Raw genomic sequence first — 72,089 nt, 5'->3', positions numbered from 1 at the left:
TTTTAAAAATATTTTATTGAGGCCTTTATATTATAAATTTTAACCCAATAAACAACCACACACCAAGACCACAAAACCCAGTCAACATGACTTACATAAACATAAATCTGTGGACCATCTTAAATTGTATCAGGCTAAGCCTGGCGCATGACGAGGATGCATTAACTCTCCTCAGAGCATCCTCCAACAACCCAGCCTCCAGCTCCCTACCGAACTCTGCCTTCCCACTTCCTCTTCACCTCGCCTATCGGGGCTCCCTCCCAGTCCATCAGCTCCTGATAGATTTCCGATACCATCCCCTCCCCCACTCCCATTTTAGACACTACCTTATCGTCTAGCCCCTGGGGTGGCAGGTGCAGAAAGGTCGATACTTGACTCTGCACAAAGTCCCTTACATAAGAACATAAGAACTAGGAGCAGGAGTAGGCCATCTGACCCCTCGAGCCTGCTCTGCCATTCAATGAGATCATGGCTGATCTTTTTTGGACTCACTTCCACTTTCCGGTCCGAACACCGTAACCCTTAATCCCTTTATTCTTCAAAAAACTATCTATCTTTATCTTAAAAACATTTAATGAAGGAGCCTCAAATGCTTCACTGGGCAAGGAATTCCATAGATTCACAACCCTTTGGGTGAAGAGGTTCCTCCTAAACTCAGTCCTAAATCTACTTCCCCTTATTTTAAGGCTATGCCCCCTAGTTCTGCTTTCACTCGCCAGTGGAAACAACCTGCCCACGTCTATCCTATCTATTCCCTTCATAATTTTATATGTTTCTATAAGATCCCCCCCGCATCCTTCTAAATTCCAACGAGTACAGTCCCAGTCTACTCAATCTCTCCTCGTAATTCAACCCCTTCATAGAACATAGAACATAGAACGATACAGCGCAGTACAGACCCTTCGGCCCACGATGTTGCACCGAAACAAAAGCCATCTAACCTACACTATGCCATTATCATCCATATGCTTATCCAATAAACTTTTAAATGCCCTCAATGTTGGCGAGTTCACTACTGTTGCAGGTAGGGCATTCCACGGCCTCACCACTTTTTGCGTAAAGATTAACCTAGTGAATCTCCTCTGCACACCCCCCAGCGCCAGTACGTCCTTTCTCAGGTAAGGAGACCAAAACTGAACACAATACTCCAGGTGTGGCCTCACTAACACCTTATACAATTGCAGCATAACCTCCTTAGTCTTAAACTCCATCCCTCTAGCAATGAAGGACAAAATCCAATTTGCCTTCTTAATCACCTGTCGCTCTTGTAAACCAACTTTTTGCGACTCATGCACTAGCACACCCAGGTCTCTCTGCACAGCAGCATGTTTTAATATTTTATCATTTAAATAATCATCCCTTTTGCTGCTATTCCTACCAAATTGATAACCTCACATTTGTCAACATTGTATTCCATCTGCCAGACCCTAGCCCATTCACTTAACCTATCCAAATCCCTCTGCAGACTTCCAGTATCCTCTGCACTTTTTACTTTACCACTCATCTTAGTGTCATCTGCAAACTTGGACACATTGCCCTTGATCCCCAACTCCAAATCATCTTAGCTGCAAATAATGGAACCTATTCCCACCAGGCAGCTCAAACGTCTCCTCCAACTCTTCCAAACACGGAAAGCCACCGTCTATGATCAGATCCCCAAACCGCTCGATCCCCACCCGCTGCCATCCCCGAAACCCACCCCCAGAGCAGACCGGTGGTTGCCACATATCAGTGCCCACACCGAAGACCCCTCCAGCCCCATGTGCTGTCACCACTGTCCCCACACCCTCAGGGCCACCACCACTACCAGGCTTGTGACCGGCGAGAATGGCGGAGGCGCCGTTAACAGTGCACCCAAACTTGTGTAATCATAACCAATTATGATGAACAGAGGTACATTTATTGTTCACTCGCTGTTTGTTATAATTAGGGAAAATCTGGAAGTCATCCAAGATGGGACCTTGATAAAAACTGAAATGAAAAATGTTACTTTTGCTGGTGTTCAGGGACAAGAGAATGGAGGTCCAATGAAAATCAGCCATCTCCAAGTTCCATCCTAATCATCTTAGTTGCATCAGTGTTTTGCCAGTGATTGTGTGTTCCTCAGGAAAAGAAAAGAGGCTGGATTGTCCGTGCCCAAGCCGTGTGTTTCCCGGCAGCGTGCAGTTCGCTAGTGGAGTGATTCACTACTCTTGCCACTTGTCAATGGGATGTCCCATTGAAGGCACACCTCGCTGCCGGGAAACCCATGAGCTGGTAGACGATGCCGCTGGGACAAAATGAATCTCAATGGCCAGAGAGAAACGGTCAATAATTTTGTTTTCTGTGCCACAGAACTCTTCTCTTGGGACATATGAAAAGTCTTCTACCACAGCTCCAACTACAAAGATAAATTGTGAGGCACTCCTGATGCCATTCATTATTGATGCCATTCACTATTTATTCCACTACACCTTCTTATAAACCCCATTGGTTATTTTATTCCTTTGCATCAGATGACATCTGAGGAGGCACAGTGGCAAGTTGTTAGCACTGCTGCCTCACAGCTCAAGGGACACGGGTTCATTTCCGGCCTCGGCTGACTGTGTGCAGTTTGCACTTTCTCTCCGTGTCTGCGTAGGTTTCCTCTGGCTGCTCTAGTTTTCTCCCACTCCAAAGATGTACAAGTTTGGTTGATTGGCCATGCTAAATTGCCCATTTGTGTCCAAAGGGTTAGGTTGGTTTACTGGGTTACGGGGGTAGGTGCTAGCATGGCCTTAAGTAGGGTGCTCTTTCCAAGTTGCAGACTCGATGGGCCGAATGGCCTACTTCTGCACTGTAAGAATTCTATGATTCTATGACTGATGTGGCCGATGCTCTGTTCCCATTTCTATATTTCTATACTTCATCATTGAGCTGGTTTGTCTCGGTATTCTAATTATATTTTTTAATATTACTAGTCAATTGACTTTTCCAAATGCTGGGATGTAATTTATTTTTCTTCTGGTGGTTAGTAAGGTTTTTTATTCGAACAGTCAATTTATTTTTGTCTCTCTCCAACCTCCTACCCCTGTCTTCCTGAGCTCTGCATGTTCTGATGTCAAGAGGAAGAGTGACCAACTTTGTTGGAAGATTTTATTCCTACCATATGGTCCAGGCACTCAGAAGAATGGATGAAACTTGTGGGTGAGAATTCCTCCAATTTTTAAATTTACGAATGGCAATGAGATTGGCAATTCACAGTCTTCCTGTTGTCTTCCTGACTGAATGTCCAGTTAAATATATTGGTATGCTTATGTTGCATTCTCTGAGTTTTAACCTAATGTGAGGCGCATGTCAATGTTGGTGAACTTGGTGAATTGCGGTCCATCTTCATGGCATGTAGAATGACATTGGTAAATACAGTGAGGCTGGGATGTAGTTAGACCCCTTTGTAATAAAACCCGAAGAATGCAACAGAATTCAAGTTGCAGACATCTTGGGGCCATTTCCAACATACAATGCCGAATTTTGTCATTCAGCATTATAACAGTGCCGAATTTTGTCATGGAATCCCTGCCGTGCAGAAGTAGGCCATTCGGCCCATCAAGTCTGTACCGACCCTCTGAAGGAACACGCGACCCATCCACCACCCAACCTCCCCCATTCCCGTAGCCTAAACTGCACATCAAGGGGCAATTTAGCATGACCAATCCACCTAACCCGTACACCTTTGGACTGTATATATAAATAGATTTCAAATTTTGTTTCAGCATTATAACATTTCTTTAGAATCTATGAAATGAAATGTAAATCACTTATTGTCACAAGTAGACTTCAAATGAAGTTACTGTGAAAAGCCCCTAGTCACCACATTTCGGCGCCTGTTCGGGGAGGCTGTTGCGGGAATTGAACCGTGCTGCTGGCCTGCGTTGGTCTGCTTTCAAAGCCAGCGATTTAGCCCTGTGCTAAACAGCCCCAGGCTCTATTTTCCTGAAAATGCTTTATTAGGCCTATATTTTCAACCAGGTCAGAAAGAAAAATGGTCACTGCAATCACATTGGGCTGGATTCTCCGCCGGTGGGATTCTCCATTGCTCTGGCAGTGCACCCACGCCCGCGGGTTTCCCGGCGACGTGGGGTGGTCACAATGGGAAATCACATTGGCAAGTGGGAGAAACACCGCTTCCGGCGAGGGCACGCCCCCAGGAAAACGCAGCTGGCGGACCGGAGAATCCTGTCCATTGTGTTTCCGTGAAATATTTTCATTTATAAGTAAATTTATTATTAGAGCCCAAATATAAAGTATAATACTTCAGATTTCAAGTTCACGCATCAATTTAGTATGTGACATTCTAACGTTTCAGCTGAGGGTTAAATATGAAATAATAGGGCAGCACGGTGGCAGAGTGGTTAGCACTGCCACCTCACGGTGCCGAGGTCCCAGATTCGATCCCAACTCTGGGTCACTGTCCGTGTGGAGTTTGAACATTCTCCCTGTGTTTGCGTGGGTTTCACCCCCACAACCCAAAGATGTGCAGGATAGGTCGATTGGCCACACTAAATTGCCCCTTCATTAGAAAAAATTAATTGGGCATTCTAAATTTATTTTAAAAAAAGATGAAATAATAATTTGGCTAAGACACACAATGGGGTTTCCCATTGTGGCTTGTGGCTATCCCACGCCTTCGGGAAAACCGTGGGCATGGGTGCACTGCCAGCGAAGCGGAGGATCCCGCTGACGGATTATCCCGCAGATTATATTTGAACAGAACTCCCCCACCCCAAAATTGACCGACCATTCCCTTAAACTATATCCATTTCAGATTCTCAATTACTAAGTCATTGGCCTGTATCACTCAATAACAGCAATAACCCTCACGCAACATTATAAAATCAATAATACAAAAATACAGAACGAATAGGCTTTGTGAATTTGCTTAGTGTCTGCCTTGCCAATGATATAGTGCTCCTATGCATTGCTATCCCAGTTGCTACAGCACATTTGATGAAAGTCTGCTGAATCTCCTTGCTGGGATCTACAGATGGCCTTTGCAGGACATCCTCGGGCATCTCTAGGATTTGGTGACCCCCCATTTTGGACTGCATCACATTGAAACATGCAACAGTAGTCTGGGCTGGCTGAACAGGAGGTACCAGCAAGAATACTGTGGCAGAGGCAGTGGTGGGAGCATGAGTGTTGTCATCAAACATTGAACAGTACAGCACAGTGCAGGCCCTTCGGCCCACAATGTTGTGTGGACCATTTATCCTAATCCAAGATCAACCTAACCTACACCCCTTCAATTTACTGCTGTCCATGTGCCTGTCCAAGAGTCGCTTAAATGTCCCTCATGACTCTGGCTCCACCACCACTGCTGGCAGCGCATTCCACGCACCCACCACTATCTTTGTAAAGAACCTACCTCTGATATCTCCCCTATACCTTCCTCCAATCACCTTAAAATTATGTCCCCTCGTGACAGCCATTTCCACCCTGGGGAAAAGTCTCTGGCTATCCACTCTATTCATGCCTCTCATCACCTTGTACACCTCTGTCAAGTCACCTCTCTTCCTTCTTTGTTCCAGTGAGAATAGCCCTAGCTTCTTCAACCTTTCTTCATAAGACATGCCCTCCAGTCCAGGCAGCATCCTGGTAAATCTCCTCTCAGGGAGAATATCACAGCTGTACTACGGGAGGACACCTCAGAGGGCAGCGAGGCTATCTGGGTAGAGATCAGGATTAAGAAGGGTGCAGTCACAATGTTGGGGGTTTACTCCAGGCCTCCCAACAGCCAGCGGGAGATAGAGGAACAGATAGGCAGACAGATTTTGGAAAGGAGTAAAAGCAACAGGGTTGTTGTGATGGGTGACTCTAACATCGCCAATATTCATAGATTATCATAGAATTTACAGTGCAGAAGGAGGCCATTCGGCCCATCGAGTCTGCACCGGCTCTTGGAAAGAGCACCCTACCCAAGGTCCACACCTCCACCCTATCCCCATAACCCAGTAACCCCACCCTACACTAAGGGCAATTTTGGACACTATGGGCAATTTATCATGGCCAATCCACCTAACCCGCACATCTTTGGCCTGTGGGAGGAAACCGGAGCACCCGGAGGAAACCCACGCACACACAGGGAGGATGTGCAGATTCCGCACAGACAGTGACCCAAGCCGGAATCGAACCTGGGACCCTGGAGCTGTGAAGCATTTGTGCTATCCACAATGCTACCGTGACTGGGAGTCACTTAGTGCTAGGGGCTTGGATGGGGCAGAGTTTGAAAGAAGCATCCAGGAGGGCTTCTTAAAACAGTATGTAGATAGTCCAACTAGGGAAGGGGTTGTACTAGACCTGGTATTGGGGAATGAGCCCGGTCAGGTGGTAGAAGTTTCAGTAGGGGAGCATTTCGGGAACAGTGACCACAATTCAGTAAGTTTTAAAGTGCTGGTGGACAAGGATAAGAGTGGTCCTAGGATGAATGTGCTAAATTGGGGGAAGACTAATTATAACAATATTAGGCGGGAACTGAAATACCTAGATTGGGGGCGAATGTTTGAGGGGAAATCAACATCTGATATATGGGAGACTTTCAAATGTCAGTTGAAGGAATTCAGGACCGGCATGTTCCTGCGAGGAAGAAGGATAAATATGGTGTATTTTGGGAACCTTGGATAACGAGAGATATTGTAGGCCTCATCAAAAAGAAAAAGGAGGCATTTGTCATGGCTAGAAGGCTGGTAACATACGAAGCCTGTGTGGAATACAAGAAAAGTAGGAAGGAACTTAAGCAAGGAGTCAGGAGGATTAAAAGGGGTCACGAAAAGCCATTGGCAATTAGGGTTAAGGAAACTGCCAAGGTTTTTTACATGTACATAAAAAGCAAGAGGGGAGCCAGGGAAAGGGTTAGCCCACTGAAGGACAGGGGAGGGATACTATGTGGGGAGCCAGGGGAAATGGGCAAGGTACTAAATGAATACTTTGCATCAGTATTCACCAAAGAGAAGGAATTGGTGGATGTTGAGTCTAGAGAAGGGTGTGTAGATAGTCTGGGTCACATTGAGATCCAAAAAGAAGATGTGTTGGGCATCTTGAAAAATATTAATGTGGACAAATCCCCAGGGCCTGATGGGATCTACCCCAGAATACTGAAGGAGGCAAGAGAGGAAATTGCTGAGCCTTGACAGAATCTTTGGATCCTCACTGTCTTCAGGTGATGTCCCGGAGGACTGGAGAATAGCCAATGTTGTTCCTTTGTTTAAGAAGGGTAGCAAGGATAATCCAGGGAATGACAAGCTGGTGAGCCTTACGTCAGTGGTAGGGAAATTACTGGGTCGAATTCTTTGAGACAGGATCTACTCCCATTTGGAAGCAAGTGGACGTATTAACGAGAGGCAGCATGGTTTTGTGAAGGGGAGGTTGTGTCTCACTAACTTGATAGAGTTTTTCGAGGAGGTCACAAAGATGATTAATTCAGGTAGGGCAGTAGATGTTGTCTATATGGACTTCAGTAAGGCATTTGACAAGGTCCCTCTTGGCAGACTGGTACAAAAGGTGAAGTCACAGAGGTGAGCTGGCAAGGTGGATACAGAATTGGCTAGGCCATCGAAGGCAGAGAGTAGCAATGGAAGCGTGCTTTTCTGATTGGAGGGCTGTGACTAGTGGTGTTTCACAGGGATCAGTGCTGGGATCTTTGCTGTTCGTAGTAGATATAAATGATTTGGAGGAAAACGTAACTCGTCGGATTAGTAAGTTTGCGGCCGACACAAAGGTTGGTGGAATTGCAGATAACGATGAGGACTGTCAGAGGATACAGCAGGATTTAGATCATTTGGAGACTTGGGCGGAGAGATGGCAGATGGAGTTTCATCCGGACAAATGTGAGGTAATGCATTTTGGCAGGTCCAATACAGGTAGGGACTATACAGTGAATGGTAGAACCCTCAAGAGCATTGGCAGTCAGAGAGTTCTAGGTGTGCAGGTCCACAGGTCACTGAAAGGGGCAACACAGGTGGAGAAGGTAGTCAAGAAGGCATACGGCATGCTTGCCTTCATTGGCCGGGGCATTGAGTATAAAAATTGGCAAGTCATGTTGCAGCTGTATAGAACCTTAGTTAGGCCACACTTGGAGTATTGTGTTCAATTCTGGTCACCACACTACCAGAAGGATGTGGAGCATTAGAGAGGGTGCAGAAGAGATTTACCAGGATGTTGCCTGGAATGGAGGGCATTAGTGTTGAGGAGAGGTTGAATAAACTTGGTTTGTTCTCACTGGAACAAAGGAGGTTGAGGGGTGACCTGATAGAGGTCTGTAAAATTATGAGGGGCATAGACAGAGTGGATAGTCAGAGACTTTTCCCCAGGGTAGAAGGGTCAATTACTAGGGGCATATGTTTAAGGTGCGAGGGACAAGGTTTAGAGGAGATCATAGAAATCATAGAATTTACAGTGCAGAAGGAGGCCATTCGGCCCATCGAGTCTGCACCAGCTCTTGGGAAGAGCACCCTACCCAAGGTCAACACCGCCACCCTATCCCCATAACCCAGTAACCCCACCCAACACTAAGGGCAATTTTGGACACTAAGGGCAATTTATCATGGCCAATCCACCTAACCCGCACATCTTTGGACTGTGGGAGGAAACCGGAGCACCCGGAGGAAACCCACGCACACACGGGGAGGATGTGCAGACTCCGCACAGACAGTGACCCAAGCCGGAATCGAACCTGGGACCCTGGAGCTGTGAAGCAATTGTGCTATCCACAAGGCTACCGTGCTGCCCCAGATGTAAGAGGCAAGGTTTTTACACAGAGGGTAGTGGGTGGAACTCACTGCCGGAGGTGGTGGTGGAAGCAGGGACGACAGTGACAATTAAGGGGCATCTTGACAAATACATGAATAGGATGGGAATAGAGGGATACGTACCCCGGAAGTGTAGAAGATTTTAGTTTAGACGGGCAACATGGTCGGCGCAGGTTTGGAGGGCCGAAGGGCCTTTACTTTACTTTGTTCTTTGTTCTTTGTACTCTTAATTTGAAAACATGAAGCATTATGTCTGAATGTTGTACACAGACATCCAGCTTACTGAGATCCAATTTTCCCAATTTTATTGTTGTGGCCGGTTTTCTGGTCAGGTTACCCATCAGTGAGAATGGCGGCACTCGTGGAATATCCCGAAAAAAAATCGAAAAACCTGATTCTCACAGGTGAGATTATATTTTCCAATTTTCCCCTCGTCGATGACCTGACAAGCTTCACACCCAGAAAGGAGTGAGAGCTCCAATGCTGATGGGGGTGGCGAGAGCCCCTGTGCTGATGGGGACAGGGGATGTTGAGAGGCCTGTTGCTGATAGGGGAAGGAGTGTGACGGTCCCAATTTTCTTGGGGGGAGTGGTGGTGGATGGTGAGAGCTCAGGTGTTGATGAGAGGGGGGCGGCAGAGCCTCAATACTGATGGAGGGGGCATGAGAGCCCCAATCCTGATGGTGTGGAGTGTGAGAGCCACAACCCTGATGGCGGGGGGTGGGCACAGGTGAGAGCCCCAATGTTGATGGGGGTGGAGATGGAGTCCCAATACTGATGGGGGGTGGGAAAGAGCCCCGATGGTGATGGGGGTGGTAGGGGAGCCCCAATGTTGATGGAGCGGGGGGGGGTGAGCACCGATACTGTTGCTATTGATGGGGAATCCGGGGCGTGATACTCCGCTCTCGCGCCGGTTGGGAGAATCGCCTGGGTCATCAAATTTTCCCGTGACGCCGGTCCGACGCCCTCCCGTGATTCACCCAAGCGGCGAGAACGGCCCCGTCGAGTTCCGCGCGGCGCAGGCCGGAGAATCGCCCGAGACACCCAAAATGGCGATTCTCCGGCACCCCTGCTATTCTCAGGCCATCGCCGTTCACACCTGCTATTTAAAGTCATCAGCCAGTCGTGCTGGCTGGCGCTGACCAGTGAGGTGGTGAGCGGACTGTTCCGCAGCTCCTGGAGACCGGGTCGGCTTCCCCGAGAGGCTGCGGCCAACGGGGGCTGAGGGAGAATTTCCAGGTGGGAGGGGGGATGAGGGAGAATGTGCAGGTGGGAGGGGGGATGAGGGAGAGTGTGCAGGTGGGAGGGGGGGAGAAGGAGAGTGTGGATGGTATCGTCCATCTGCGGGTGAAACATGTCAGCCGCCCTGATATGTGCGACCATCCCACCGGGACACACAGGTATCCCATGCAACCCGGCTGGCGAGGTGTGGAAGAACTTCTGTGTAACATGTCATTTCTCTGCCCCCCCCCCCCCCCCCCCCCCCCCCCCCCCCACCCTCCTGCAGGTCACCATGTATGCCGACCAGACAGAGATGTTTACTGCTGTGGTTGGAGCCGCAGCTCTGGAGTTTGCCATCCGGCAGCGTAGAGTCAGACGGCCCACAGTGGCTGCAGATGCAGCGGTTGCCGGTGCAGCAGAGGGGATGGCCGCGGAGTGGCCCGTCGTCGCCGTGCAGACCGCAGGCGCTCAGGACCTGAATGTGCAGGGGGATGTCGAGGGGAACATTGACCCCCTGACGCTGAGGAATGCAGAGGAAGTGCTTGGGGGGGAGCAGGAGGAGGAGGAGGAGGAGGAGCAGGAGGATCCACTGATGGTGGTGCCAGGGAGCCACAGGCGTCCAGCAAGGCCGAGGGTGTACCGTGACAGAATGTCGTTCAAGGCCCTAACGGACATCACATGCAGGAGGAGACTACGGTTCAACAGGGAGACGGTCGCAATATATGCCACCTTGTGACGCACCTCGCACCACTTGGAACTGGTGGAGGACACGCGGTACCAGTCTCCGTCAAGGTGACGGTGGCCCTAAACTTTTATGCGACTGGTTCCTTCCAGGCGCCGAGCGGGGACCTCTCCGGGATATCACAGGCATTGGTCCACAGGTGCATCAGGGCCATCACCGACGCCTTGCACGCCATCGCGGACAGGTACATAAAATTCTCCGAGGACCGAGCACAGCAGGAAGCACGGGCACGTGAATTCGCCAAGGTGGCCGGCATACCGATGGTCCAGGGTGCCATCGATGGTGTGCACGTCCCCATGCGCCCGCCTGCAGACAACAGGGAAGTGTTCATGAACAGGAAGGGCGCATACTCCTGAACATTCAGGTGGTGTGCGACCCCTACATGACGATCATGCACGTGTGTGCAAAGTACCCTGGGAGTGTGCATGACCCCTACATTCTGGCACAGTCGTTCATCCCCGCAATGTTCGATGGATGCCCCCCCCGGCTGAAGGGTTGGTTGCTGGGCGACAAGGGTTATCCATTGAGGTCATGGCTGATGATGCCAATACGGAGGCCTCAGACCAACGCGGAGAGCCTATACAACGAGGCACATGCAGCAACCAGGGGTGTGGTGGAGCGGTGCTTCGGGCTGCTGAAGATGCGAATCAGATGCCTGGACCGCTCCAGAGGGGCCCTGCAGTACCGGCCCGACAGGGTCGGTTGCATAGTTGTGGTCTGCTGTGCGCTGCACAACATTGCCATGCAGAGGGGAGATGACCTGGTGGAGGAGTTGGAGGGAGTCGGAGGGAGGACCCGACGGCAACGGAGCTAACGCAAACGAAGGGGATGGGGAAGAGGAGAATGCGGAGGATGAGGATGATGGCACGCATCAGGGTGGAGGGAGGGGCGCAGGACACAGACACTGCCCGGATGCTGGTTACGTCCAGGAGGCTGCACGACGGCACCGCCGCGGACAGCGGGCACACGACGCGTTGGTGGCCGCACGGTTCACGCACTGTGGGGGTGGGATTCGCTGAACACTGCCACTTGCACCGTCACTCCTGTAGACGGGCACCACACAGCGCCCACCACCTCCCCCCCCCACCCCCGCACCCCGTTCACGGCACCAATCCCACATCCCTTTACCACTGCGGCACTACAGGATTGCACAACAGTGATGATTGGGTAAGCGGGTGTGATCAGTGCCATGGTGAATGATGACAGCCCGCTCTGCGATGAGCTGTGTGCTCAGATTCGCCAGCCGAGGTCTGACTCATGGCGAAAGCTGAGCCATGCACTCCGGTGGTCACAGCCTTCGTGACGGATATTTCACCACATGCCCGTGTGGGGTGGCTGGCGTCGGTGTGATGAGGACAACGGTGTCCGATCATGGGAGGCAGGGGGGAAAGGTCAGCACATCCGGAACAGACCTTGAACCGCTCGTATATCACTACACCACTCGGTCACCGTCCCGAGCCCCCTGGCACCGGACACAGCACACAGTCTTACAAGTCAAATTCAACAGTGAGTTTATTTGTGAGATTAACATAGGTACCCTACCCCCTACAACTAAACTGTGCCCTGCACCCGTGCCAACTTCTTACGTGCCTAACGTCTTTGCCTTACGGGCCCTACCACTACGTCTAGGTGTGTTCCCAGATGGTACAGCAGGAGTGGAGGCGGACTGCTGAGAATCACGCCCTTCGACATGGCTCCCCGTTGGCACACGTTTACTGGGGCGGCCCGGCTTCGATGGGCCAGGCTGCTCGGCGGGCATGCTGGATGGCGTTGTGCCACCCTGACCTGCCTGCTGCCCACTAGATGCGCCAGGGACGGAATGGGGGGAGGCCGAGTGTACCGGGACGTCCCTTGATGGGGCTACTGGGACGGGTCCCAGAACCTCCTCCTCCCTCGGGGAGCCCGGTGGCCCCCGGGCCTCACTGTGGGACGGAGATGCGATCGGAGACATGCCCCGTCGCACCACCGACACCTGGCACTGCCAGTCCTGGAGGCCTGCAGCGGGATCAACCACGGTCCGAATGTTCGCCGAGACGGAGCCCAGGGAGTGCCACATTCCTGCCAAGGACTGTGCGATCTCAACCTGTGAGTGTGCGACGCCATCCATCACGTGCACCAGGCGGTCTATGCTCTCCGCGACTGACTGCTGGGACTGTGCCATCCCCTGCTGGGACTGGGCCATGGCATGGTGAGACTCAGCCAGGACCCGGAGAGCGGCGGCAATGTCCTGTTGGCTCTGTGAGATGGCTGCCTGTGAGAGGGCAGCCCGCTCCTGGGCCATGGATGACGCGTGCACGTTACTCCCAACGCCTTGCAGAACCTGACCCATGGCCGAAACCGTTTCACCCATTGCCTCCACCGCGGACGCCATGCGTGCAGTGTCGGCCTGGGTGGCTGCGATGAGCGGCACCACTCCCTGCTCTTGAACGCGGATGGACTCCTCCAACTGCGTGTGCAGGTCCTGGAAGATGGCCCTCATCCCGTTATTCATTCCCTGGGTGTCCACATGCATTGGTTGTCCGGGTGGGTCAAGTACATCCAGGAGCCCGGGAGCCGTCTGGGTGGCAGCTGTTTGCTGGGCCTGGGCTGCCCTCCGACCATCCAGCCTCTCGGCTGCTCCAAACTCCACCGGCTGTACCGGCTCGGCTGTGTGGTGCGCACCAGACCGTGACCCGGGAGCCTGACCACTTATATGCCCAACCGAGTTGAGTGTCTCTGCGATGGTGTATGGTGTGGGAGACAGCAGTGCCGCAAGCTCGAGGTCATCATCCGTTAGGAATTCTGGTCTGTTCTCCTCCCACTCATGGCCCGGCGCAAGCTCCATGCCGGCCATGTCGTGCTGACCTCCAGGTGATTCCACCGAGTGTGTGGCCGTGATGTGCGATTCTTCTTGAATGTCTGTCCTGTGCCCCTCACAATTGTCTCTCTCGGTGGTGTGAGCGTCCCGGTCCTGCGTCCCATACTCAGAGGTTTGCCCTGCTGTCCGACCGACTGCCAACCTCTGGCGTGCATCCCTGGGTGCACTTGTGGTTGGCAATGTTCCGTTGTCTCTTGGCCGCGACGTCCCTGGACGTTCGGCGGGTGGCCCTGGGGTACATAAAGATTCGGGGTTCGTTAGACACGGTGGCCCGGGTGTATGGTGGTGGTGGGTGCACAGTGTGATGGGGGAGGGGAGCGAGGCTGCAGTGGCATGAGTGTGAGGGGCGGGGGGGGGATCGAGGCTGCAGTGAGCAATGTGTGAGGGAGACGATGATGGGTTGGGCGGGGGGGGTTGGATAAAGCATCACAATTAGGCGGGTATCATCAGGGCGTGCAGATATAAACTACATTTTTGCTGGTTCAGGAGACAGCACGCTCTGGCATCGCTCTGGGGGGGGGGTCCTGGGGCTCATGTGGGTCGAGTAAATCGTTGGGCACCCTGACCCCCCCAAACCCCCCCTGATGCCCCAACTCTTCAGGAGGGTTTAAACTAATTTGGCAGGGGAATGGGAACCGGATTTGTAGTCCAGCAACTAAGCTAGCCGATATTCAGGACGCCAAAGCATGTAGTGAGGCAGTGGGGAAGGGAACACTGACAAAGGAGAGTACTTGCACGGAGATGGGTTGAAGTGTGTATACTTCAATGCAAGAAGCATCAGGAATAAGGTGGGTGAACTTAAACCATGGATAGGTACTTGGGACTGCGATGTGGTGGCCATCACGGAAATTTGGATAGAAGAGGGGCAGAAATGGTTGTTGGAGGTCCCTGGTTATAGATGTTTCAATAAGATTAGGGAGGGTGGTAAAAGAGGTGGGGGGGGGGGTGGCATTGTTAATTAGAGATAGTATAACAGCTGCAGAAAGGCAGTTCGAGGAGGATCTGCCTACTGAGGTAGTATGGGTTGAAGTCAGAAATAGGAAAGGAGCAGTCACCTTGTTAGGAATTTTCTATAGGCTCCCCAATAGTAGCAGAGATGTGGAGGAACAGATTGGGAAACAGATTTTGGAAAAGTGCAGAAGTCACAGGGTAGTAGTCATGGGTGACTTTAACTTCCCAAACATTGCGTGGAAACTCTTTAGATCAAATAGTTTGGATGGGGTGGTGTTTCTGCAGTGTGTCCAGGAAGCTTTTCTAACACAGTATGTAGATTGTCCGAACAGAGGGGAGGCAATATTGGATTTGGTACTTGGTAATGAACCAGGGCAAGTGATAGATTTGTTAGTGGGGGAGCATTTTGGAGATAGTGACCACAATTCTGTGACTTTCACTTTAGTAATGGAGAGGGATTGGTGCGTGCAAGAGGGCAAGGTTTACAATTGGGGGAATGGTAAATACGATGTTGTCAGACAAGAATTGAAGTGCATAAGTTAGGAACATAGGCTGTCAGGGAAGGACACAAGTGAAATGTGGAACTTGTTCAAGGAACAGGTGCTACGTGTCCTTGATATGTATGTCCCTGTCAGGCAGGGAAGAGATGGTCGAGTGAGGGAACCATGGTTGACAAGAGAGGTTGAATGTCTTGTTCAGAGGAAAAAGGAGACTTATGTAAGGCTGAGGAAACAAGGTTCAGACAGGGCGTTGGAGGGATACAAGATAGCCAGGAGGGAACTGAAGAAAGGGATTAGGAGAGCTAAGAGAGGGCATGAACAATCTTTGGCGGGTAGGATCAAGGAAAATCCCAAGGCCTTTTACACACATGTGAGAAATATGAGAATGACGAGAGCGAGGGTAGGTCCGATCAAGGACAGTAGCGGGAGATTGTGTATTGAGTCTGAAGAGATAGGAGAGGTCTTGAACGAATACTTTTCTTCAGTATTTACGAATGAGAGGAACCATATTGTTGGAGAGGACAGTGTGAAACAGACTGGTAAGCTCGAGGAGATACTTGTTCGGAAGGAAGATGTGTTGGGCATTTTGAAAAACTTGAGGATAGACAAGTCCCCCGGGCCTGACGGGATATATCCAAGGATTCTATGGGAAGCATGAGATTAAATTGCAGAGCCGTTGGCAATGATCTTTTCGTCCTCACTGTCAACAGGGGTGGTACCAGGGGATTGGTGTGTGGCGAATGTCGTGCCCTTGTTCAAAAAAGGGACTAGGGATAACCCTGGGAATTACAGGCCAGTTAGTCTTACTTCGGTGTTAGGCAAAGTAATGGAAAGGGTACTGAAGGATAGGATTTCTGAGCATCTGGAAAGACATTGATTAGGAATAGTCAGCACGGATTTGTGAGGGGTAGGTCTTGCCTTACAAGTCTTATTGAATTCTTTGAGGAGGTGACCAAGCATGTGGATGAAGGTAAAGCAGTGGATGTAGCGTACATGGATTTTAGTAAGGCTCCCCATGGTAGGCTTATGCAGAAAGTAAGGAGGCATGGGATAGTGGGAAATTTGGCCAGTTGGATAACGAACTGGCTCACCGATAGAAGTCACAGAGTGGTGGTGGATGGCAAATATTCAGCCTGGATCCCAGTTACCAGTGGCGTACCGCAGGGATCAGTTCTGGCTCCTCTGCTGTTTGTGATTTTTATTAATGACTTGGATGAGGGAGTTAAAGGGTGGGTTCGTAAATTTGCAGACGATACGAAGATTGGTGGAGTTGTGGATAGTGAGAAGGGCTGTTGTCGGCTGCAAAGAGACATAGACAGGATGCAAAGCTGGGCTGAGAAGTGGCAGATGGAGTTTAACCCTGAAAAGTGTGAGGTTGTCCATTTTGGAAGTACAAATATGAATGCGGAATACAGGGTTAACGGTAGAGTTCTTGGCAATGTGGAGGAACAGAGAGATCTTGGGGTCTATGTTCATACATCTTTGAAAATTGCCACTCAAGTGGATAGAGCTGTGAAGAAGGCCTATGGTGTGCTCACGTTCATTAACTGAGGGATTGAATTTACGAGCCGTGAGGTGATGATGCAGCTGTACAAAACTTTGGTAAGGCCACATTTGGAGTACTCTGTACAGTTCTGGTCGCCTCATTTTAGGAAGGATGTGGAAGCTTTGGAAAAGGTGCAAAGGAGATTTACCAGGATGTTGCCTGGAATGGAGAGTAGGTCTTATGAGGAAAGGTTGAGGGTACTAGGCCTTTTCTCATTAGAACGGAGAAGGATGAGGGGCGACTTGATAGAGGTTTAAGATGATCAGGGGAATAGATAGAGTAGACAGTCAGAGACTTTTTCCCCGGGTGGAACAAACCATTACAAGGGGACATAAATTGATGGTGAATGGTGGAAGATATAGGGGGGGATGTCAGAGGTAGGTTCTTTACCAAGAGAGTAGTGGGGGCATGGAATGCATTGCCTGTGGAAGTAGTTGAGTCGGAAACATTAGGGACCTTCAAGCAGCTATTGGATAGGTACATGGATTACGGTAGAATGATATAGTGTAGATTAATTTGTTCTTAAGGGCAGCACGGTAGCATTGTGGATAGCACAATTGCTTCACAGCTCCAGGGTCCCAAGTTCGATTCCGGCTTGGGTCACTGTCTGTGCGGAGTCTGCACATCCTCCCCGTGTGTGCGTGGGTTTCCTCCGGGTGCTCCGGTTTCCTCCCACAGTCCAAAGATGTGCAGGTTAGGTGGATTGGCCATGATAAATTGCCCTTAGTGTCCAAAATTGCCCTTAGTGTTGGGTGGAGGTGTTGACCTTGGGTAGGGTGCTCTTTCCAAGAGCCGGTGCAGACTCAATGGGCCGAATGGCCTCCTTCTGCACTGTGAATTCTATGATAATCTATGATTAATCTCGGACAAAGGTTCGGCACAACATCGTGGGCCGAAGGGCCTGTTCTGTGCTGTATTGTTCTATTCTTGTTACCTCAACACCCTCACATTCCACGTGTCCAGCCTGGTCGGTCCCTTCCCTGCCTATCCGCCATATCCCTCATTGAGTCAGCCCCTGGCCCACATCACGTGGCCCTCCAGACCCATACTCGGATGTCAACTGTCATCGATCTCTTCCCAACTGCACCACTCCAACCACACCCGTGTCAGCAACCCTCCCCCCTCCCCCTCAAACAAAGAACCAGCGCCATCTGTCCATTCCTGCCTCCTGGCAACCCCCCACTTAATTCTTGTTAACTATCCCGCCTAGCTAGCATGGTAGCCCCTGCCCAAAGCATCCATCCCTAACCGTCCTTCCTCTCCCCAGTTCCCCTCCCCCCCCCCGACCCACCTGACCATCCATCCCTAAAGAGTAACAAAAGATACACTCACCATCGTTGCAGCCCCATAAAAACCTGCCCCTAAAAACCCAACACCAAACCAAACACTTTAAAGAGCACACACAATTTCGCCAAAGTTCAATGTCCTCACAATCCTCCAAGTTCATTGTCCCTCATAAATTCCATCGCCTCCTCTGGCATGTCAAAATAAAGCTCTCGCTTCTGGAAAGTCACCCACAGGCGGGCCGGGAACATACCCTAAACTTCACCCTCTTTTTAAAGAGGACAGCCTTAATCCAGTTAAACCCAACCCTCCTCTTCGTCAGCTCGGCACTCAGATCCTGGTACACCCTCAGCTCCTTCTGAAAGAACAAAGAAAAGTACAGCACAGGGACAGGCCCTTCGGCCCTCCAAGCCTGCACCGACCATACTGCCCGTCTGAACTAAAATCTTCTACACTTCCGGGGTCTGTATCCCTCTATTCCCATCCTATTCTTGTATTTGTCAAGATGCCCCTTAAACGTCACTATCGTCCCTGCTTCCGCCACCTCCTCCGGCAGCGAGTTCCAGGCACCCACTACCCTCTGTGTAAAAAAACTTACCTCGTACATCTACTCTAAACCTTGCCCCTCTCACCTTAAACCTAAGCCCCCTAGTAATTGACCCCTCTACCCTGGGATAAAGCCTCTGACTATCCACTCTGTCTATGCCCCCCATAATTTTATTAGACCTCTATCAGGTTGCCCCTCAACCTCCGTCGTTCCAGTGAGAACAAACCAAGTTTATTCAACTTCTCCTCATAGCTAATGCCCTCCATACCAGGCAACATCCTGGTAAATCTCTTCTGCACCCTCTCTGAAGCCTCCACATCCTTCTGGTAGTGTGGCGACCAGAATTGAACACTATACTCCAAGTGTGGCCTAACTAAGGTTCTATACAGCTGCAACATGACTTGCCAATTTTTATACTCAATGCCCCGGCCAATGAAGGCAAGCATGCCGTATGCTTTCTTGACTACCTTCTCCACCTGTGTTGCCCCTTTCAGTGACCTGTAGACCTGTGCACCAAGATCTCTCTGACTGTCAATACTCTTGAGGGTTCTACCATTCACTGTATAGTAGATGTTCCCTGTATGTTCCCATCCCATGTATATTCCCTGGTCTGCCTTGCCCACCGCGGGTTCTTATCCTTGTCCGGAACACAGTTCAACTGCACCACCATCGCCCTCGGTGGCTCTCCCACTTGTGGCCTCCTCCTCAGCGCCCTGTGCGCTCAGGCAACCTCCAGGGGCCAGTGGAATGCCCCCTCCCCCATCAATGTCTCCAGCATCCTTGCCACATATACCTCGGCCTCCACACCTTCAATACCTTCAGGCATCCTGAGGTTTTGCCTTCTGGAGCGATTCTCCAAATCCTCCACCTTCTCCCTCAGCTTTTTCTGGCTCTCCCGCATGATTCCCACCTCCGCCACTAATGAGGCCAACTGCTCCTCATACTGCCCCGCCGTCTCCTCCACTTTCTGCATCGCCAGGCCCTGGGACTCCAAACTCTGCTCCACTCGCTCGATCCCAGATCTCAGCGGTTCCACCACCTTGGCTAGGTCCTCCAGGGCTTCTTTCCTCTGCTGCCAGAATTTATCGTTCAAGAACTCCACCAACTGCTCCATCGACCACTGGGCGGGCAGCGCAGTCCCCTTGCCTTCCGCCATCTTTTCCTGTGGCGCACCATGAAGACTTTTCTGCTCCAGCAGCTCTTTCTTCCTAGCCCCGCTCCTTGTCCGCAGGTCCATCCACCAGCCACACCAGAGGAGTAAAACCTTCCCTGGGCAATCCTGCATCTTTTGCTCTCAAATACTTTTCCCTTTGGGAGAGGAAAAGACAAAAAAAATCCGCCTTGAGTGGGATCCACCCAGTGAGCGACCACTCACTCCATGGCCGCCACCAGAGGTCTCCTTATTTTTTCTAATAGGATGTCGTATTGTTATTTTGAATTCAATAAAAACACTCAGAGCAATTCTGGAGACTAAAAAGTCGAGTTGTTTGGAACATAGGAGTTTCTCTGCAATTAAGCCTGAGGTATGGGAGGTACAACTGAGACATTACAGCAGCATTACTGAAGGTCAGGTGCAGATTTCCATAGGCAGTTTCCATTGTAAATATAAAATGTAGGAAGTGCACACAGCTGTAAGATACACAAGAGAATTTCATGTGCGTCTCACAAGACTGATTGATTTCTTGGTCTCCCGACACAACACAACATTCCCCGGATAAAAAAGTCGACATGTGACATGCTTTATGGCCAAGTGTCTGGCATCCACGAACCACATTCCTCTGACAAAGCAGTGAAGATCTGGAATTTAGAGAATGTTGAGTGTGAACTTTCATCTAGATCAATCTCACAGATCTTTGAAATGTTGTTTGCTGTTCGGTGTAGCTAGCCTTCTACATGTCACTTCCATAACAACTGTGGCCACTAAAATGTTTCAGTTCAATACGTTTTGACCTGTTTGACCTTCGTCTGGACACAGCCTTAATGATATTTGTTATAGTCTTTATTGTAGCCGCAAAGAGAAAGAATAGGTGGGGTTACTGGGTTATGGGGATAGGGTGGAGGTGTGGGCTTAGGTAAAGTGCACTTTCCAAGGGCTGGTGCAGACTCGATGGGCTGAATGACCTCCTTCTGCACTGTAAATTCTATGATTTATTTTAAAAATAAATTTAGAGTACTCAATTCATTTTTTCCAATTAAGGGGCAATTTAGCGTGTTCAATCCACCTACCTTGCACATCTTTGGGTTGTGGGGGCGAAACCCACGCAAACACGGGGAGAATGTGCAAACTCCACACGGACAGTGACCCAGAGCCAGGATCAAACCTGGGACCTCGGCGCCGTGAGACTGCAGTGCTACCACTGCGCCACCGTGCTGCCCTGTAAATTCTATGATATGATCAGGTGGCACACATCGAGTTTGTATAACATCGTGCAAGGGGTCTATTTACAAGATGCTGCTCAAACAGGTACAATGGTGAACTCCACAAAACCCGCAAAACACTCCGATTACGTCATTGTATAACATGTGACATTATACCAGCCAATGGCATTACTCTTATACATAACACCCGTCCCTCTTTACTCCTTTTTTGCTAATCAAACACTTTAACACAGCTCCAACACATTATACTACGGACACATACATATTAGTAACACAATCTCTTGGATCGACTTCGGTCTCTTTTGAGAACACCACAATCAGGAACTTGGTTCTTAGGTGTACTGGGAGTGTCTTCTTGTAAACTTGTTATTACACCTGGCGAAAGCAACTGAGGAACTGCCTCTGCTTGTGTGGATGGTTCTGTCGTAACAGATTCCCTAATTTCGGCAGTTGTAGCTCTCAATTCGGACATGTCACTCACAGAATCACAGAATAATACAGTGCAGAAGAGACCCTTCGGCCATCGAGTCTGCACCGATGCATGAAAGACACCTGACCTCCCTACCTAATCCCATTTGCCAGCACTTGGCCCAGAGCCTTGAATGGTATGACGTGCCAAGTGCTCATCCAGGTACTCTCCCAGGCAGTGCATGCTCACTGTCCATACTCTCTGTGGTGTAAACATCTGGTACAGATTCTGTACTCCCACTACGTGCAGACAATAATTGCCAACCCCAAGTGCATTCTTCGTCAGATTGTGCAATAAATTAAATTGGACCCATTTGGTGAATACGATTGCTGGAGTTTATTTTCGCCTGAGGTGTAATTTCTCGCAAGAACACGTTACCCATGGTCAAAGACTCTGTTTTTGAAATGTAGTTCCCTTCTAGCCACTTGTGTCTGATGTTATTGCCTGACTATCTCTGAAGTTAAAGGGAGAGTCAAAAGTTCGAATTGTGTGTGTAGTTTCCTTTTGGACATCAGTATAGCTGGTGAATTTTGTGTTTTTGAATGTGCAGTGTTTCCGTAGACCATTAGAAAACTATTGACACATTTAGGAAGCCTTTATCCCTCAAAACCTTGACTGCATGCTTGAGCGACTGTACGAAACGTTCAGCTAAGTCATATGTAACTGGATGGTAGGCAGCAGCTTTAATATGATGGACACCACACCCCTTCAGGTAGTGCTTGAATTCGGCTAATATGAACTGAATACCATTATCGCTCACAAGTTGTTCAGGCCACCCGAATCTTACAAATACCCAGTACAGAACATCTCTGTGAAGAAGGTATTCCTGGGTGCTAATGGTATTTTAACTGTGGATTGAGAGTTGAGATAGTTTTTCTTGTTGTTTGAGTGGGAATAAAGAGAGCAATTAAAGGAGTATTAAATTCACTGTGTTGAGTATCAGCATTGTTTATGTGGTAAATTGTAAACTATTTTCTGGTGCGAGGTTAAAGATATTTTAATACTGTGTCAGTAATAAAGTTTGTTTTAAAACACCATAGGCTGGATTCTCCAGTCCCTGGAGAATCGCTCGGGAATCCCTCACGCGCGATGTACACGGCGCGTGTAGGGGGGCCATTGACACAGGCCCCTCCGCGATTCTGCGCACGAAACCGGCCGAGTTCCCGATGCCATCATTCTAACCATGTATCTCCCGTTGGGAACCTCGGGTGCCAGCTGCAGACTCAGTCTGCTGCTGCCCTGGTGGGGGCGGGGAGATCGATCACCGGGGCGGGGGGGGGCTCATGGACATCCAGGGGGGCGATCGGGCGGCAGGGATCTTGGGGGGGCCTACATTCTGCATGACGGTCCGCAGTGCGAGTCCGCCATGTCACACAGGATGACCGCTGTGTGCATGCGCGGACTCCCGACCGGAAGTGCGGGGACTTTTCTTTAGGAAAGTCCAGAGTATAACGCCAGCATTTTGCCGCGAGCGTGGGGACATAGCCCCATATGGAGAATCCAGCCCCATATCCTTTAGTCACAGTCGTACAAATTAAAATAAAATATTGGGGTCTCTGTCCAGTATCTTCGCAACTGTTGGGGTCTGATCTGGGGTCATAATATACCCCACAACAATACTCCATTTTGTACTGTCAACTCAAGATGCCTAGAAAGATAAGGTTTAAGGTCTGGATTCTTTCTGTGCTCTCGTATTAGGGTACCTTTGTGAATCATGTCCATTGCCTTCCTCATCTTCGGATCTGTTCGGGTAAATTTTTGCACCTAAGAAGATGTTACTGGAACATTTTCCAAATGACACAGATAGAACGTGTTATTGAAATGTTCATCAGATTTGTGCTTTTCTTTTTGATCTTGTTGATCTTCCAGAGGCAGGCTAGACACTGCATTTGCGTGCCAAAAAAATTAACATCCAATGTTGCAATTGACCAGCAAAAAATGAAGGGATCTCCTAATGCGACCTATAATGTCGGTCAATTGAGTAAATTGATAGGCAAATAAATAATGGTGGAACCTTCAAATACCAAAAATAATGCTGAGAGCTTCTTTCTAAGTTGAGCGCAATTGGACTCAGCGCTAGTCAATGTCCTGGAAGCAAATAACAATAGTCTTTATTAGTGTCACAAGTAGGCTTACATTAACACTGCAACAAAGTTACTGTCAAAATCCCTTAGCCGCCTGTTCGGGTAAACTGAGGGAGAATTCAGAATGTCTAACTCGTGACTTGGGGGAGAATACCAGATGGCTCGGAGGAAACCCTAGCAGAAAGAGGAGGACTTTGCACAGACAGTGACCCAAGCCGGAATCGAACCCGGGTCCCTGATCCTGTGAAGCAACAATTGTAACCACTGTACTACCGTACTGCCCATTGTACTACCGTGCCGCCCATGTTGTTGGTCGCTCTTCGCCTGAACACATTCAGCAGGAATCTCCGACCCCCCCGCCGGGCCGGAGAATCACCGGGGGACGGCGTGAATCCCGCCCCGCCGGCTGCCGAATTGGCCGGCACCGGGGTTTTGGCAGGGGCGGGAATCGCACCGGTCGGGGGCCATTGGTAGCGGCCCCACTGGTGATTATCCGGCCTGCGATGGGCCAAGCGGCCGCCCGTTTTAGGCCGGTCCAGCCAGCGTAAATTAGACCTGGTACTTACCAGCGGGATCTGGCTCTGCGGGTGGCCTCCGGGGTCCGCGGGTGGGCGCAGGGTGATCTGGCCCCGGGGGGTGCCCCTACAGTGACCTAGCCCGCGATCGGGGCCCACCGATCTGCAGGCGGGCCTGTGCCGTGGGGGCACTGTTTCCCTCCGCACCGGCTGCTGGGGCCCTCCGCGATGGCCGATGCGGAGATGAACACTCCTGCGCATGCACTGGGATGACGTCAGCACCCGCTGAAGCTCCCGCGCATGCACCAACTCGCGCCGGCCGGCGGAGGCCCTTCGGCACCGATCGGCGTGGTGCCAAGCACCTTCGGCACCAACCCCGCCGCCGCCGGCCTAGCCCCTGAAGGTGCGGAGTGCTCCGCACCTTCCGGGCTGCCCGACGCCGGAGTGGTTCACGCCACTCCTCGGCGCCGGGACCACTCCTCGGCGCCGGGACCGCTCCCCCCCCCCCCGGGGTATGGGAGAATCCTGCCCATTATGTTCGAAACAACTGCTCCAACCCCTTTGGGTAATATATCGCAAGCAAGCTGCAGCTTCAGTTTTGGGTTATAATGAACCAATAATTCCAAGCTCTGGAATTTGTTGCTTTTTTTAAAATTTAGAGTACCCAATTCATTTTTTCCAATTAAGGGTCAATTTAGCGTGTCCAATCCACCTATCTTGCACATCTTTGTGTTGTGGGGGCAAAACCCATGCAAACTCCACACGGACAGTGACCCAGAGCCGGTATTGAACCTGGCATCTGGAGCAGTAATGGTTAAAAGCTGGGTTAGTGTGTATGTCTGTACTGTAGTAAGTTTGTTAAAACTCCTGGTTTAAAAGACAGGCAGACACCAGAGCTTCAGAAGAGATAATTAAAGCTTTGGAAATGTAATATCATAATTCATTCCAACCATGTATATTGTTTACCGAAATAGGGCTAATGTAATTTTGTTTATAGAAAGAAGGTTTTCTTGGGAGTAGATGATCAGTGACATTGGGCTGGATTCTCCGCTGTCGGGATTCTCCATTGCTCTGGCAGCCCGGGGGTTTCGCGATGGCGTGGGGCTGCCACAGTGGGAAACCCCATTGGCCAGCTGGCGAGACGTAGAATCCTGGAGACGCGCCGCATCAGAAATCTGGTGCAGCGGGATGGAGAATCCCGCCCATTGTTTTTAACCTTAGTAAGGTAGTCATAATAAAGTTAGTGGGATAGAGAAAATGTGGTTAATGGGAAGAACCAGGGTCTGAAGCAGTCAGGTGTGGAAGAAGTTTCTGAAGAATACAGCCAGAGGTTCTGCATTATTCTGACAGGGTGTCAGGTCTCTTTCTTCAAGCAGTCTCAAAAAATCTCTATCCAATGTTTGGCAAGTTTCCTGAGTTTGCTACCTCAAGTTAAAAGTGGGTTTTGACCTGAGATGGTTTTGCCTGATCGAGATATAAACGTAGCAGTCAGGAGTTAAAGTGTAACATTTTATTGTTAGGCATTGTTTAACTGGTAATAGTAAAATATTTCTTGTATGATATTAAAGTTAGTTTAATCATATATTAGTAATGAGGCTTGTCTCAATACACCATATCTCTATTTGTGTGTGAATTCACTTCGGGAGCGAAGTATCCTTTCCTCACGGTCTTACAAAGAAAGTAAAATATTGGGGTTTCTGGCTGGTGATGTTAAGGATGATAGGAAATGGCATTAAATAGGTAAATAAAGTCACATGTAATAAAGTAACATCTGGGGGAATGGTAGCACAGTGGTTAGCACAGTTGTGTCACAGCTCCAGGGTCCCAGGTTCGATTCCCATCTTGGGTCGCTGTCTGTGTGGAGCCTGCACGTTCTCCCAGTGTCTGCGTGGGTTTCCTCCGGGTGCTCCGGTTTCCTCCCACACTCTAAAGATGTGCAGGCTAGGTGGATTGGCCATGCTAAATTGCCCTTAGTGTCCAAAAAGGGGTGGGGTTACTGTGTTATGGGGATAGGGTGTGTCATAATATACACCAGTATATCATGGTGCAGACACACACACTGATGGACACACAGTGGGACCAATCAACACACACAACACCGCAGCCAATCACCAGTTAGAGCACAGTCACAAAAAAGACAGAGGGCATCAGAGTTCCCGTTCATTCGGGATGCAGCTTCTCAGAAGGACAGAATTTACAGCTTACAGCACAGATCTTCACCATGTGCTGAGTGCATAGACTGGTTTGGACAGGCATAGGTCTTTAGTTTAATCTAACATCGTGTTAACCCACAGTGAAAGTATGTTCAACAGTTTCTAACTTAATAAAATAGTGTTGTACTATTTTAAGTGTTGGTGGCCTGTATGTGTTCCACAGCTCCAGAGCACTCAACACATCATGGTACCAGGAGTTGAGGGATGTTAGAATTTCTTAGACTGACCTGCAAGTGATCTGCCTTCCACCAGCATACAGCCATCCTGCAAAATGGACAGCGTCCACCCGCCGCCGCCGCTCCGCATCACCGGTAACCTAGGGGCCAACTGGAAGATATTCAAATAACGCTTCCAGCTCTACCTTGAAGCCACAGACCAGGAAGCTGCCTCCGACACCAGGAAGATTGCTCTCTTCCTATCCATGGCTGGGGACCATGCCATCCACATTTTCAATTCTCGCACCTTTGCTGATGGTGAAGATAAATCAAAATTCAAGACGGTCCTCCTCAAGTTTGACAGTCACTGCAACTTCGAGGTGAATGAAAGTTTTGAGCGCTATGTATTCCAACTGCGTTTGCAGGGAAAGGATGAGCCTTTCCAGTCCTTTCTCACCCACCTCTGCATCCTTGCGCAGTCCTGTAATTACGGGCCCACCTCCGACTCCATGATACACGACCAGATCATTTTCGGTGTTCAGTCAGACCCACTACGCCAGCAGCTCCTCAAGGTAAAGCAGCTCACCCTAGCGATTGCCATTGAGATCTGCGTGCTACACGAACACGCCATCAGTCGGTACTCCCACATCCAAGTGGCTGAAACAGCGCAGCAGGGTCCCCACGAGGCAGAACGGTTCCAAGCAATCGAGCAACACCAGGGCCTCAGCCTGGATGAGGGCGGCCATTTTGCGTGCTTTTTGAGGATTCCCGCGCTTGTGCGCACCGAACGAGGGGACGTCGACGTCGACAAACGTATTGCGCTGGCGCGCACCATGTACGACCGCACTGCGCATGCGTGGTGGAGCAGCGAACATACTGGCGCTACAAGGTGCGGCAACTTTCGCTCCGCCCACTAAAAGCGGCAATGCCCTGTCAAATCCCGACGATGCCTGAGATGTGGCAAACTTGGCCACTATGCTGCTTTATGCAGATCAGCTCAGCCTGCCAACTCTCGTTGCTCCAGCCAGCCTCGCAGGAATGTCCGGGCCATTCAACCCACGGTCACCGAGTCCGATTCGGACCTGCTACCCGACATTGACACCAAGGACCCTAAGGAGCCTTTTCGAGTCGGTATCGTTACAAAATACAGGGTGTCCCCGAAGCAAAGTATCCAGCCTCTATCAGTATACAGCATTGACCCAAGCGATGAGTGGTGTGCCACCCTTACGGTCAACCGGTCCCAAATACGATTCCGCCTGGACACTGGTGCCTCCGCTAATCTCATTGACCTCCTGAAATCTGACCTCCAAAGTCTTCGTGTCAAACCAGCCATCAGCCTGCCAGCTATTAGATTATAATGGCAATGCCATTGCTGCCAGCGGCTCATGCCAACTTGAAGTGACGCACAGGTCACGCAAAGCCATCCTTCCTTTTGAAATCGTGGGCTCCTCGAAAGCCTCCCTGCTTGGCGCGCAGGCATGCAAGCTGTTGAACCTAGTTCAGAGAGTTCACTCTCTCTCTCCTGCTGACACGTCTGCCTTTCCGGACACCGACTTCAGGGCGCAGCTTAACGCCATTATCAACCAGTGTATGATGTTTTCGAGGGCATGGGCACGCTCCCGTACACCTACAAGATTTTATTAAAACCGAATGCCGCGCCTGTGGTGCACGCACCTCGCAGGGTCCCAGCACCCCTTAAGGACCGCCTCAAGCAGCAGCTGCAGGACCTCCAGAACCAAGGAGTGATTTCCAAAATCACGGAACCGACCGACTGGGTCAGTTCCATGGGTTGTGTAAAAAAGCCTTCCGGCAAATTGAGAATTTGCATTGATCCCAAGGATCTCAATCGCAATATTATGAGAGAGCATTATCCAATTCCCAAGCGCGAAGAGCTCACATGTGAGATGGCTCGCGCCAAGCTCTTTACCAAACTCGACGCCTCAAAAGGATTCTGGCAAATCCAGCTCAATAAATCCAGCAGGAAACTCTGCACATTTAGGATCATCTCTGCATCAGAAGTGTTCCATAGGATTATGGAACAAATGGTGGAAGGCATTGAAGGTGTTCGCGTCTGTGTCGATGACATTTGGTCCACCACCCCGCAGGAACATGTTAGTCTCGTCCAGCGCCTATTCAGACGTATACAAGAGCATGGCCTCCGCCTCAACATGGCCAAATGCTCTTTTGGTCAGACGGAACTCAAGTTCCTCGGGGACCACATCTCCCAACTGGGTGTGCAGCCGGATGTGGACAAGGTAGCTGCCATCACAGCTATGAAAACACCAGAGGACAAGAAGGTGGTCCTCCGATTTCTGGGCATGGTCAATTTTTTAGGGAAATTAATCCCCAACCTCATCTCTCATACCACAGCCCTCAGGAACCTGGTCAGGAAGACGACAGACTTCCAATGGCTCCCTGCCCACGATAGCGAATGGAGAGAACTCAAGAGAAAACTGACCACGGCCCCGGTCTTAACTTTCTTTGATCCAGCAAAGGAGACCAAAATTTTGACCGATGCCAGTCAATCCGGCATTGGGGCAGTGCTCCTTCAACGTGATGAGGCCTCATCATGGGCCCCCATTGCATATGCGTCACGTGCGATGACCCCCACGGAGCAGCGCTACGCACAGATAGAACGGAAATGCCTGGGCCTTCTGACCGGTGTGGATAAGTTTCACGGTTATGTGTACGGATTTCCTCAATTCACCGTCGAGACCGACCATCGCCCACTAGTCAATATAATACAGAAAGACTTGAACGACATGACGCCTCGCCTCCAGCATATTCTTCTCAAGCTGACGCTCTCTCCAGGGCAGTCAACACTCCATGTAACCCAGCGGGATTTGTCTGCCAGGTTGACGCTCATGTGGCATTCGCGGCCTCCAATCTACCTGCCTCGGATGAACTCCTCGTCCAAATTCGCCGCGACACGGCGGCTGACTCCTTGCTACAGCGTGTCATGCGCCACCTAACAGATGGGTGGCTCAAGGGCCAATGCCCTCAGTTCTATAATGTCAGAGATGATCTGGCGGTAGTAGACGGGGTTCTTCTGAAACTGGACCGCATTATCATCCCGCATAGCATGCGCCAGCTTGTCCTCGACCAACTACACGAAGGCCACCTTGGCGTGGAAAAGTGCCGCCGACGGGTCCGAGGGGCAGTGTACTCGCCCGGCATTAATGAGGACATAGCCAACACAGTGCTCAACTGCCCCACTTGCCAGCACTTCCAGCCGGCCCAACCGCGTGATACCCTGCAGCCCCATGAGTTGGTCACGTCACCATGGACCAAGGTGGGCATCAATCTGTTCCACGCGCTGGGTAGAGACTATGTCCTGATCGTGGACTACTTTTCGAATTACACGGAGGTGATACGGTTGCACGACCTCACCTCGTCTGCAGTCATTTGTGCATGTAAAGAAACCTTTGCTCGACACGGCATCCCGCTCACGGTTATGTCGGACAATGGCCCCTGCTTCGCCAGCCAAGAATGGTCCAACTTTGCCAGGCGGTACAATTTTGCCCATGTGACGTCCAGTCCCCTGTACCCCCAATCCAACGGCAAAGCGGAGAAGGGAGTACATATCGTCAAACGGCTCCTATGTAAGGCTGCCGATGCTGGGTCTGATTTCTACCTTGCCTTGCTGGCCTATCGCTCCGCCCCACTGTCCACTGGCCTGTTGCCAGCCCAGTTACTCATGGGTCGCACCCTGAGGACGACGGTGCCGTCCATCCATGTCCCAGACCTCGACCACATTCCAGTCTTTCGCCGGATGCAGCTGTCTCGTGCACAGCACAAGGCGGCTCATGACTCCCGTGCAGCTTATCTCCCTGCTCTGGCTGCAGATGACAATGTCCGCGTCCATCTTCTGGATGGTGACTGGACTGCAACCGCTGTTGTCCTTCGGCAGGTGGCCCCCGCTCGTTCCTGGTTCGTCTACCGGATGGCTCTATTCTGCGCCGCAATCGACGCGCCCTTCGTCTCGTTCCACGCTCGCCATGTAATCCTCCAGTGTCGCCTTGCCCTCTTGCGGACCCTGCCACGGACTATGCAGAGCTGCCTGCCACTCTGCCTCCCCCTGACTTTGACGCAGTCCAACCCGCTCCTGAACCGGCGGCTCCCGACCCACCCTTGAGGGGGTCAACCAGAATTTGTCGCCCACCTCAGAGACTAAATTTATGAACTTTTCGAACTTATGGACTCTCTGAATTGTTTTGTTGCTTTGTTTGATCGTTTCCCTGGTTTGTATATAGTGTTGATCTCGTTACTCTTGTTGCATACTGCTTCTCTGCATCAGGCACCTTCCCATGTAAATAGCTTAGTTCTCATGTACGTAGTCCTGTGAATATGTCTTCTCACCCCACACGTAGTTAGGAACATTCTCACCACACATTATTTATTGCCACACACATACATTTCTTTATAAAAGGGGGGTGTCATAATATACACCAGTATATCATGGTGCAGACACACACACTAATGGACACACAGCAAAACCAATCAACACACACAACACCGCAGCCAATCACCAGTTAGAGCACACTCACTATATAGACAGAGGGCATCAGAGTTCCTGCTCATTCGGGATGCAGCCTCTCAGAAGGACAGAGCTTACAGCTTACAGCACAGATCTTCACCATGTGCTGAGTGCATAGACTGGTTTGGACAGGCATAGGTCTTTAGTTTAATCAAACATCGTGTTAACCCACAGTGAAAGTATGTTCAACAGTTTCTAACTTAATAAAATAGTGTTGTACTATTTTAAGTGTTGGTGGCCTGTATGTGTTCCACGAATCCAAAGCACCCAACACAACAGGGTGGAGGTGTCGGCTTAGGTAGGGTTCACTTTCGCGGGGCCGGTGTGGACTGGATGGGCCGAATTGCCTCCTTCTGCACTGTAGATTCTATGTTTCTATGATCTGTAATTATGAGTGAAATTACTCTGCGTATAGATTTGGCAAATCAAATTAGTAACAGTACCATAGAGGAGGAATTCCTGTAGTGTACATGACATGGTTTTCTGGACCAATAAATTGAGAAACCAACTGGCTTTCCTAAACTGGGTATTGCGTACAAGAATGCTCCCCGGAATTAAGAGCTTGTTGTATGACGAATGTTTGAGGGCTCTGGGTTGTCCTCGTTGGAGTTTAGAAGGATGAGGGGGGGATCTTATTGAAACTTACGGAATACTGCATGGTCTGGATGGAGTGGACGTGGAGAGAATGTTTCCACTTGTAGGAAAAACTAGAACCAGAGGACACCATCTCAGACTAAAGGGACGATCCTTTAAAACAGAGATGACGAGGAATTTCTTCAGCCAGAGGGTGGTGAATCTGTGGAACTCTTTGCCGCAGAAGGCTGTGGAGGCCAAATCGCTGAGTGTCTTTAAGACAGAGATAGATAGGTTCTTGATTAATAAGGGGGTCAGGGGTTATGGGAAGAAGGCAGAAGAATGGGGATGAGAAAAATATCAGCCATGATTGAATGTCAGAGCTTGGGGGTCTTCCAGACCATTGGAGGTCACACAAGGAGCGATTGAGTTTGTTGGGATTTGATTTGCTGGAGTTCAGAAGACTGATGGAGGATCTCATGGAAACCTATAAAACTAGACAGGGTAGATACATGAAGGATCTTCCCGATGGTGAGGGAGGCCAGAACCAAGGGTCACAGTCTAGGGTGTGGGGTAAGCCATTTAGGATTGAGGTGAGGAGACATTTCTTAACCCAGAGAGTGGTGAGCCTGTGGAATTCGCTAGCACAGAAAGCAGTTGAGGCCAAAACATTATCTGTTTTCAAGAAGGAACTAGATACAGCACATGTGGCTAAAGGAAGCAAAGGATATAGGGGAAAGTGGGAACAGGTTACTGACTTGGATGATCAGCCTTGCCCATAATGAATGGCGGAGCAGGTTGGCCTACCCCTGCTCCTATTTTCTGCGTTTCTATGTTTCCGTTCCACCTCATCGCGTGCTTCACAGGTCAATTCTTTCTAATATTTTAATGGTTGAACATGGTATCAGCGATTCATTCATTTCACTATTCATGTTGGTAATTTTGCGTTTAACAATGGTATGTTGCACAGTGTGATTGTGAAAAGGTAATAGACAATAACCCACTGTGATAATATTGTAACATAACTAACCTACAAATGAAAAACTGTCTGCAATGTAAAGCTTATAAAACATGGTTACTAAGTTAATTGCATGCCCATCAGGTTCATAATTATTAATCCCAGCAATCTCTGTTGCTGTTGGCTAGCTGGAGGCATCGAGCTTACACATGTTTGGGGTTAAGAATCTGCAGTGATTGTTTTATATCATTAGTCCTTGATGCAAACATTTACCCAGCTCACTTTCCCTCCTATTCACGCGATTTATACCAGCACTTTCATAGCTAGTGAAACATTAATTCAGAGTTAAGAGAAATGTGAGCAGAGAGCACAGAGCTACGTGGGCAGATGCTTCTCATGTAGGCTCAAGTGCAAACATATGTAGGAAAATGAAGCAGGAGGGATCACATTCCTGTATTGGAGCAGGCCCATTAATTAAAAAAGACAGAAAATCAAATAACTTCTACTGGAGGTCTTTTACCTTTCCCATCTAACTGCGTTCACTGCACTCCACTTGGGCTTTGATCTCAAATGCAAAATCCATTTCTTTGAACAAACTTTCAGTCAGTTATCCTGTCTCTTGTATCATACTCTGCACTGCTTCTTTATTCTTTTTATGCATGTTCATCCCCCACCCCCAGTACCGCTGTATATTCATCCCCCAATGCATTCCTGCAATGTACATTGGGATTTTAGTTGTAAATTATGCCTGAGTATGTTATTTAATAGACATTTGAAGGCAAGCAGCTGTGACATAAAAGCATGTAACATTGAGAAAATGGGTATCATTGCGTTTACACTACAGTGTTAGTCATGTCACATTACAATGGTAGTTTTACTATAGTCACGATGATGTAGTGACACTTTCGTGAAAGAGCGACTACAGTCACACTACAGTGATTGCTCTACTGAATTTCTACTAAGCAGTAGCCTAGTAAAAGTTATATAATAATGTTAGTTTTATTGCATTCACACTATTGCAATCGAACTAGAATAGTAAACCCGTTGAAGTCACACTACAGTGTTGGCCCTCATTCAGGCATGCTTGAGTGTTAGCCATCCATCACTCAAACTATGGTGGAATCCGCATTGTGATGGCCCATGTGTTTTGGGAAACACTTATAATTTATTTTGGTGTGATGGCCCCTTTAAGAACTAACTTTCTCTGAAAGATGACTTCTTGTAAAAACCAAATTGCTCCAGTAATTGATCATTTGACCAAGTTGCCTGGGAGACAACAATAGTAAAGCAAAGGGTAAACAAGAAGTTAATGACAGACTGATGACTAAATTGCTGTCTGTGGTCCACTTTTCAAGCAGTTTAGTTTAGAATAAGCTCACTACAGGGAAGATCCCTGAATGTTGTATTACGAAACCCTGGGCTAGGACATATTGAATTTCAGCCTCCCTTGACCCAGTGTCACAACACAATTGAATTAACCAATGATTCTGAGAAAAATATCCAAAGTCTGTGCCCCTTGGCTGCCCAATAATTACGGTCACCAGGTATGTAAATGTAAACACAATTACTTTTATTTATAATAAGAACCATAATGAAATATGCAGAAAATACTGTGGATTAACTATTATCTAATTCTTCACCCCTCATTTAAACTCACCCTGCCCTCTCCACATAGATACAAGACAGACAAATACAGAGGGGAGAAGAGGGGTACGATGTTGTGGGCATCACAGAGACGTGGCTGCAAGGGGATCAGGACTGGGATTTAAATATCCAAGGATATGTGTCCTATCGAAAGGACAGGCAGATGGGCAAAGGGGGCAGGGTTGCATTGTTGGCAAGGAATGAAGTTAAATTGATAGCAAGGAGCGATATAGGATCAGAAGGCATAGAATCTCTGTGGGTAGAGTTGAGGAATCGCAAAGGTTAAAAAGACCCTGATGGGAGTTATGTACAAGCCCCTAGCAGTAGTTAGGATGTGGGGCAGAAAATAAATCAGGAGATAGAAAAGGCATTTAAAAAAGGCAATATTACAATAACCATGGGGGACTTCAATATGCAGGTGGACTGGGAAAATCAGGCTGGTAGCGGATCCCAAGAAAAGGAATTTGTAGAATGTATAAGAGATGGGTTTTGTTTGAGCAGCTTGTGACAGAGCCTGGGGAACAGGCAATTCTGGATTTGGTGATGTGTAATGAGGCAGACTTGATTAGGGAACTTAAGGTGAAAGAACCCTTAGGGAGCAGTGACCACAATACGATAGAATTTATCCTGCAGTTTGAGAGGGAGAAGCTGCAATCAGATGTAACGATATTACAATTAAATAAGGGTAACTAGAAGACATGATGGAGGAGCTGGCCAGAGTTGTTTGGAAAAGGAGCCTAGCAGGGAACACAGTGAAACAGCAATGGCAGGAGTTGTGGGGGGTTATTCGGGAGGCACAACAGAAATTCATCCCAAGGAGGAAAAACATGTTAAGGGGTGGACAAGGCATCCATGGCTGACGAGGGAAGTCAAGGACAGCATAAAGGCTAAAGAAAAAGCATTCAAAGTGGCGAGAATTAGTGGGAAGCCAGAGGATTGGGAAGCTTTTAAAAACTAGCAGAGGCCAACTAAAAAAGCTACAAGTGGGGAGAAGATGAAATATGACTGCAAGCTAGCTCGTAATATAGAGGAATAAAGAGAATAAAGAGTTTTTTTCAATATATAAAAGTTAAGAGAGAGGCAAAAGTCGACAGTGGACCACTGGAAAATGTGGCTGGAGAGGTAATAATAGGAAACAAAGAAATGGCAGATGAACGGAATAGTTATTTTGCATCAGTCTTCATGGTGGAAGACGCCAGTGGGATGCCAGAGCTCCAAGAGAACCAGGGTGCAGAGGTGAGTATAGTGACCATTACTAAAGAGAAGGTTCTGCAGAAACAAAAGGTCAGAAGGTGGATAAATCTCCTGGACCTGATGGACTACACCCCAGGGTTCTAAAGGCGATAGCTCAGCAGATTGTTGAGGCATTAGGGGTGATCTTTCAGGAATCACTGGAGGCAGGAAGGGTCCCAGAGGACTGGAAAGTGGCTAGTGTAACACCGCTGTTTAAGAAGGGAGAGAGGCAGAAGGTAGGAAATTATAGGTTGGTTAGCTTGTCTTCGGTCATTGGTAAGATTTTAGAGTCCATTATTAAAGATGAGATCGCGGAGTACTTGGAAGTGCATGCTAAAATAGGACTGAGCCAGCATGACTTTGTCAAGGGGAGGCCTCGTCTGACAAATCTGTTAGAGTTCTTTGAGGAAGTAACAAAGAAGTTAAACAAAAGAGAATCAGTGGACGTGATTTATTTAGATTGACCAAGAAAAATAATAGACTTGAAGATTGGGAGTAGTTTAGAATTCAGCAAAGGAGGGCAAAGGGATTGATTAAGAAGGGGAAAATGGAATTTGAGAGTAATTTGCGGGGAACATAAAATCTGAATGTAAAAGCTTCCATAGGTATATGAAGAGAAAAAGGTGGTGAAGACAAATGTAGGTCACTGAGAGTCAGAATCAGGGGAATTTAGAATGGGGAACAAAGAAATGGCTGAGCAACTAAATACATACTTTGTATTTCTTTGTCTTCACAAATAACATTCAGAAATGTTGGGCAACACAGGGTTCAATGAGAGGTAGGAACTGAAGGAAATCAGTATCAATCGGAAAACAGTGTTGGGGGAATTGATGGGATTGAAGACCGATAATTCCCCAGGGTCTGATAATCTACATCCCAGAGTACTTAAGGAAGTGTTCCTAGAAAAAGTGGATGCATTGTTGGACACCTTCCAAGCTTCTATCGGCTCTGGAGCATTTCCTATGGATTGGAGGGTAGCTGATGTCACCCCACTATTTAAAAAGGGAGGTAGAGAGAAAATAGAAGTATAGACCATCCTGATGTCGATAGTGGGGAAAGTGCGAGAGTCCATTATAAAAGATTTAATAGCACAACACTTGGAAAACAGTAGCAGGATCGGAAAACGTCAGCACAGATTTACAAAAGGGAAATCATGCTTGACAAACTACTGGAATTCTTTGAGGATGGAACTCGGAGAGTTGATGTGGAGGAGCCAGTGGATGTGGTTTATTTGGACTTTCAGAAGGCTTTTGGCAAAGTCCCCCACAAGAGATTAGTGTGTAATATTAAAGCTCACGGGATAGAGGTAGTGTATTGAGAAGATAGAAAACTCGTTGGCAGACAGGAAACAAAGGGTAGGAATAAATGGGTCTTTTTTCCAAATGGCAGGCAGTGACTAGTGGCATACTGAAGGGATCAGTGCTAGGACCCCAGCTATTCACAATATATATTCGGGATTTAGGTGAGGGAACTAAATGTTCTGAGTGCGATTCAGCCGAATAATTTCAATGTCGGTTTCGGGTACGTTTCTGTATGGCTGCAGCGCAAGACACATCTCACTATTCAACAGCACTTTGCCATTTTATTTGGCCTCGGGAAGATTCTCTCCATGTAGGCCACACTTGAAGTGATTTCCAAGGTTCCTTGAAGGTCAGGGCACCATTTTGTCCCAATCTTCCCCCCCCACCCTTTTTAGGCCACCCCTCCCCCCCCTGTTTTTGACCACCCTCTCAGCCATCAACCTTGGGGAGGCCCCGAGGAACCCCATTGTTATAACCCCCATAAGACCCATGGGGACGATCCGATTAATCTCCCGTGCGCCTCGTGGAGTATATGAGCTCCCCCGCTGAGGGGCAGAGGCCCTTGAGCAGGATAGTTAACATAGGACCTTAAAAGTCGGCACAGTAGGAGCCGAGGTGCAGAATAGTCCCAACTGGGACTGTTATTTGTAAATACTTCACTTTTGGTAATCAACCATTAATTTGACTCTCCTCTGTGACTACTAAACCTGCCCTCACACCCCTCTACCTGGTAAGCCAGAGTGACACTGCCAGGGTGCCCAGGTGGCACTGCCAGGATGCCAGGTTGGCAGTGCCAAGGTGCCTGGTAGGTAGGGGAGTGCCAAAGTGCCACCCTGTTCTAGCCCCAACCACTCGGGGGTCCCCACTGGCCTGGGAGACGTCCCCCAGGTACTGTTATGACTGGTTCACGTTTGTGTGGACCGTGCTAAATGGTGCCCTGGCGAGGCCTCCCAAGCGTGGCCATTGAGTGCCGGACACTGGGCAAATCCGGCAAACGTATATTTAAATGAGCATAGCTCATTTAAGTATGCAGACTTAGATCACGGGCAGTGATGGCGAGATCCAGATCACAACCTCTCGCGAGATTCCATTAAATCTTGCAAGATGTTTCGAACGTCGCAAATCTTGCGAGAGTTCTCTCGTGAGATTCAACGGCCTTGTCCCGACACCAAGTTGAGCACGACAAGGCCGCTGAACATAGAACATAGAACATTACAGCGCAGTACAGGCCCTTCGGCCCTCGATGTTGCGCCGACCTTTGAAACCACTCTAAATCCCATCTACACTATTCCCTTATTGTCCATATGTCTATCCAATGACCATTTGAATGTCCTTAGTGTTGGCGAATCCACTATTGTTGCAGGCAGGGCATTCCACGCTCTTACAACTCTCTGAGTAAAGAACCTACCTCTGACATCTGTCTTATGTCTATCTCCCCTCAATTTAAAGGTATGTCCCCTCGTGCTAGACATCACCATCCGAGGAAAAAGGCTCTCACTGTCCACCCTATCCAATCCTCTGATCATCTTGTATGCCTCAATTAAGTCACCTCTTAACCTTCTTCTCTCTAACGAAAACAGCCTCAAGTCCCTCAGCCTTTCCTCATAAGATCTTCCCTCCATACCAGGCAACATTCTGGTAAATCTCCTCTGCACCCTTTCCAATGCTTCCACATCCTTCCTATAATGCGGCGACCAGAATTGCACGCAATACTCCAAATGCGGCCGCACCAGAGTTTTGTATAGCTGCAACATGACCTCATGGCTCCGAAACTCAATCCCTTTACCAATAAAAGCTAACACACCGTACGCCTTCTTAACAACCCTCTCAACCTGGGTGGCAACTTTCAGGGATCTATGTACATGGACACCGAGATCTCTCTGCTCATCCACACTGCCAAGAATCTTACCATTAGCCCAGTACTCAGTCTTCCTGTTATTCCTTCCAAAATGAATCACCTCACACTTTTCTGCATTAAACTCCATTTGCCATCTCTCAGCCCAGCGCTGCAGCTTATCTATGTCCCTCTGTAATTTGTAACATCCTTCCGCACTGTCCACAACTCCACCAACTTTAGTGTCATCTGCAAATTTACTCACACATCCTTCTACGCCCTCCTCCAGGTCATTTATAAAAATGACAAACAGCAGTGGCCCCAAAACAGATCTTTCTGGTACACCACTAATAACTGGACTCCAGTCTGAACATTTCCCAAGGCTGAATCTCACCCAATATCTTCAAATTTACAAGTGACACAAAGTTGATGGGAGGGTAAGTTGCAATGAGGATGCAGAGATGCTCCAGTGTGATTTGGACACATTGAGTGTGTAGCCATCTGGGATGGCCACGTCCCGATTACAAAATGGACACTTTGCAAAGAATGCAGGGAAAATTGGACAATACCGAGAAAGCAAGCAGGTGCAAGGTTTGTCTGTTGATTGGGGCTATAGCTCCCAGACAAGACCGAGACTGCAGAACCATCTACATACTAATGAGCCATCTCCGGGTACAAAAGGGTAACATTTAGGTAAACAATGCTAAGACAGACACCCCGGTGCCAGAGGAGACTAAAACAAAACAGACCAACGGCCACCTAGGACATGCCCAGCAACCAGGGAACCCACCCCTCTATTGGAGGAAAATCGATAAGAACGATTGGGAATCGGCCCAATTAATTGGGGCCAAGTTCAAGGCCCGCCCAAAAGCGCGCAAAGCCACTTCGAGTATAAAAAGGACTCCTCAAGAGAGAATCGCTCTCTTGGCCTTGGCTCTCAGCGAAGAGAGACCTGCCAAAGCTGCTCCAGACCAAGTAAGTTCCAAGTCAACACACGCTACGAGATACACGCTCCTAGTTGCTATCCTGTAAACAGCTCAACCCAGCAGCCTCAGAACCGAGCAACGGCCATTGTTCCTCTGACTGAGTGGGCACCCGAAGCTAAGTATAGGCTTTTAGTAGTAGTGATAGTTTAGGTTGTAGAGTTTTATGCATGAATATATTTGACTGTGTAAATAAATGAGCATTAATTTTGAACTTACTAACTGGTGTATCAAGTCTTTGATCAGTATTCGGTTTTGAACCTTGTGGTGGTATCGAAAGATACCTGGCAACTCTTGAGCAAACGTAATTAAACAGAGCCAAATTAAGAGAGAACACAATTAGCAACAAGTGAGTGGGGAATGCATGGTTTATGCAGTATAATGTGGACAAATGTGAGCTTATCCACTTTGGTAGCAAAACCAGGAGACATTATTATCTGAATGGCAATAGATTGCGAGAGGGGTTTATGCACGAGACCTGGGTGCCCATGTACACAAGTCATATGCGGGTGCTGATGCAGCAGGTGGTAAAGAAGCTAAATGTTGGCCTTATAGTGAGAGGATTCAAGTACAGCAGCTGGCATGTCTTGCTGCAAATATACAGGGCCTTGATGGGACCGCACCTGGAATATTGTGTGCAGTTTGGGTCTCCTTCTCGGAAGAAGGATGTTCTTGCTATAGATCGAGTGCAGCGAAGGCTTACCAGACTGATTCCATGGATGGTGGCGATTCAGCATCCCTTATCATGCAAATTCATGCACAACGGTTATTGCAAGGGATTCCCAGGAATCCCGCTATCGGGCCATCATTTTGAGAGGGTGGACCGATAGCGAGGTCCAGCAGCTGGGCCCCCCATGCAACATAATTCAGCAACCACCCCCCCACCCCCAAGATATTCTGGGACCCCCCCCACACACACACACAGTATGAGGATAGGTGGATTGGCCATGCTAAATTGCCCTTAGTTTCCAAAAAACGTTAGGTGGAGTTACTGGGTTACAGGGATAGAGTGGATGTGTGGCGTTAAATCGGGTGCTCTTTCCAAGGGATGGTGCAGACTCGATGAGCCAAATGGCCTCCTTCTGCACTGTAAATTTTCTGTTTTTTGGATGACCCAACCGCCCCCCCCCCCCCCCCACCAGAGATGCCCATGAGAGAGAGAGAGAGAGAGAGAGAGAGACCCAGATCAGAGACCACCCAAATACAGGGACCCCACCAGATATCCCCCATTTACAGAGACTCCTGACAGAGACGCCCCTATGTGCAGAGAACCCTACCAGAGACATCCCATAAGAGAGACCCCTGCCTGGAAGCCCCCCCCCCCATCCCCATAAGAGATATCTCTGCCTGGCAGCCTCTCATTGGCAATGCCCCTGTCCGGAAGTCTCCCATAAGAGTGAGCCCTGCCTGGAAGCTGGAGAGAAGTCCAGACAGAGGCAGTGAAAAATATTCCTGCTTAAAACCCCACTGTGCAATACACCTGCTGGCTCAGGCGGAGGAAGGAGCACCTGTCAATTCCTCGAAAGAGAAAACCAGTCAACTGGGTTTAAACCCCCTCAGATCTTGATCTGCAAGCCTTTCATTCATATATATATGAATTTGCTTTAACTAGGCTGTGATTGACACTTTCCACACACACAGTTTTCTTATGGGGTGCTTCCAGGAAGGGGTCTCTTTTTTGGGGGTGTCTCTCTCAATGAGAAATCTCTGGTAATGGACAGTGGAGAGGGTTTGGTGGGATGGGTGCCTCTCCAATGTACTTTGGGAGCACCTCCTTAAAGAGTCACTCCCTTGGCCTACCGCAAGGTCCATCGCATCAGAGCCATGCTTGTAAATAGCTGAATTAATTCTCGCCCAAGTATTCCTGGCAAACTGAACTGGAAATTCACGCAGGCTTGCAGAATATGGTGCCCGTCATGTTAATACAATGCAAATGAGTCAAATTGACCCATTTGCATCCTCCCATTGGCGTAGGGCACGAATCTTGATGCCATCGCCAGCGGTTGGACCACAACATCCCCACCGCATTGGGAACTCTGCTGCTGGCTTTGGGTGGTGGGGAATCCAGCCCTGTGTGTTTTAAAGAAGCAGTAAGATATAGCTCTTGGGTCTGAAGGCATCAAAGGATATGGGGTGAAAGTGGGAACAGGTTACTGAGTTAGATAATCAGCCATGATCGTAATGAATGGCAGAACAGACTCGAAGGGCCGAATGGTCTCCTCCTATTTTCTATGTTTCTATCACCTTGTAGTTGGAATCCCATTGTCCTCACATTACAAGATACAGAGTCCGAATGCAATTACATTATAATCATAATGCTGTTGTAGACATACTGCTTTTTGCAATTTTATTGTAGTTGCACTGCAGTGATAGAACTGCTGTAGTCACACAACAGTAATACCTCTACTTCAGTCACACTGCTGTATTGGCTACAGAGCCATCACATTGCTACTTGCAGGCTTATTGATTTTGCACTTCAGTGGTTGCTCTAATACAACCCACACAACAATGGTAGCTTTATTGCAGTCATGTTAAAGTACCCTTATCACAGTCACATTGTAATGGTAACCCTACTGCAGTCAAATTAAAGTAGTACACCCATTACTGTCAAACTGTAATGGGAGTTCTATTGTAATCACTATAAACTTCAAGTTCTACTGTAGTCATAAAACAGAGGAAATCTTTTTGCAGTCACTTTAGAGTGTAGACTCGATTAAGAACATAAAAATAAGTTTTTAAAAGGTGCAGGGGCAGGCCATTCAGCCCTTTGAGCTTGTCCCGCCATTTTTATCTTCTACCTCAACTCTATCTTCGTGCACCATTCCGATATCCCTGATTCGCTCAGCATGCATCCAAAAGTCTGTCAATATCTGTCCTAAATATATTCAACCACTGAATATCCACAGCTCTTCACGGTATAGAATTCCAAAGATTCTCAACCCTTGAAGGAATTTCTCATCTCCTGACTAAATGGCAAGCCCCTTGTTCTGAGATTATAATTACTCATTCTAAAATTTCCAGCCAAGGGAAACATCTTCACAGCATCTATCATGTTAAGGCCCGGAAGAATTGTATATGTTTCAATTGATTACCTCTCATATTTCTAAACTCCAGGGAATATGGGCCGAATCCACTCAATCATGGAACAATCCTCTCATTCCAGGAACCAGACTAGTGAACCTTTGTTGCACTCTGTCTGGGAAAAGTAAAAGGAGATCAAAATTACATGACAGGTATGAATTGTAGAAAGACTTAACTCTGGGGAATATAGGCTTAGCCTACTCATTCTCTCCTCATAGGATAAAGCCTTAAATCCAGGAGTCAGTCCAGTGAAACATTATTTGCATTCCCTTTAAGATTAATAAATCTTTCCTTAGCTATGGAGAGCAAAAATGTACACAGTGCTTCTTGTGAGCACTTTCCCCATGCGTTTTTTTTTAATCTTAAGGCAATGTATATTCATTGGTATTATGGATTATTTGTGTTTTAATGTTTGCTATTGCATATTCATTATCACAAATTTTAATATAGTTTCCCTATTTACCTGAGCCAACCCGGCCCTGTTAACTGTGTAGTTTAAGGTCCTAGCTTTGGACATAACTAAAGCAATTTCAAACACAATATAAAATTGAATCATATTAAACCCATGCTTCTCCAGAAGCCCATTTACTCCAAGGTTATTGAATAGTCCTTTCTCATCTCGCAATACTGGACTTAGAAAAGCCTGTTCCCTTATTGGTTCTTTGACATACTGAAGTAGAAAACTATCATGAACACATTTCATTGTCTTGTCCTCAATTCTATTACAGTAAAATTGGTTTATCCAGTCTATATGAAGTTGAAGCAAAATACTGCAGAGGCTGGAAACCTGAAATAAAAATCAGAAAATGGTGGAAAACCCAGCAGGTCTGGCAGCATCTGTGGAGAGAGAAACAGAGTTAACACTTTGAGTTCACAATGACTCTTCTTCAGAGTTCTGCACCTCTAAATTCCTGATCTGCTCAAACACTGAATCTACGATTGGGGTGTATAAACTACCCACACCATTGTTTCATGCCCTTTATTCTTTAATTCCATTACATAATAAATTTACCAAGGCTGGCCTTCTGATAATAGCTCCTTTTATTAAGACAAAAAAAGGCTGCTGCCATGGCATAGGACACCTGCGTCCCAGCCCGGGCACCCTCGCAGATGACGGTTTGGATCTGGACTGCAAGTTTTAAATCCCACCAGCCATTTCCTATTGTGCGAGCCTCCACCCGCTCAATATGGGAGCTCATATTCAACGAAGCCCAGTGGGAGATCTATTAGTTATCCCATGTGTCCTTTGTGGCCAGTATAACATCCCATTTCCCCCTTAAAGCCCTCTTGGGAGATTTCAGGGTATTTGCTATTAACTTTGTATAGTTCACTAATGAGCAGTCTGAAAATCTCAGCCTGATCCGCTGGAGTCAATTTCTCTCCCTTTAAGACTTGGTCCCTGTCCTCGCACAGTGATGAGTTGAAGTCGGCTGACTGCTGCCTATAGGTCACCAGGGTCATAAAAGTACCCTTAATCCGCAAAGGTTCCCTGGTGTAAGTGGTTAATCTGGTTCTAGTGACTTAAAAACTCAAGGACTGGATACCAGTTTGGAGGCATTCAAATGTCGATTTCCCAATGACAGAGATAGCAACCATCTCCAATGAATGACCATTTACTAGCAGCTTCATCATTATTAGGCGACCTTGGTCATGAAGGGACGGTTTAATTGCATTATTTCTTCATCTAGAAGTGGGCATACCTGCATGGCACGAGCCTATACCTTCTTCCCCGAGTAGAACGAGTATTGCCAATTCCCATATCCTTCCCTTGGTTGTGTCCTGTAACGGACAATATTCCATTTTCTGACATCTCCACTCTTCTGGAGCGGGTTCCCTAGCATTTAGGATGGTCCTGGTACTCCCTTGACTGTCAGGGGACACCAGCTGAGCTCTGGCTTGGTAAGTCATGCAGGCACCTTCAGCCGGGGAATGGACACTTTTACACAAGGTGACTCCTCCTAATCAGAGGACATTACTATGGCCCTTGTCACTTCTGAGCCCCTTTTTCTTCATTCTCCTGGAATAGGACTATTACAAAGGGTTTTTCTCAGGTCCAAATTGGGCTTTGCCAGTAAAACGTTTTGAGTCATAACATTGTTTATTCCCTTTCGCAGCATCTCGTTCAGGGATGGTCTGAATTCACAAAGTTCTGCTAATTTCCACAACCTGGTTAAAAATTCAGTGGTGGGTTCACCCGGAGCGCTACTTGCCGTATTGAAGTGGTATCACTTGAGGATGATAGAGGGCTTCGGGCCATAGTGATTTCGTACTAGGTCGCCAGGCTCGTCAAAAGTTTTCTAATTGGGGCATCTGGGTAGATCGGGCTTTTTATTCCACTGAATATCAAGGCCCCCCCATGCTGTCAGCAGAATCACTTTCTGCTTCTCATCTCTCACAATGTTATTAGCCCGGAAGAAGTAACAGATATGCTCCGCGTACAGGGCCCATTCTTCTCCATTAACGTCATATGGATAGTTTGCTGAAGAGAGGCATTTTGTTTCTTATCGGTGAAGCTGCTTATTTTCAATTCTGAAGGCCGCTCAGGAAACTTGATTTTACTCCTTGTACCAATACATTAATGTTGAAAGGCTGGTCTTCAGGCAATAACTCCCTTTATTAAGGCAACAAAAAAGGGCCGATGCCATGGAGCACAACACTTGCATTCCAGCCTGGGTTGTTCTTATTCCACCAAGGCCATGGGGAGATCTATTAGTGATCCCAAGTGTCCTTCGAGGCTACTTTAACATACTAAATTAACTCTTCCTCCTGATAGGTGATCAATGATCCTTTCTCTTTGTCCTAACCACCACCCCCACCTTATCTATTTTGTCTATCACTTCAAAAGTCAAGTTTCTCTGGTTTGTTACTTCCATCATTCTACAGCCATGGCTCTGTTATGGCTATTATACAAAGCCCATTTCATAGTGTAGAATTCCTACAATGCAGAAGGAGGCGATTTGGCCCATTGAGTCTGCACTGACTCTTTGAAAGAGTAAGCTACCCAGGCCCAATCCCCCGCTCTATCCCCATAGCCTAACACCCCTGGACACTAAGGGACAATTTTAGCAGGGCCCATCCATCTGTCCTACACATCTTTGGACTGAGGGATGAAACAGGAACATCTGGAGGAAACCCACGCAGACAGGGGGAGAAAGTGCAAACTCCACACAGGCAGTCACCCAAGGCCATAATTGAACCTGGGTCCCTGGCGCTGAGACAGCAGTGCTAACCACTGTGCCACCGTGCCACCCTATTGTTATCTAAACTTACTATGGAGAGCATTACAGAAAAATAGATCATTAAAAAATGTATCACACAAAAGGAGGCCACTGTGACCATGCTGACAAAAAAAGAGCTATCCACTCCAGTCCCAGCCCCCAAGCTATCGGTCCAGGGTGCTGTTGGTTACGGCAGTTCAAATAAATATTCAAATACCTTTGAAATGCAATGAGATATTCTCCTGCGATAGCCTTTTCAGGGATTGAGTTCCAGAGCCAACCACCCTCTGGGTAAAAAAAAAACATTTCCTTGGGGGCGGCATGTGGCGCAGTGGTTAGCACTGGGGCTGCGGCGCTGTGGACCCGAGTTTGAATCCCGGCCCTGGGTCACTGTCTGTGTGGAATTTGCACATTCTCTCCATGTCTGCGTGGGTTTCACCCCCACAAACCAAAGATGTGCAGGTTAGATGGATTGGCCATGCTAAATTGCCCTTTAATTGGAAAGAAAAATAATTGGATACTCTAAATTTATAAGAAAAAAAAACATTTCCTTAACTCCCCTCCAATCCTTCTACCAATTACTTTAAATCCATGTCCCTTGAAATGTTTCTGATAATTTGCCCACCCAACCATTGGGGTTAGGCTGACAAACCTGAGATTAATTGGTCTATTCCTTTTAAACTATGGTACAGTATTAGCAATCCTCCAGTCCCCTGGCACCCAATCTGTAGCCAGAGAGGATTGGAAAATGATGGTCAGAGCTTCTGCTAGTGTCTGCCTTCCTTTTGTTAGCAACCTGTGGTACTTTGACTTGGGGATTTATCTGCTTTCAAGGATAATAAACCACTTAATATTTCCTTTTGACTACATATATATTTGTTTCTATCTGGGTTGTGGTGATGGGAGACTTCAACTTCCCCAATATTGACTGGGACTCACTTAGTGCCAGGGGCTTAGATGGGGCAGAGTTTGTAAGGAGCATCCAGGAGGGCTTCTTAAAACAATATATAGACAGTCCAACTAGGGAAGGGGCGGTACTGGACCTGGTATTGGGGAATGAGCCCGGCCAGGTGGTAGAAGTTTCAGTAGGGGAGCATTTCGGGAACAGTGACCACAATTCAGTAAGTTTTAAAGTGCTGGTGGACAAGGATAAGAGTGGTCCTAGGATAAATGTGCTAAATTGGGGGAAGGCAAATTATAACAACATTAGGCGGGAACTGAAGAACCTAGATTGATGTTTGAGGGTAAAGCAACATCTGACATGTGGGAGGCTTTCAAGTGCCAGTTGAAAGGAATTCAGGACCGGCATGTTCCTGTGAGGAAGAAGGATAAATACGGCAATTTTCAGGAACCTTGGATAACGAGAGATATTGTAGGCCTCGTCAAAAAGAAAAAGGAGGCATTTGTCAGGGCTAAAAGGCTGGGAACAGACGTAGCCTGTGTGGAATATAAGGAAAGTAGGAATGAACTTAAGCAAGGAATCAGGAGGGCTAAAAGGGATCACGAAAAGTCATTGGCAAATAGAACATAGAACATTACAGCGCAGTACAGGCCCTTCGGCCCTCGATGTTGCGCCGACCTGTGAAACCACTCCAGAGCCCATCTACGCTATTCCCTTATCGTCCATATGTATAGAAATAGGGTTAAGGAAAATCCCAAGGCTTTTTACACGTACATAAAAAGCAAGACGGTAGCCAGGGAAAGGGTTGGCCCACTGAAGGATAGGCAAGGGAATCTATGTGTGGAGCCAGAGGAAATGGGCGAGGTACGAAATGAATACTTTGCATCAGTATTCACCAAAGAGAAGGAATTGGTGGATGTTGAGTCTGGAGAAGGGTGGGCAGATAGCCTGGGTCACATTGAGATCCAAAAAGACGAGGTGCTGAGCATCGTGAAAAATATTAAGGTAGATAAGTCCCGAGGGCCTGATGGGATCTATCCCAGAATACTGAAGGAGACTAGGGAGGAAATTGCTGAGGCCTCGACTTTGGATACTCACTGTCTTCAGGTGATGTCGGGCACTGGAGAATAGCCAATGTTGTTCCTTTGTTTAAGAAGGGTAGCAAGGATAATCCCGGGAACTACAGGCCGGTGAGCCTTACGTCAGTGGTAGGGAAATTACTGGAGAGAATTCTTCGAGACAGGATCTACTCCCATTTGGAAGCAAATGGACGTATTAGCGAGAGGCAGCATGGTTTTGTGAAGGGGAGGTTGATGCACGATCAATTACACAAAGACGAGAGTTGAATGCAACTGAGGCTTTATTGCACTAAGATGTGTGGCCGCCTACAGCAGGTGGTGAAATTGCTGCTGTATGGGGAGCACACACATTTATACTCTACCTACTGGGCAGAGCCAGCAGGCAGGGAACTACCCCCATACCTGTAGTAAAGCGCCTTACCACAAATCATCTAATATATACATCAGTGGTGACTACCACATTCACCCCCAGTTAAAATTGAGTCCCGCGGGGGTGGTGGAGAACTATATACAAGTACATGTAGAGAGAAAAAGTAGAGTCCCGATCAAGTTCCAGGTTCAGTCGGTCCGGAGCCTTGACCTGCCGTTGGGAACGCCGCAGTGATGGTGGCGATTCTGGTGTCGGTCTGGTCCTCGGTGACTCCAAGAGCGTGCCAAAATCCTTGTCATCCTCGGGCATGGGGAAGACGGATTATCCTGGGGCGGGGGCTGCGTTGGGTGCACCGGGCAAGGGGAGGGTGGCGCTGGGTCGGAGGTGTGCTTGTGTGTGGAACCAGCTGGTGCCAGGTCCCTGAGGGAGACAGTATCTTGGCGGTCGTCGGGGTATGCTACGTAGGCGTACTGTGGGTTGGCGTTGAGTAGCTATACCCTTTCAACCAACGGCTCCGCCTTGTGGAGTCGTATGTGCGTACGGAGGAGTACGGGTCCTGGAGCTGCAAGCCAAGTCGGGAGCGACACCCCGGAGGTGGACTTCCTGGGGAAGGCAAAGAGACATTCATGGGGTGTGTCATTAGTCGCAGTGCATAGGAGCGACCGAATGGAGAGCAGTGCGTCGGGGAGGACCTCCTGCCAGCGGGTGGCCGGGAGATGTCTGGACCGTAGGGCCAGCAGACGGCCCTCCAGACCATCCCATTCTCCCTCTCCACCTGCCCGTTTCCCCGGGGGTTATAGCTGGTCGTCCTGCTCGAGGCGATACCTTTGCTGAGCAGGAACTGATGCAGCTCATCGCTCATGAATGAGGATCCCCTGTCACTGTGGACGTAGGCAGGGAAGCCGAACAGAGCAAAGATGGTGTTGCGGGCTTTGATGATGGTGGCAGACGTCATTTCGGGGCATGGGACGGCAAAGGGGAATAGGGAATATTCATCGACCACACTGAGAAAGTACGTGTTGCAGTCGGTGGAGGGGAGGGGCCCTTTGAAGTCCACGCTGAGCCATTCAAAGGGGCGGGAGGCCTTCACCAGGCGCGCGCGCTCTGGCTGGTAGAGGTGCGGTTTGCACTCCGCACAGACCTGGCAGTCTCTGGTGATTGCCCTGACTTCCTCAACGGAGTAGGGCAGATTGAGGACCTTGATGAAGTGGTACAAATGTGTGACTCCCGGGTGACAAAGGTTGTCATGCAGAGTCTGGAGTCAGTCCACCTGTGCACTGGCACATGTACCTCGGGATAGGGGGCTCGTTGAGCTTACCGGGGCGATACAAAATCTCGTAGTTGTAGGTGGAGAGCTCGATCCTCCACCTCAAGATTTTATCGTTTTTAATTTTGCCCCGCTGTCTGTTGTTAAACATGAAAGCTACCGACCATTTGTCAGTGAGGAGAGTGAATCTCCTGCCGGCAAGGTAATGCCTCCAATGCCGCACAGCTTTAACGATGGCTTGGGCCTCTTTTTTGATGGAGGAGTGCCAAATTTCGAAGGCATGAAGGGTTCGTGAAAAGAATGCCACGGGCCTGCCTGCCTGGTTAAGGGTGGCAGCCAGAGTGACGTCTGATGCATCGCTCTCGCCTTGGAAGGGGAGGGTCTCGTTGATTGCGTGCATCGTGGCCTTGGCGATGTCGGCCTTAATATGGTTGAAGGCCTGGTGAGCCTCGGCCGTTAGGGGAAAGAGAGTGGATTGGATTTTCATTTCATTTCATTTTCATGAGTAGCGGGCCTTGTCCGCATAATTTGGGACCCACTGGGTGTAGTAAGAAAGAACCCCAGGCAACGTTTGAGGGCCTTGGGAAGTGGGGGAGTGGGAGTTCCATGAGGGGGCGCATATGGTCGGGGTCAGGCCCTAAAACTCCGTTGTGGACCACATAGCCGATGATGGCTAAGCGGTTCGTGCTGAACACACACTTCTCCTTGTTGTAGGTTCGGTTGAGGAGAGTGGCAGTGCCGAGAAATTTGGCAAGGTTGGCATCGTGGTCCTGCTAATCGTGGCCGCAGATGATGACATTGTCAAGGTACGAGAAAGTGGCCCGCAACCAGTACCGGTCGACCATTCGGTCCATTTCCCGTTGGAAAACCGAGACCCCGTTGGTGACTCCGGAAGGAACCCTGAGAAAGTGGTAAAGGCGGCCATCTGCCTGGAAGGCAGTGTATGGGCGGTCCGCCTTACAGAAGGGGAGCTGGTGGTAGGCGGATTTAAGATCCATAGTTGAGAAGACCCGGTACTGTGCAATCTGATTGACCATATCAGATATGCATGGGAGGGGGTACGCGTCGAGCTGCGTGTACCTCTTGATGGTCTGGCTGTACTCCACGACCATTTGTGTCTCTCCTCAGTTTTCACCACTACCACTTAGGCAGTCCAGGGGCTGTTGCTGGACTCAATGATGCCTTCCCGAAGCAGTCGCTGGACTTCGGACCTGATGAAGGTCTTGTCCTGGGCGCTGTACCGTCTGCTCCTGGTGGCGAGGGGTTTGCAATCTGGGTTAAGTTTGCAAAGAGGGAAGGTGGGTCGACCTTTAGGGTCGTGAGGCCGCATACAGTACGGGGTGGTAGGGGCCCGCCGAATTTCAATGTTAGGCTCTGGAGGTTGCACTGGAAGTCCAGGCAGAGTAGTAAGGCAGCGCAGAGGTTGGGGAGGACGTAGAGGCGGAAGCCGGTAAACTCCACGCCCTGGACAGTGAGCGTGGCTATGCAGTACGCCCTGATCGCCAGAGAGTGGGACTCGGAGGCCAGGGAGATTCTCTGATTGGCGGAGTTTACCGCGAGGGAGCAGCGCCTTACCATATTGAGATGAATGAAGCTCTCGGTGCTCCCGGAGTCCAGCAGACAGGAGATCTCGTGCCCATCGATTTTCACGTTTGTAGAGGCGGTTGCTAGGTTGTGTGGGCGAGACTGTCAATCGTGACCGAGGCGAGATGCGACTGATCGTCAATGGTGGCAGAAGATAGGGTGCCAGGGGGGCATGGGTCCTGGTAAGATGGCGCCGCCCACGGGCTGCCCCTGCCGTGGGGGAGACAAGATGGCGGTGCCTGATGTTCCTGGGGAGGACAAGATGGCGGCGCCCACAGGCCGCATGTGGTGGGGGTTGAACAAGATGGCGGCACACACGGACCGTAGGTGGTCCGAGGAGGGGCAGATGGCGGCGCCCACTGGCTGTGTGTGGTCCGAGGAGGAGAAGATGGCTGCGCCCACTGGCCGTACGGGGGAGGAAGTCAGAACAATAGCGGCGACTGAACAGGCCTGGCACACCGCCGTGAAGTGCCCCTTCTTGCCGCAGGCCTTGCAAAGGGCGCTCCGGGCCAGGCAGAGTTGTGGGGGGTGTTTTGGCTGCCCACAGAAGTAACATTTGGAGCCCCTGGGGTTGTTGGCTGCCGCGCGGCACAGGCGTGGGGTTGGCTGAGTGGGGTCCCCGATGGGGCAGCCGTCTGCGGAGTTAACGATGCGTAGAAGGGGTGGGCCACGTGGCCGGGTGTGTAGGCCTGGATGTTGTGCGAGGCGACCGTCAGCGAGAGCTCAAGCTTTTTGGTTGCTGCAAGGTCGAGCATGGCCCCTTCTAAGAGACGTTGGCAAATGTAATCTGACCCTATCCCCGTAACAAAAGCAAGTTCCCTGATAAGCAAATTTGAGTGTTCCGTGGCCGTGACGGCCTGACAGTCACAGTCTCTGACTCGGGGAATTAGAGCACGCCAGAAGTCTTCTACTGACTCACCAGGGAGTTGACTGCGTGTGGAGAGGATGAGTCGAGCGTAAAGCGTGTTAGTCCGCTGAGCGTAGTTTTCTTTCGGTAGCGCCATGGCTTCGTCGTAGTTCGGCGCGTCCTGGATAAGCGGAAAGACATTGGAACTCAGCCGCGCGTAGAGGATCTAAATCTTCTGAGCTTCTGGAATTGGGTCTGGTGCAGACCTGATGTAAGCTTCAAACAGGCTCGCTAATGTTCAAAGTCCTTTTTGGCGTTGCCTGATTGCAGATCCAGCTGCAGGCGATCCGGCTCGATGCGGAGGTCCATCTTCTGAAAACTTGTGTAATTAATTGATGCACGATCAATTACACAAAGACGAGAGTTGAATGCAACTGAGGCTTTATTACACCGAGATGTGTGGCCTCCTGCAGCAGCTGGCGAAATGGCTGCTGTATGGGGAGCACACATTTTTATACTCCGCCTACTGGCCGGAGCCAGCAGGCAGGGAACTACCCCCGTACCTGTAGTACAGGGCCTTACCACAAATCACCTAATATATACATTAGTGGTGACTACCACAGAGGTCGTGTCTCACTAACTTGATAGAGTTTTTCGAAGAGGTCACAAAGATGATTGATGCAGGTAGGGCAGTGGATGTTGTCTATATGGACTTTAGTAAGGCCTTTGACAAGGTCCCTCATGGTAGACTGGTACAAAAGGTGAAGTCACACGGGATCAGGAGTGAGCTGGCAAGATGGATACAGAACTGGCTAGGTCATAGAAGGCAGAGAGTATCAGTGGAAGGGTGCTTTTCTAATTGGGAGGGCTGTGACTAGTGGTGTTCCGCGGAGATCAGTGCTGGGACCTTTGCTGTTCGTAGTATACACAAATGATTTGGAGGAAAATGTAACTGGTCTGATTCGTAAGTTTGCGGACGACACAAAGATTGGTGGAATTGCGGATAGCGATGAGGACTGTCAGAGGATACAACAGGATTTAGATCATTTGGAGACTTGGGCGGAGAGATGGCAGATGGAGTTTCATCTGGACAAATGTGAAGTAATGCATTTTGGAAGGTCTAATGCAGGTAGGGAATATATAGTGAATGGTAGAACCCTCAAGAGTATTGACAGTCAGAGAGATCTAGGTGTACAGGTCCACAGGTCACTGAAAGGGGCAACACAGGTGGAGAAGGTAGTCAAGAAGGCATACGGCATGCTTGCCTTCATTGGCCGGGGCATTGAGTATAAGAATTGGCAAGTCATGTTGCAGCTGTATAGAACCTTAGTTAGGCCACACTTGGAGTATAGTATTCAATTCTGGTCGCCACACCACCAGAAGGATGTGGAAGCTTTAGAGAGGGTGCAAAAGAGATTTATCAGGATGTTGCCTGGTATGGAGGGCATTAGCGGATGAATAAACTCGGTTTGTTCTCACTGGAACGACGGAGGTTTAGAGGCAACCTGATAGAGGTCTACAAAGTTATGAGGGCATAGACAGAGTGGATAGTCAGAGGCTTTTTCCCAGGGTCGAGGGGTCAATTACGCGGGGGCATAGGTTTAAGGTGCGAGGGGTAAGGTTTACAGGAGATGTACAGGGCAAGGTTTTTACACAGAGGGTAGTGGGTGCCTGGAACTCGCTGCCAGAGGAGGTGGTGGAAGCAGGGACGATAGTGACGTTTAAGGGGCATCTTGACAAATACATGAATAGGATGGGAATAGGGGGATACAGACCCCGTAAGTGCAGAAGATTTTAGTTTAGACAGACAGCATGGTCAGCGCAGGCTTGGAGGGCCAAAGGGCCTGTTCCTGTGCTGTACTTTTCTTTGTTCTTTGTTCATTATTCTTTGATTGTAGTCACACTGCAATGCTGATCCAATTGCAATCAAACAACTGTGGTGAAAATCATGAGGTCACACTAGTATGGTCATAGCAATATCAGTTAAATGGCAATGACAGCACAATAGTCACTTTGCCTTATTAGTTCCATAACATTACCACTTCTAGCTCAATTGCACTCACATGCTGTTCCAGCACTATTGCAGACATACTGTTCTGATAGCCTGTTAGAGTCAGACTACAGTAGAAACATCACCATTGTCAGACTACAGTGATATATCTTTATTCTTTCAGAGGATGTGCGTCTCGCTGGACAGGCCAACATTTGTTGTCCATCCTTTTATTGCCTTGAACTGAGTGGCTTGCTTGTTAAGAGTCAACGACATTTCTGTTGGTCTGGAGTTACATGGAGGCCTGGCTTGGGAAGGATGGCAGATTCCCTTCCCTAAACGACATTAGTGATCTGAATGGGTTTTCACAACAATCGATGATAGTTGCCATGATCACCATGACTGAGGCTTGCTTTATATTCCAGATTTATGAATTGAATTTAAATTCCACCAGCTGCCATGGTGGGATTTGTGCCTCTGCCCCCAGAGCATTAGCATGTGCGTCTGGATTATTAGTCCCGTGACATTCATTAGTCCAGTCCCAATTCCAGCCATTCATCACTGCAGTATGAGCCCTATTGCAGTTACACTGCAGTATGAGCCCTATTGCAGTTACACTGCAGTATGAGCCCTATTGCAGTTACACTGCAGTATGAGCCCTATTGCAGATGAACCATACTAGCAGCTCCATTGCAGTTACATTTAGTAATTATACTGAATGGTACTGGCAATAGAACTGAAGACTTGAGCTACAGGAAGAGCAGCACCTCTAGCCAAGTTGTTCCAGCACAGCTACAAAACAAGCATCTACCCAGCAATGTGGAAAATTGCCTAGGTATGTCCTGTCCACAAAAATTAGGATAAATATAACCCGGCCAATTACCACCCTATCAATCTACTCTTGATCATCAGCAACGTGATGGAACGGGTCATCGATAGTACTATCATGCCACACATACAATAACCTGCTTACTAACACTCAGTTTAAGTTCTGTCATGCAACCTCTGACCTCATTACAGCCTTACCCCGAACATTGGCAAAAGCACTGAAATCAAATGGTTAGCACTTGACAGTGGTTCGCACTGTTGCCTCACAGTGCCAGAGACTAGGGTTCAATTCTGGCCTTGGGTGACTGTGTGGATTTGCACATTCTCCCTGTGTTTGCATGTGTTTCCTCCAGGTGTTCCGGTTTCCTTCCATAGTCCAAAGATGTGCAGGTTCGGTGGATTGGCCATGACCAATTGCCCCTTAGTGTCCAAAGGTTAGGTGGGGTTACAGGGATAGGGTGAGGGATTGGGTCGAGGTGGAGTGCTCAATGAGAGGATCGATGGAGACCTGATGGGCTAAACGGCCTCCTTATGCACTGTAGGAATCCTATGATTCTAGACATCAAGGAAGCATTTGACCTAGTATGGCATCGAAGAGCCCTAGTAAAACAGAAGTCAAATCGGGGGGAAATCTCTTCACTTGTTGGAGTCACACTTGGCACAAAGGTTATGGTTGTTGGCGGTCAATCATCTCAGCCCTGGGACATCGCTGCAGGAGTTCAAGGTAGTACTCCTAAGCCCAATTATCTTCAGGTGCTTCATCAATAATTTTCCCGCCATCATACGATCAGAAGTGGGGATGTTCGCAGTTGATTGCACAATGTTCAGCATTGTTTACGACTCCTCAGATACTGAAGCAGTCCATGTCCATATGCACCAAGATCTAGACAATATTCAGGCCTGGTCTGTTAAGTAGCTAGTAACATTCGCTCCACACAAGTGTCAAGCAATGACCATCTGCAACACGGGAGAGTCTAATCATCTCTCTTTAACATCAAATGGCATTGCCATCACTGGTATTCCTCCAGTGTTTTGAGGTGTCTGATGCAGGTTTCTACGTCTCCGAAGCATATAGGAGCATGGGGGCCACTGTTACGCAGTAAACCATGACAATAGTATTGTGTTTGAGAACCTGGTCCTTAAATATTGTGGAGGGAGAAATAGAGTGAATGTTTTAGCAATACAAAGAAGACCTTTATTTTCTGAACAGGAAAATGACAATAATCCTTTAAAGTATGTGTGATTATAGAGCAGACAATGAATACCTGGGAGTGCCAAGGAATTAGGTTGCAAACTGACAAAGTCAGATGATGTCATAAAATACAGGGGCAAAATGTCTTTTGATATTCCTGGGATTAAGTGACAGTTTTTACTCTCAATCTTTGACATAACATACAGCTCATATTGAATTTCAAAAGCTAATTTCTTCTCAGTATTCCTGGTCAGTTACAATATATTAGTGCAACACAAAAAGGAAGACTGTCATTTTTATTGTATCTTCCGTGACCTTGGGGTGTCCCAAATCACTTTAGTACTTTGCTTTTTGAAGTCATTTGGTGTCATCATGTAGTAAATGTAGCAGCCAAATTGCACACATGAAGCTCTCAGAAACACTAACGTAATAGGATCATCTGATTTTGCATTGCTGACTGAAGGATAAACATTGGCTAAGGCACTGAGAGTGTTCCTCTTTGAAATAGTTTTTTTAAGTTCACGGGATGTGGGCATCGCTGGCTGGGCCAGCATTTATTTCTCAACTCAAATTTCCCCTTGAACGCAGTAGCTAGCTGGGGCTATTTTAGATTACTTAGTGGAACCGGAGTCACATGCAGGCCAGATCAGATTTCCTTCCCTAAATAGGTTTTTACGACAATCAACAATGGTCTCACGGTCATCATTCCAGATTTTTGTTAAATACAAATTTGACCATCTGTAGTGGTGAGATTCAAACCCAGCGCCATAAAACATTACCTGGGTTGCGGGATCAACCAGTGACAATACCACTGCGCCATTTCCTCCCCAATAGCACCCTGAATTATTTAATATCCATCCAAGAGCACAGACGGGGTGTTTAATGTCTCATCTGAAAGACAATAGGTGGGATTTAACCAGAAAATCAATCCAGTTTTGGACGCATTTAGCGGGTGTTTCTCCATGGCTGCCACACTGAGAGACACTCAGTTCTTCCACTGAACTTTGCAGTTTTTTCTGGATTCTCCACTGAGCCGCACTTAGAGAAATTTCCTGTTGGTGAGCCAAACAGGAAAAGCTGCTCACAGATTGGGGAATCAGTTTGTCCGGCTGCCGTGATCTTCCCCCTCTCCCTTCAGGCCACGCCCTGTTTTTGACTCTCCCCCCACCCCCCACCCCCACAAACTTGGGGAGGATCCTGGAAACACCTCCCCTCCTGAGCCTAATGACTCATTTAAATATGCAGATCTGCAACACAGCCAGTAAGAGTGACTCTGTTAAATCTCGTGAAGCGTTTCGAGCATCGCAAATCACACGAGGGGCCTCACGTGGTTCAATGGCCTCGCCCTGACACCAGGTCGGGCGCGGCGTGGCCGTTAAATCGCGCCCAATGTTAAATAATGTCCCTGCATTCTCCTTTCTGACTTTTTAAATAGAAGTTGAATAAAACTTTAAAACAGTGCCTCCTTATTCAAACTCACACCAAATCCCGTTCTCCTGTCACCTGTGCTTGCTGACCTCCATTGGTTCCGACCTCAATTTAAAAAAATTCTCCTTTCTTTTTGAATCCTTCCATGCCTTCACTCCTCCCTGCCTCTGCAACCACCTCCAATCCTCGAACTATCTGACAATTCTGTCCTTCTCGAATTCTGGCCTTTTATTCATCCCTAATTTTCTTCCTTCCACCATATGGCTAAACCGCTTCACCGCTGAACAACAACAACTTGAATTTATGAAGTACCTTCAATGCAATAAAATGATTCCAAGGAGCATTATCAAGCATTTCTCTACCTCAAATTCTATTTTCTGCTTTAAGGTTCCCATCGTAATACGAAGATAATACATATCTTCGACTAAGCTTTCATTTATATTACATAATATTTAATTATTTGGTTCAGTCCTATAAATCACAGAATCCTACAGTGCAGAAGGAGGCCATTCGGCCCATCAGGTCTGCACCAGCCCTTGGAAAGAGCACCTTACTTTTTTGTTATAAATTTAGACTACCCAATTATTTTTTTCAATTAAGGGGCAATTTAGCGTGGCCAATCCGCCTATCCTGCACATCTTTGGATTGTGGGGGTGAGACCCACGCAGGCACTGGGAGAATGTGCAAACTCCACACGGACAGTGACCCGGGGCCGAACCTGGGTCCTCGGCGCCGTGAGGCAGCAGTGCTAACCACTGTGCCACCCTGGCAGCACCCTACTTAAGCCCACGCCTTCACCCTATCCCCACAATCCAGTAACCCCACCTAACCTTTTAGATGCTAAGGGGCAATTTATCATGATCAATCCAACTAACCTACACATCTTTGGACTGTGGGAGAAACCAGAGCACCCAGAGGAACCCACGCAGACATGGGGAGAAAGTGCAAACTCCGCACAGACAATCACCCGGGCCAGAATTGAACCTGGGTCTCTAGAGCTGTGAGGCAGCAGTGCTAATCACTGTGCCACCATGCCATGCCTTGGGACTCTGCCTTTCTTCAACAAATTGTCATGGGATCTTTTACACCCACCCAAGAGGGCAGGTAGAGCCTCAAGTTAATACCTCATCCAAAGGAGAGCACCTCCAACAGTGTAGCACTTTCTAAACACTGTTGCTTCACAGCTCCAGGGTCCCAGGTTCGATTCCCATCTTGGGTCGCTGTCTGTGTGGAGCCTGCACGTTCTCCCCGTGTCTGCGTGTGTTTCCTCCGGGTGCTCCGGTTTCCTCCCACAGTCCAAAGATGTGCAGGTTAGGTGGATTGGCCATGCTAAATTGCCCTTAGTGTCCAACAAGGTTAGGTAGGGCTATTGGATGATGGGGATAAGCTGGTGGTGTGGGCTTTAGTAGGATCCTCTTTCCAAGGGCCGATGCAGACTCAACGGGCCAAAAGGCCTCCTTCGGCACTATAAATTCTATGATTCTATGATTCAATGTACCATGTATGTTCTCTGCTGAAGACTGTGAGGTTATATTGATAGTGTTAATATCTCACAATAACTTTGGGACTATATTAGTTTCTGCAGATTCAGGGTTGGATTTTCCCCTTTGAGGTGGGAATCCTGGCTCAAGAGATTTTCCAATGTCGATCCTGCCTGGTGTGGAGATTGCTCCATGCGGGCACACAACCACAACCTTATCTCTCACACTTAAAAGTACCAATTAATGGGAATCTGGATGGGAATCCGGGAATTGGATGCCGCCCACTTCTTTTACCCCCAATCTGATATGGGTTAGCCCCGCATCTGGAGAGCAAAATATGACCCACCCCTATGTTTTTGTGTGTGGTCTGGCCAGTGAAATTGCTGACGGAATGCCTTCAGAAACAGTATATTATTGTGGTGAAAAGCATATGGTTACAGAATGGTTTGTTGAATTCTGAAGCAGTGATGCAAAGATTATTGGAACAGCTGCAAGTTGACAGTATACATCCTTCCATCACAGATATCAGATTCTTCAGCACTGAGCTTAATCTTTCAAAACAAGAGATCAGAGAATAAACACGGAGAATTTCCTTGGAGTTTCTCTCTTGTAACTTTGGCAGAAGTGCCACAGCCCAAGTAAAGGAGCTTTCTATCAAAGTTACATCAACCGAGCAGGTAAAACCTTGAAGAGGTTCCTGGTGATGGTTTCAAATATGTCACGTAAATTCAATTTCCTGGCAATCTCAACTAATTTTTAGCACTAACAGAATTGAATGTAAAGAACATAGCAAAGCACAAATTTGGGGTTTAAGAAAATAAATGACCACATTATATGAATTTAGCAATATTGACATAAGAGTAGATTGTAATTCAATATCCATGTGTTGATAGATTTGACATTTATTATCAATGTGGTTCAACAATTTGTTAATGGGTAAGTTTAAGAATTCTCATCTGTTCATTCAAAATTATAAGTAGTTCAGTGACTATTTCATAATATAATAATAGTATGGAGGAAGAACTGTATTTTAATCCATACTTATTACTTCTGTAATTTGAGATATTTTAGGTCGAGTTGATTCTTTCCATATATCCTTGGATAAAAGATATAGATATAGATTATAGAAAGATAGATAATATATATTTAATCAGCAACCATTTAGAAACACTTCAAGGTGCTTCCTGAGCATTGCAATACTTTGAATTTAAAAATTAGCATTTCTATAACATATTCAAGACATTTACAAACACTATAACCAATGGATCATATTTGAAGTGCAACCATGGTTATTTTGTAGGTAAACACACGTCAATTTGCACATAATACGGTCCCAAGAATTAACAAACAGAGAGATGGTTTGTTTTTGGTGGTGTTGATTGATGGAAGAATGTTGACCAAGGCAAAAAGAGAACTTGCTCATCTTCCCATAATGACATGGGATCTTTTAATTCCACCCAATTATAGAGACATAGAATCTCTACAGTGCAGAAGGAGGCCATTCGGCCCATCAGGTCTGCACCGACCCTCTGATGGAGCATCCAGGCCATGCCCCCACCCTATCCCCATAACCCAGTATTCTCACCTAACCTTTTGGACATTAAGGGGCAATTTAGCATGGCCAATCCACCTAACCTACACATATTTGGACTGCGGGAGGATACTGGAGCACCTGGTGCAAAAACGTGAAAACTCCGCACAATCACCCAGGCTGGAATTAAACTTGGGTCTCTGGCGCTGTGAGGCATCAGTGCTAACTACAGTGCTACATGTGCTGCCCATAATTAGGCACATGATTTAAAATTTTGTCTGAATAATAGAACTTTCAGAAAGTAGCAATCTTTTGGTACTGTTTCTGCAATCTTTCTGCAATGTCCATCTACTTATGCCTTGGCGTAGGGTTTGAACCCCTAACCTTCTAACACAGAGAAGAGCCAATTTTACACTGAAGTGCAGTGACTATTGTTGTGTAGGCAGATTTGACAGCCATTTTCTGCAGGAAGAGTCAAGCACCGGGATCAACTATTAGCACATTAATTTTTAGTATTGTATGTTTTGGATGAATGTTTACAGTTAAACTGGAGGTTTGACAGCAGAAATATATCAGTGAGCTCTAATAGGCGATTATTGGTTAATTAGTTAGGAAGGGTGGTTAACATGCGCAAGACAATTTCAGCACCAATTATAAACAAGTTGGTACCAAACAAAATATATTGTTACTACGCAGTAATTGTACAGGTGATCTTGTTATATCTTTAAAAAACTGCTACTCTTTGCTGGCTATGTTCTTACTCCCTGAAATTGCAACCTTCTGGCATGGGAAAGAAAAGCAAGCAGTGGAAGTGACTTCAACCTTGATCAAAAAATATGCCACAGTTTTATCAAGTAGAATTGCCAAAGCGGTTTGTTCATAAAGCCTTTTTTTCCTTCAATGAAGCAGGTTGTTGTTTTTGCTGCAGTAATTTACTAAGCAGACTGCTAAAGGCGAGAAAATACATAAAGGGGGTAATTCCATTCTCAGTAGGGAGCCTTGTCTGCTTCGAATGTATAATGGAAATTCAAGCATGCTTTGCCTGTGATTTTTCAGTGATTAAATGTCATAAAATTACCCCTGCCTTTTCAAGTGATGATTCTCAGCATGTGAATGCAAGCGATGCGCTGAATCTTGATAACTTATTTCTGAACATCTTTATTTTCAAAGACGTACCTGAAGCACTCTAATTACTCCGTCGACCAGCTCAGTCAGGGTTCTTTTCCTGTGCTGTTCATAATGTGTACTGATGGGAAACCATGGTTTCAGACTTCTGCCATCTCGAGCAGCACTTTGTTTGGGGCAGCACAGTAGCACAGCGGTTAGCACTGTGGCTTCACAGCGCCAGGGTCCCAGGTTCAAATTCCTGGCTTGGGTCACTGTCTGTGCAGAGTCTGCACATTCTCCCAGTGTCTGCATGGGTTTCCTCCCACAAGTCCCGAAAGACATGCTGTTAGCTAATTTGGGCATTCTGAATTATCCCTCGGTGTACCTGAACAGGCGCCGGAATGTGGTGACGAGGAGCTTTCACAGTCACTTCATTGCAGTGTTAATGTATGCCTACTTGTGACAATAAAGATTATTATTATTACTTCTTTGAGATTATACTTACAGAATTAACGGGGAATAAAACTTAAAACAAACTCCAAGTAAATTCCAACGAGCAATTCTGTCCCATGTACCTGTTTCGCCTTCTGCGTTCTTTGATTTTCTTTTCTGTCTTCTTGTTTGCTTTGCCTCCATCACTTATTTGGAGGTGTACGTGCTGTTGGTTTATATTGAAGAGTTAGAATTGTTCTGATTGTGAATCAGTTCCATTAAAATATATTGGAATTCAGTGTAATTCCTTTATTTGAAGAGAATGCACTGCATGAGTGTGAATTTTGGATTGGTTGTTCAAACAAAGAGCCAAGGGAATAAGGTGATACGATCCTGAATATTGCAATCATTTCTCCTTTTATATCTTGAAAATTAAGTTACTTCTTCTAATAAATATTATGGAGCTCACTGGAATCCATGTGTCCATATGCCTCTCACAGGACACAGGCTGGGCTGTTCCTGAATATAGTTGAGGACAGTTGAGTTGCAAGCTTGGAGTCCGTGCTGGGTATTCACTTTACATGAAATAGAAAAGATTCAATCAATTCTCTACTGCTCCTCATTAAGTCAAATTAATAAATTAACCAATTTTGCCATTAGATACAGGTCTATTTCACTTAGAAGGCACTCACCTCTGAACAGACTGTCACAAACCAATGTATTTCACTCTGGCTGTTCAACTCAAGCTTGCCTGCAACCTGACTCCTCCAAAGAGAGACAAAGCCAAAAGCTTGACCTCTGCTACCTCCCTCATTTCATATTGGCTCACCAACCCACTAATCAAAGCTACCAACTTGAATGAAAAACATCCACTCCTCCTGAATGTGGAAGCGATGGCAGCTCTCGTCTGCTAAGCTCAGTTCCCGGCTGACATGTTTGAATGGAAACAAATCCAACATTAGAGATGAAAATACCTCCCAGCAATGCTGGGTAATCTCCAAAGTCTAAAACTAATCTGGTACATCAGAAACAGAATTCAAAAACAACTGGAATTCCAGTGAAGATATCCGAAAGAGCATTCCAGATAGCTTGCATCCATTTGGATATTACCCTTTTTAGAACAAAAACTAACTCCATGACAGGATCATTATAAAAATTAGCCAAATGTATCTCATAAGTAACAGGGTTACTGTTTGTTGTATTGTTCGGAGATAACTGATTAAATTTGCAACGCATAGTTTTTTATCGATTGTCATTATATTACAAATAAATAAACATATGATTTGACCATAATTCCAAACATTCTAACTTCATGTGTGTTCTTCTCGAAACTTCATTACAGTCCACCAAGGGCAGGGTGGAGAAGGGTAGAAGGAGAAGCAACAGCTGGGTAAAATGGAGGCGAAGCAGGTGAGCAGGAAAAGGAGGCAGAGAAGCACAAGGAAGGGATCATCTACCTGAGGAAGAGCTGAATGCTTTTGAGGACACACACACACACAAACACTATGAGGCTGATCTTACTCTGCACGGGATAAAGAAGATTCTGAAGGGGTGGAGGAATCTGCCATTTTCCCCCAGAGTTTGAGAGAGGATAGGTTAGAGACTGAGAAGTCACTGAACCCAGACTTCAGTGATTCACAGTTGAGGAGTTGCTTGCAGCTTGAACATCATATGGATGCGATTCAGCGGACGGAAGTTTTTGTTTCAGCATCCTGTTTTCGAACAGCACTTGGCCAGGGCTGGATTCTCCACATCTCGACGCCGAGATCACATTTGGCAATGGGGCGGAGAATCTAGTTTCCTGCATGAAATCGGGACCGGCGGCGGTTCAGCGATTCTCCGCCCCCCGGAAACTCCACCACCGGAGGCCATTGGCTGAGGCCCGCCCCGCTATTCTCCGCCCTCGGCCGGCCAAATTCCCGACGGCGTGGACCACTCATGGTCCCACCGTTCGGGATAATTGCGAGGCGGCTGCGGGCTCAGTCCATGGCCACCACAGCCGGGGTCAGGCCGATCGGAGGGCAGGGAGGGTCTCATTCGGGACTGGGCTTTTATTGTGCAGGCGCTCCCGGTCAGGTGTGCGGCCGATCAGGGGCACTATTTCCACGGTCCAGGTCCGTGGTCGGAGTTCACCATGGAGCAGCGTGGCCGCTGCTCTTTTGCCTCTCGCCCCCCAGCCTTGGAGAGGCCCTTGAGAACTCTCCACACCCGCCCTCTATCTAGCAAGACCTCCTGGGCCTGACGTGTCAAGCTGGCACCTGGGCACCCTGGCACAGCCAGCCTGGCAGTGCCCCATAATCCTGGCAGTGCCACCCAGGCCCCATTCAGTTGATTGAAGACATGCCTGTTGCAATATCTGTATTAAAAAAACTTTCAATTACTGTAGATATATAGGGAAGAAGTATAGAACTAGTAATAACTCTGCTTTCATCAACAAATGGAACGGAAAGGAAATGTCTCAGCTCGTTCTCCAGGTCCGATTCAATTCAATGAGCAGCAAGACTCAGCCACAGGCCCCGGTCCATCGTACTCTCTTTTACTCCACCCAAGGTGGTGTCGTCTTTAACTGGCCTCATCTACTTCTTCCATCTAGTGATATCCATTACACTGCCACCCTGGAGATGTCCACAAAAATGTAAATAGCTTAAAATGTGAAAAACAGCAATAATTATTAATTTTCTGCAGTGTATCTTTATGCAGTGGAGAGATTGGGACTCCATTTTTAAATGGCAACCCAATCTCTAGAGACCGGACGTAACCACCGAACAACCCACGAGCCCCAACTCACGTATAAGGGGGTCCTCGGGCCCCCTGCAACTCCCCTCCCCAAACAGGTGCAGGACAACTCCATCCCAATCTGCATAAAATGCCAGCTTGGCGCCTTGGCACTGTTAGACTGGCACCCTGGCAGTTCCCCTGCCACCTGTAAGTGCCACCTGGGCACTTTGGCAGTGTCAAGCTGGCACCTAGGTGGCACTACCAGGGAGCCAGACTGCCACTGCCAGGGTACCACCCTGCCCAGAGGACAAGCACCTGGAGGTCTTCAATCCACTGCGAGACCTCACATGTGCCATTCTGTCTGGTCCCCATTTGTGGTGGCCAGTACTGAGCAGCATTCGCCCGAAGTCTTCAAGAGAAGAGGATAGATCCCAAGGCCTTCGTTACCTCTGGGAACGGCATATTAGAGTGAGACTAGCTGCCTCCCTCTAAGATGCAGAATTGCCAAAAAAGTGATCCCGCCTACAATGGGTGTGCTTCACATCACGACATCTCGTGAGATCGCGTTAGATCTCGTGAGGCGTGTCAAACTGGGTAGATCCTGAGAGCGGGGTCTCCCGGCACTTACCGGCCACATTGCGTCACGCGTGCTAATTTTTGGGAACAGCATAGCTGGTTGATCGCGCCCTATAGTTGATTGGCTGGATTCTCCGAGACATCACACCAAAATCACGAAACGCGATCGGCCGGAGAATCGGCTCCGACGCCGAAATTGGGCTTAATGCCGGTTTTGTCGATTCGGAATTCTCCAGGCCCCCCAACTCGATGGAATCGCGGCACCCGCTGTGCGACCCGGAAGTACAGTATGCATTTCATTATCTGCCCTGACAACCAATTCTCTGGGGCCTCAGCAATTCTGTGCCCCGGATGGGCCGATTTCCGTACGGTGTGTTTCTAACCACCTATAAAAATTCGTGAAGCCAGTGTGCTGGCTGCGATAGGAGGTAGAAGTTGGCATGAGGGGACTGCAGGCTCCTATATCAGACGCCGGCCGTGCTTTTTGCGGGGTGGGCCCTGCCAGGGCCGGGGGAGGGGAGCGGAATGGGGGGGGGGGGGACAGGCTGAGCGGCTGGAGAGCCCCCGACATGGCAGGGTGGTGCTCACGCACCAAGCGCCATTACGGCGGCCTTCTTGCTGGCTATCCACCCCGGTCCCTGGGTGAACGCCCAGAAAACGGCCAAAAGAGTGGGTGCCGCCCCCCTCCCCGACCATTCCACTCAACCAGCAACACCTATCATGGGACCACCCAGGGCCACACCGATGGCAGCCCCCAGTGAGGGCAGTGCCATGAAACGGTGGCCCTGGCTGCAGAGATGGGCATCAGGACCGGGCCACCGACTGGTCCGGGGTCGGGACATGCGTGGCTGGGCGCGTGGTGACAACCGGGGCCACCATGTAGCCATTGGCACCTGGTTGTGGACGGGTGTCTGCGCCATGGTAACATGTTTTCCTCTCATCCCCGGGAGATTATTATGTTTGGTCACCAACCAGCCATGTTGGCCGCCCTGGCGGCGGCAGCTGCCCTGCATGCAGCCGTGTGGCAGCTTCAGCACAGCGGCTCTGAGAGGCAGCAGAGGTTGCAGCAGAGGAGAAGGCCGCAGATGGGCAGGTGGCAGCCGCCCAGGCTGGAGGGACGCCCGCCTGACAGGCTGAGGAGGAGGAGGAACAGGATGAGGAGGAGGAAGAACAAGGAGGTGCTGATGGTGCCAAGGAGGCGCCGGATGAGGCCACGCATTTACCGCGACCGCATGTCTTTTGAGGACCTCCTGGATCGGGCCTGCAGGAGGAGACTGCGGATGGGCAAGACACTATCCGACACATCTGCCACCTGATGACACATCTGGCACCGCTCCCGGTGGCCATCAAGGTGACAGTGGCCCTCAGCTTTTATGCAAAGGGGTTTTTCGGTCTTTCCGAGTGGGGACCTGTCCGGTATATCACAGGCATCGACGCACAGGTGCATCCGTGCCATCATTAATGCCCTGTAAACCCTGGCGGATCGGTACATCCAGTTCCCTGTGGACTGCGTCCACCAGGATGCCCGGGCAGCGAGATTCGCTGCCGTTACCGGGATGCCCCGGGTCCAGGGACTCATCGATGGAGTGAACGTTGCCCTACGTTGACCTGCGGATAACACCAACAGGAAGGGGTACCATTCGATGAACATTCAGGAAGACCTTAGTTGACACACGTGTCACCAACTAGGGGGGGTTGCTCGACAGGGGCACGGTCACCACAGTACCACACCCCTTCACCACCAACCCCCCTCACCTCGCCCACCACCGACCCCCCTCACCTCGCCCACCACCGACCCCCCTCACCTCGCCCACCACCGACCCCCCTCACCTCGCCCACCACCGACCCCCCTCACCTCGCCCACCACCGACCCCCCCTCACCTCGCCCACCACCGACCCCCCCTCACCTCGCCCACCACCGACCCCCCCTCACCTCGCCCACCACCGACCCCCCCTCACCTCGCCCACCACCGACCCCCCCCTCACCTCGCCCACCACCGACCCCCCCCTCACCTCGCCCACCACCGACCCCCCCCTCACCTCGCCCACCACCGACCCCCCCCTCACCTCGCCCACCACCGACCCCCCCCTCACCTCGCCCACCACCGACCCCCCCCTCACCTCGCCCACCACCGACCCCCCCCTCACCTCGCCCACCACCGACCCCCCCTCACCTCGCCCACCACCGACCCCCCCTCACCTCGCCCACCACCGACCCCCCCTCACCTCGCCCACCACCGACCCCCCCTCACCTCGCCCACCACCGACCCCCCCTCACCTCGCCCACCACCGACCCCCCCTCACCTCGCCCACCACCGACCCCCCCTCACCTCGCCCACCACCGACCCCCCCTCACCTCGCCCACCACCGACCTCCCCTCACCTCCCGCACCCCCCTCACCTCCCCCACCACCCTCATCTCCCCCACCACCGACCGCCCTCACCTCCCCCACCACCGACCCCCCTCACCTCCCCCACCACTGACCCCCCTCACCTCCCCCACCACCGACCACCCTCACCTCCCACACTAGCGACCACCCTCACCTCCCACACCACCGACCCCCCTCACCTCCCACACCACCGACCACCCTCACCTCTCACACCACCGACCACCCTCACCTCCCACACCACCGACCACCTTCACCTCCCACACCACCGACCACCCTCACCTCCCACACCACCGACCACCCTCACCTCCCACACCACCAAACCACCCGCATGCACACCCCGCTCCGTTATATACACCTGCGGCACTACTAGCCGGAGGCACTGGGTTGGCAGTGACAGCGGGTCCGGTCCATGGCATGGAGGATGGTGGGCTCCATGCTGTACATCGTTAGACCATGTCTGACTCATGCCCACAGTAGCACCTTCCACCTGGGAGGTCCAGGCATGCGAGCCGGCCAGTCCACTTCACGGCCCTGTCGAATCATTGGGGACGGGGTGATGAGGACGGTCGGGGGGGGGGGGGGGGCAGACTTCACAGTCCACCCACTGGGCCCCACTCGTCCACCACCCCTCACCCCCTGTGGCCATCACTGACCGCCCCACCCCCATCAGACAGAGCACAGAGACAGGTTTCAACGGTGTTAACAGGTGTTTATTGTGAAGGGGATTATACAGTCTGTGCCCTAACCTCTATAAATAAACTGTGCCCTGCACCCGTGCCAACATAACTGGTGTCTAGCTTTCTGGCCTTACAGGCCCTATCACTATGCCCAGGTGGTTCCCCAGACGGTAGAGCAGGAGTCGAGGCAGACTGCTGTGACCCCTACCCGGCGTCGAGGGTCCCCGTTGGCGCACGTCTCCTGGGGCGGCCCGGCCTGGATGGGCCTGGCTGCTCCTCGGATGTCCCCGGTGGCGAGGTGCCGCCCAGTTCTGCCCGCTGCCCACCAAATGCACCAGGGACCGGGGTAGGGGGTCCAAGGAGTCACCAGCACGGGTCCCAGCACCTCCACCTTCCTCGGGATGCCAGATGGCCCCTGGACTTGACCATGGGACAGGGGTGCGACCGAAGCCAGCCCCCAAAGCCCACCCCGGCACCTGGCCCTGCCAGTCCTGGATGCCCGCTCTGGTATCGGGCAGAGGGTTGGTATTCCAGTTGCTCTCCCCATTGGTGCTCGGAATGGGGTGCACTGCCCCTGGCTGGGGGTGGGGGACCCCGGATGGGCTGGGCCCATCGCCGGCTGGTCCTGTAAGACACAAGATGACATGTATAGTTAGACAGCCGGATGGGGGTGAGGCATGAGGTGGTGAGGGCACAAGGGGGGGGGGGTGTGGACACACATTTGTCATGAGGACCCGCAACCAGGCAGCGGGTCTCACTTGGTGGTGCTCCACCAACCTCCGCTTCGGTGACCTCCCAGTCTTCCGGCCCGCCGACAATGTCTAGTGCCCTCTGCTCGGGCACAGTGAGCGGACGCAGTTCTGGTGATCCCCCTCCGGTCTTCTCCTGCTCCCGGCTGTTGTGCGCAGCCTTGTCCTGGGAAGGGGGGCAAACAGCAACAGTGTTAGATGGTCCGACGCATGCAGCCCAGGGGTTGGTTGTCTGATGGCAACAGTGGCCAGGGCACATGGCCATTGCGGCTGGCATGGGTGGGTGCAGCCATGTGGGTCAGGGTGGGGGTCCGACTGTCCCCCGGTGGGGTGCAGGTCACATGTGTGTGAGGGGTAGGTGTGAAACAGGGTCTCTCGTTTGGCGTCCTGGAATCGCGGCGCTGCTCTCCTTGCAGCCATCTTGCCTGTGATGCTTGTGTGTGGGAGGGGGTGAATCCATTATGTGCGGCAGCGACGTCGCGTCAATCATGGGACCCGCGAATCAGCCACCGGTCCGTTGATATTGTGATGAGTTTCACGATCCGCCCATGCTAGCCCCTTGGGGGCCGTTGAATCGCTGCAGCTGGGGACCCGATGAAGCCGCCGTGAAACTTCATGACGGCGTCAACACTTATTCTCATTTTGGGAGAATCCAGCCCCATATTTGTAAAGCCAGTAATGTTATTAACAATCCTGGTTTAAAATACATACAGGCAGAATATCTACTAAGGCTGTAATTAAGGAGTCATAAAAGGTGTGGTAATGATTGCTTTTAACCATTTATTTGTTTAAAGAGAGATGGCTAGTGTTATATTGTTCTGATTGATGTCGATTCCCTGGAGAATAAATAATTTATGAGGGATTATATTTAGTCCTAGCTAAATAAGTAATGGGACGTCTTAGTGGGATATAGATGGTGCAATTAATGGGAGGAGCTAGGTTTGCCTGCAGTTTTGACAAATGCTGTTAGGGTGAGCAGAAGAGTCTGGCATGACAGAAGTGTACTGGATCGTCCCTTAAAAGGGGTATCTATCTCTCCAAATGTCTGCACAGATAAGCAAGTAATCTGTTTGCTAAATGTATTTATAAGTGGCATTTGAGCTATATTGGGTTGTTTCATTGGAATTGGTGGCAGGTGCAGGTTGTAAGCTAATGTTTTTTCCTTTTATTTGCGAACTGCTTAACTGTTAATTGTAAAGCTATTTCTTTGATATTCATGTGGTTAATTCTGTGTTTAAATTAAAGTTTGTTTTAACATAAAAGATACCTACTGGTCAGAGTCAACATTCCTGGGGTGAAGTATCCTTTGCTCACAGTTTTCCAAATAGAAAAATTGTTTGGGGTTCTATTCTGGTAGCCTAACAAAAGTTGAGATCAGGTCCAGTATCCTGATGGTCGCCTTCGCCAGGAAGCATTGCATTGGGGTTCACATCAATGTATCCTGTGTGATGTAAACTCTTGTATGAACATTGGTGTTCAATGATTGAGATTCTAACTATTTTGATGGAACCAAATAAAACAAAACAAACTGAGGGACAAATTAAAAGTGGTAGCCCCTTAAAAGAACACTGCCTCAGACAAAAACAAAGGGCAAATGAAACTTAAAACATTAAACCAAATTGTGATTAAAAAGGAAAATAAAGCACCCCGGACCTGTCGGAGCCCACCGAGTAAGGATGGTGCCCGTGGACATTGCATGTTCCCTGTCCAGGGACACCCAGCCGTGAATGTAGAGGTGGAAGAGAGGAAGACAGTCAGGTTGGATGACCCACTTGGTCGCACACCACCTGGAGCTGTTTAAGGCAAGTTTGGCCAGGCCCAGGAGCATGTTTATGAGGAAGTCCTCCCTCTTCCCTGCCCCTCTCCACACTGGTGCCAGTAGATCAGGAGTGTGGGGTTGAAGTGCAAACAAAACTATAATAAAATGTTTGTTAAAAAACTAAAAAGGGGGTGTAGACTAAAACAACTTACATATACATGGTCCACCGACAAACAGGGCCACAAAAAGGCAGGTTTCTTGGGCGTCCTTGATCCGACGAAGTGTAGGGTTGTATGGAACTGCTGCGTGCAACACCCTCCACCCCAGGTCCCCGGTTTAAGGGGGAGGTCTCCTCCATAGAGGGACCCCTGCCGAAGACTAATTTTGATTGAAACAATTAAACTAAATTAAACAAACTGAGGAACCAATTAAAAGTGGCAGCCCATTAAAGGGACACTGCCCTAAACAAAGTACAAATGAGACTTAAATCACTCAACTGCAATGTGGTTAAAAGGGTCAATAAAGAACCCCGGCCTTACGGTGCCCGTAGACACTGCATGCTCCCAACTCCATGATACCCATTGCAGATTAAGCCACGGAAGAGGGGCAGACAGTCGCGTTAGATGCTCCTCTCAGTCGCCCACTGCCTGGACTTGTTTTATGGCAATGTTTTGCCAGGCCCAGGAGCAGGTTCACAAGTTGTTCCTCCTTGCATCCTTAAGCAGGGTGCCTGTAGATCAGAAGCCTGGGGCTGAAGTGCAAATAAAACTGTAATAAAAGGTTTTTCAAAACATTAAAAAATGGTGCAGCCTAAAACAACCTACGTACACATGCACCATGGACTCCACATGGACACAAAAAAGGTGAACAACTCGGGGGTCTTTACACTGTTGCAGTCTACAGTTGTATAGGAATGTTGCGTGCAACACCCTCCACCCTAGGCCCCGAGTTTAAGGGGGAGGACTCCTCCATGGAGGGCCCTCTGCTTGAGACTCCAATCTGTGGCAGTGATCTTTAACTGTATATTCCACTGGCACAATTGACTTGTCAATGAAGGGTGAAATTACATTACAAGCAATTGAATGCCTCTTGAGACAGATGAGCCACGGCTGATTAGAGTAAAGCCCTTAATTAGCATGACCAGCACACATCTAGAGGCACACTCATTCTCCCATTTCACAGCCCTACACACTTATTCCTGAGAGACAAATTTCCGAGGCAAGTGGAATTGATGTTTAATAAAGCTAAACCCTTGATCCTCAGAGTTCTGCCTGAGTGTGGGGTTCTACTCAGTTCCGTTATGCTGCTCTAAGTCTTCATTCTTCACTAGGCAGGGATGCAACCCATCAGTGAGAACCCAACTCTTCCTTTGCAGTCTGGCCTCTCATGTGAACCAACCCAGTAAACCTTATACCCCCAGTGCTGACCCTTAGTATTCACCTTCTGCCACCACCATCCAGCTCCCATGAAGGACAGCCAGTCTCTCAATGGTGATTTTGCCAGAAGCCCAGCAAGGTAGACACAGGAAGTGATGCCAACATGCCAGATTCCAGACCACCTTAAATCAATGGGCATCCCGAAGTGAATGGAAGGTAAGG

The sequence above is a fragment of the Scyliorhinus torazame genome, chromosome 15 (assembly GCF_047496885.1).
Source record: "Scyliorhinus torazame isolate Kashiwa2021f chromosome 15, sScyTor2.1, whole genome shotgun sequence".
NCBI lineage: Eukaryota > Metazoa > Chordata > Chondrichthyes > Carcharhiniformes > Scyliorhinidae > Scyliorhinus > Scyliorhinus torazame.
Note: the sequence above shows the minus strand (reverse complement) of the source record.